Source organism: Gouania willdenowi, chromosome 9 (assembly GCF_900634775.1).
Source record: "Gouania willdenowi chromosome 9, fGouWil2.1, whole genome shotgun sequence".
In the NCBI taxonomy this organism is placed as follows: Eukaryota; Metazoa; Chordata; class Actinopteri; order Blenniiformes; family Gobiesocidae; genus Gouania; species Gouania willdenowi.
The window spans coordinates 29,612,128-29,677,199 of record NC_041052.1 but is presented as its reverse complement, the minus strand read 5'-3'; the positions used below and the strand labels follow the sequence as shown (position 1 = coordinate 29,677,199).

The following is a 65,072-nucleotide window of genomic DNA, read 5'->3' as shown; positions in this document are numbered from 1 at the left end:
CTCCTTCTGGCTTTTGTCTTGCAGGTCCGTGGGATCCTTAGTGTGGAGTTACAGAGTCTCAACAACTCTGTCTCCACCCTTTCCTCTGCACACACCCAACACAGCATAACGTGGATGGCTGTTCATCATAGGAATGGGATCCACACAAGGTTGCTGCTGCTTAACAGAAGGTTTTCCTTGCCGCCATGATGAATTCATGTTGGGTGTGGGATACATATGTATGTGTATATACGTATATATGTATATGTGTGTATCCATAAAATGAAGAGTCCGTCCTTAAGGGTGTACTCACACTGGCAACCAGGGCCGTTCCTAACCAGCTCTGTGCATGTGTGAAACCATGGGGGGCCATTGTCTGGCCTGCATAGGTGTGAACTGCACCGCAGTGGGGGTAACGGCCCGATGGTCCTGCTGGAAGAGGTGGTCCAAACACATGGTTGGCCACGCTTTACGGCACATAAACATCCGCATTCCGCATGATAGCGGTGTCAGAAGTGCTCGTTAGCCGATGAAAAGTTCAGAGTTGGCGTTACCTGATATACAGTATATATGAACAACACCACAGAGAACTCATGGAGGAAGAGGACAACACGACCGTCAGGACTTCTCTTTGATCAGCCGACAGCGGGACAGTAACAGAGTGTAGCAGCTCATCATCAGGTCCGGGTATTTCCGAGGGTTTAAATATATATATAAACACATATTACTGGTATATTAACCCATATAAACCAGAAAATATGGAAATGGGACATTTTACTGCTGCAAATGTGTAACATATTACTGGTATTTTGTGGACAGGACACATGTGGTTGGCTATTATATAACCCAGAAAAAAATGGAAATTGGACATTGTACTGCTGCTAATGTATAAATAATATAAATATATATATATATATATATATATATATATATGGTGTTTCAGTGTTCTGGGACACATACCCACAAACTCTGTAGAATCACAACAAACAAAGTGTTTTGGGGAGCAAGGTGTAGTGTATTAATTTATTCATCTAAATGTAACCAAAAACAGAACATCACAAATACAAGCCCAAAGAAATGAAATGTCTGAAAGAAAAGGTAATAATTTTCCAAACAAAAATCAATAAGCCAGAAATAAAGTGCAACCTTTTGCAAAATGTAACATGAACCTTAAAAACAAAACATTTAAACATTGGAAGTACAAGGATGGGAATATTATGACAGCAGAACCTGGAACAATACTGCAAAATGTTGCAGTTCTCTTCTTAGGTCGTGTCGTGTTAGTGCACATGTGGCAATACCAATTTTCAGTATGTGGAGTTCCTGTCAGTCCTGCAAAACTATAATGAATTGCTCAGAAATCTACATGTGTCCTGTTCTCAAAATACCAGTAATATGTTACACATTTGCAGCAGTAAAATGTCCCATTTCTATATTTTTTGGTTTATATGGGTTAATAAACCAGTAATGTGTTTATATGCATGTTTATACCCTCAAAATTACCATGGAATTTTGGGTTTTACTCGGACCCCTCATTATCACGTCTCTGCAGAAGAAGACCCTCCGCTGCACCTCAGCACTTTAACAACTCACTAATTTCATAATTTAAATACACTATTTCTACCTTTGTTTTTCTGTTTGCATGTCGTTTGCTTTGTATTTAATAAAATGGTTTCTCCAACAGTTAAATCTACACATTTATACTGTATATAATGCACATGCAGGATTATGTGTAACAATAATCAGTAAAATTAGCTGTAAACACATTTTGTAGAACTAAATATAAAGTTATGCTGTGAACAGAAAGAAAGGAAGACGAGCCAGATAATTCTAAACTTTAGAATACAATACAATCATAACTTTTAATCATAAATATGACTCTTCTCAAAACAACAAACTTTGATATCTTTGTCACACAATATCTAAGCTTCCAGTGAATAATTTACAAAAATAAAAAAAAAAAGTTCACTGATGGTGACATTGAGATCTCAATGTCACCATCAGTGAACTTTTTTTTAATTTATAAATTATTCACTGGATGCTTCTCTGGTGGCGTGTGCAGTGGTTGTTGTTATTATTATTATTGTATGAAGCCAACATTACTGTAGCTCTGCACATCATTGTTGTCCTGTTAAAATCTCTTTATACAAAGACTTAAAAACAATCTGAAATTAGTGATGACTCAAGTAAATCACCTTTATTATGCATTATAACAATCTGTTCCTTAAGTCTCTAAATTATTGAAACAATTAAAAACATCTAAAAAATAAAATTACAGAAAATGAAATAATCATTTAATATACATTTCAATAAATAAGTGCATCCCATGTTGACTCTGAGCTTTATTCTGTCTGTTGTCTGTGTAAATTGTCTCACACATTAAAAGCATCTATTTACACTTATATTAAAGTACACAAAGACTAGCTCCACAAAATCAGAATGACATTTATTGATCCAGAAATTAAACTGATCTTACCTTTATAGGCTCAGTTTCCTCCTTTGTTTTCAAATCCATTTGAACCTCCATTCATGGTGGTTTTTATCGTCAGAGAGAGTCTTTCATTTTTAATAAATCCACCGTTATTTGGTCTGTTTTAATCTCTTTCTTTCTCACTCACTTGGTTCTCTATGTTCCTCGTGTTGATTTCGTCAAAACAAAGCAGCATCTTTAATGTTTCTGTTACATGTGAGTAAAATTACCGCAATGTACCGATACTGCTGTAAAGAGCAACTTATTATCTTTCATAAACTGGTGGAATTTCTCCGATAGAGCAAATTTGAGCAGAGTTACGGTCATTTAAATTAATGTGATGCGTTCAGGGGCCCTGGGAAACCCAGTCCGTGAAAAGAGCACGTGTCAGGGGGAAATCTTGGTTTATAGTTACCCTACGCAACAGAAAATATGAAATTAACAGAATGTACTGTCAACAACAAACCCAGAGTCGCTTAATGGTGACGTAACGCCATACGTGTGTCATAAATTAACGTGATGATGTGTTTCTCTGTGGGAACCGAGTTGAGCTGGTGATCACGTCCGTTCTACCATGCCAGAAAAGGGACAGGGAGGGGGGGATTCCTGCTGTGAGCTTGGAACGGCCCCAGTTGCCAGTGTGAGTACACCCTAAGACTGCTCTACTGTAAAGTGTCTTGAGATAACATTGGTTATGATTTGGCGCTATACAAATAAAAGATTGATTGAGATTGATTCATTGATTTTTTTGCGTAATTCCAGAGGAATTAATCCAACAAAACATATCCCCATGTCTCCCCTACTAGACCGACAAGGCTACAGTCACCCCACAGTTTTCACGTTAACTACAGCTGCTGAAAATGTAATGAGTTTGAATGCGATACTCACTTCTGTCTGAAGGCCCCTTTTCCTGATGTCACAAATCTTTTCAGAGATGCTTCTCCTCACAAGGGCCAGCTGCTGATCAATGGCCTCCTTCAGATAACTCATCGTTTTGAGTCGGTCCCTCAGGCATTCGATGACGAAAGACAAAGAGCTTAGTGATCCTCAGCATACTACTGCAAAACCTAGTTTAGCAACTGAAAACTACTTAACACAAGAGGGAGTGATATTCTGGATATCATCACTGGTGCCCTTCATTCGTAGGAACGAGGCCGCAGACCAAGTTCTGAAGACAAGAGCACCAGTGATGATATCCAGAACAACAACACTCCCCCTCGGGTGATATTTTTTGTACACAACAGTTCTACAATGGTTAGTAAACTGTTTTGAAGGACAACAGGTTAAATTTGTTGATTTATCAAAACATTTAACCTGTTGTCAAACATCAACAATCTATTGTATTGTTGTAAGTCAGTGAAGTTGGACAGGATTTCATAACTTATGAATTGCCTATGGAATGCCTCTTAACCAATCACAATGCATGAAATCACTCAGTCGGATCTACTTGTTGTGTAATAATGTATAAGGTACTTACCTCTCACGACAGTCATCTTTTCTGGGGTTAGAGGACGCTTGGGGACAGAGTCCTTTGCAGCATTGGATCTTGCCCCAGTCACACTGCGCTCCTTTAGCTCCTCTGTACCCCAAATGGCAACAGCCAATGATTTGCAAAATTGGGAGTGAGACTTTGCCTCCTGCACCCTCTGCTATTTGTCCTTGGCGAGGAAGACTCCAGGTCCAAGTTGAATTTATAAAATTGAAACAATTGTTCTGTTAGGACTAAGACTTAACCCTAGCAGGTTTTCACCTGGGGCCTGTTGTTTGAAAGTAGAATAAAGAAATCCATGAAAAATGGAAAATCCAGGTTAGACAAAGTCTCATAACTCCATCCTGGTTTAACGCCCCCCTCCTCAGACTGGCTAGCGGCTTAGTCAAGCCAGGTGTAATTAATTTGAATAAGTGCGCAGCGACAGCTTTTTGACTGGCTGCAGTTTACATAATCCCCACCTCCTCAAATGGGATTTGGGTCAAACTGTAGAGTTAAAATACTCGTCACATATTTTTTTCCCAAATCTAAACTCTGCTGTGATCATTAGTTGTTGTTAGGGCTGGGGCAATACCATTTTAATCCCGATTCTTTGGTGCGATTTGATTTTACAAGTATTGCGCTTCTACAATTACGATTATTCCGATTTTTTAACATTAGTTGAATCCAACACAACTAGAAATGCCACAGTTCCCAAAAACAAGGCACATCACATCACATTCAGTCATTCACTGACTTATTATGAAATAAAACCTCCATTAGAAAGGAGGTAAACTAAACATGTACAAAACAACACATTTGTACGGAACTTTTTGAAGTTGGTCAACTGATACTGTTAATGTTCATCAAGCTAGTGCTTGGGAGTGTCAAGGTTGTTATGTAGGAACAGCAGCTGGTCAACATGCTCAGTGGTTAGGCTGCCACTTTGTGTTTGTCCACAAAAACGTGAGAAATACAATAAGAAAAATATTGATTAAATATCAAAAATAAATAAATAATAATTTTAATTGATTTTGGGAAGAAGAATTGATTTCGTAATATTACGATGATTGACAGCCGATGATTGGGCAGTACGCTAAATGGGCAGGGAGTCTTACCAGAGCTCTTCCCACCGGACACTTCTGCGCAGACTCTGGCTCCAAATGACGTCAAATTTCCAAGATGGCTGCGCCCCTAATTATTTTGGCTTCAAGAACGTTGAGTGGGAACTACGGAGGACGTCACGTCTATTCTTTTTACAGTCTATGCTCACGATGCAAGGTCCACGATACAATTTTTTAACAAAGTTAATTACCAGACCAATTATGACTGAGCGTGTGTTGATCAACTAGCACTTAACGTCCCTTTGAATGATGTTACGAAACTGTGTGTAAAAGAGTTACCTTTCCTTCTTCATCCAGTTCTGGGGTGATCGCTTCTTGTTCTGCTCCCACACTTGTTTCTCTGCTTTCAGACTGCTTAAAGAGGACCCTGTAGGATAGAACAAAAAAATATGAATAACATTCTAAACTGTAGAAGAAAAAAAAATCACACCCAGTTAGCAGCATTTGGAGAGAAACCTGGGGTAGTGAGGAGCTGCAGGTTCAGACTGCGGATTGTCTTTATTTCTTCCAACAGCTCCTTATTTTTATCCTGTAATCGATGGATTTTTGTCCGGATACTTGTCTTTTCCACCAATAACAGGTCACTGTCCTTAGTTGTCTTTTTTATAATAATGTATTTTTCCTGTAGCTCTTCGTGGAGCTTTAAGGGCACTGAGAGTGTCATTTCAGTTTGCAGTGTTTGAGCAAGTAGTGATTTTGTAAATAACTAGTATAGAAAATTGTGACTGATGGAACTCACACACTCCTCTACTCAGACCAATTATGCATGGGCTCTCTAAACCTATCAAAGGCGTTCCTGGGATATCAGGTGGGAATAAAAGAAACATTGAGGAGACAATAAGGGTGTGGCGTGGGACTCCCATGGATGATGGTGAAATTTCACAGGAGGAAGAAGAAGAAACACCAGACTCAGAATGATCGCAAGTTGGGAGAGGGAAAAAAAATCAAGGAAGAAATAATAAACAGGAGTTAGAGGCAAGCAGTGACGAGGATAGAGAGAGTTAAGCGAAAGAAGGAAGAAACTCAATTTAAAGTAATACTGAAATTACAACCAATGAACAGGGAGGGAGTAGTGTCTAGAAATCCCTTTAGGTTGACTAGAGAACTGATGGATAATGTTGGAGAGATAGAGATGGCAAGGTTTGTGAGAGATGGGAGTTTTTTGATCATCTGTACAACGAAAGAACAAAGAGATAAAGCAATGAAAATGGATAGGGTATGTGGATGGAAGGTATTGGACAGGTTTGTGATAGGAGAGAGTTGAGTCTCCCCCCCACTCAGAAGCTAAAAATGCCAGCGATTCGGACACGTGGCTGATGTGTGCAGAGGAAAACAGAAATGTCCAAAGTGTAGTGAAGAACACAGATTGGAGGAGTGTAGTGAGGACGTACAACTGAAATGTAATAAGTGTGTAACAGAAGCAAAGCAAGCAGCTCAGGAGCAGAGAGAGGAGAGGGAACAAACCGATAATGGAAATCAAACGGAGAAAGGATATCAGTGGAACATTTCATTGGGTAGACTAGTACTGTTTATTTAATATGTGATGAACTGCACTGATCAGGCTAAACAGAAGACGGAAAAGATCAAGATTATTGTGAAAGGGGAAGATTAATTTTCGAACCTGAAGGAGCTGTCATGGGAGGAGGTGAAACATATGTTATAGAATGAAGGTAAAGCTCATGGAGTGAAGGTATAGGGCCCTGTTGGACTCCAGGAGATTCACTGCTGGCCTGCGGTGAATTTCTGGGGGTGATATTTAGTTTGCCAACTGCCATAAAACCCCAATGAAGAAGAAGAAGGGTGTGACAGTGTCAGGAGGAGGACATCACGCGAGGAGCAGGCAGAGGACTCCAGGAGAACGGCGGTACACGGATGTACGCACGGAAAGGAGACTATCCTCCCCACTGATCTGGAGACGCACAGGCAACAGGACGCCGAGACTGTGGATCAGCGGATGGATACTGATGCGTGCACAAACAGCTGAGTAAAGTGTTCTATCCTAGAGCGAAAGGCTGAGCACGGTGCCTGTGTGTTGCTTCTCCTGAGGAGCTGTTTCTACTGTTTTGACAGCGCATCAATGGACGCTGTCAGAAGAGGTGCTGGTGATCCCGGAAGAGACGATGCCACACCCACACCACTGCGGACCCATCAAGAGTCACGATTGGAGATGTGCCGGCGCACGAAGGAGGAGGACTGAGTAAAGGAACGTATTCTATCTTTGAGCAAAAGCTGAGTACGGTGGCCCGGTGTTGCTTCTCCTGAAGTTCCGTTTACACTGTCTTGACAGCATACCGCTGGATGCTGTCAGAAGACGTGCCGGGGTTGACAGTAGAGACGGTGCTACATCCACCAGGCAGCGTAACGCACTGAGGGACGCCGACCAGGCGCACCAGCATATGGAATAGTAGTTACTGACTCATGGCCAGTGACGTGCCATCAGGGTAGGCAAGGTAGGCAGTGCCTACCCAAGGGTGAATTGATATTTTGATTATTTAATTATAATTATTATTATTTTTTTTAATTATCATATAATTATAATTTCTTTATTTTTCCATTTCCAATAGCCTACAGTACCTATAAGTTTGAAAGTGCCCGCATTTTGTGCGTTTCATAGCCCAAATGAGCTATTTCCTGGAACAACTGGCTTTTTTTTTTTCTCTCCGCTATAAGGCAGAGGGAGGCCACGCCCCCTCCCAAAGGCACGTTGCTCCTCTGCCTCCATTCTCATTGCGTGATTTTATGTGTTTGCGCATGCGCAGTCAGGTCCCCAAGATGAAAACCATTTACGTGAAAAGGTAGTGTAGAGAGCTGCCTTTGCACGTAACCGCGCTATGCTAAATGCTATACGTAAGTTCACAGTACATTAGTGAATTGATATCACGTGACCGCTGCTGCTACGTTCTCTAGCTAGTGGGCGGGATAACACTACAGTCATGATGATAGCGCTAGAGATGATAGAGAAACTTTGTTTTGAGGAAAAACAACAGCTTTTAAAAGATGGAGACCAACACCTGAGCTACCAGACCTTCAGCAAAGGTAAAGTCAGAACATGTTTCATACTTTTCACAGTGAATGGTACAAAAGGAAGGATTGACTTTGTGAATGCTCCTCACTGAGGCTGTTCTAAGTTGTTGTCATTTTTTCCGTGTTTCCAACACAAACAACAGATGTGCTGCCGTGTCATGAGATATATCTTGTTGGGAGAGTATGGAGGCTATATTAAATAATTGTTTCTGTTTCTTTAATGATGTTTAAGATGTTGATTTTGTTAGATGGCTAAACACTTGTTCATGTGGATCATATTGGGTATTTTCTTTATTATGAATTTTATATTTTGATAAGCGCATTGAGATGACTTTGTTGGAAATTGCTTTATACAAATAAAATTGATTTGAATTGAATTAACACTTGACAGCAGAAACATATGAAATTGTCATTGGTGGTCTCGATTTGCAACGTGCCTACCCAACCTTAGTGGTCACGGCACGTCACTGCTCATGGCTGTGTCCGAAATGGCGCACTACCCACTACACCCTTCTCACTCGAAGGGTCTACTTCCTACCGAAGTCCACTTCCAAGTATCCCAAGATGCATTGCGAAGGTACAACGTCAACAAGCGGAAGCACGCGGAGTCTAAAATATATCCTTTAATTCGCCACCTTTGAAAGATGTGAAAACATTTTAAGCGAGAAAGTGACCAAGTAGAAAATCAACATGTGCTCATTTGATGGATAAATCATGTGGAAACGCATTTCATGCTGACATTTTGGAGATCCTACCGACTAAACTTCCGGTTAACTTTAAAACAAGAGCCCTATTTACTAGCGCGTTAAAAATGAATGGAACGCAGGAGTAGATCTTGTGTTTTGAAAAGGGGATGTCTTCTTATAGCTTGAAGTTGGTATCACGGTCACATCGTACTGAGTTCCTCTTAAAATCTCAGTACGTGACTGCTACGTACTGAGATGTAGTGGGTTATATTGATTAAAAAAAAAAAAATTACATTAGGTTAACTTTTTTTTACTGCAATGTATATTATAATTATGTTTTTTTTTGAAAATAAATTCTTTATTTTCGTATGGAATTTTATTATAATCATGTTCCTGAGCTCCTCATTGTCGGTGTCTGGTGATGGCGTGCCCTTCACCATGAAGAAGATTAACTTGCCTATCATTTCTTTGTGGCGTTGGAACCTCTCCTGCCTCGTTTATTGAGCAGTTGTACATTTTTGTACAAGAAAAGGAGCCATTCGGCACTCGTCAAATAACATTAGCTATGAACCTTAGCTTTGAAATTAATTTTTTTTAATCTCAGCACGGCGGAAGTAGAAAAAAGCTAAGCGGAAGTAGCATAAATTAATTTTCCGGTAGTGCGCATGCTCATAACCGATCTCAGACCGTGACACCAGACCGAAAAATCGTTAGTATTTTGAATGGTACGCCTCAAGGATCTGTAATTAGCCCTGTTTTATTTAATATAATGATAAATGGCATTTTTCAGGGTGTTAATCCAGGTTTTGGAAAATCCCTGTTTGCAGACGATGGCGCTATTTGGCATAGGGGTAAAAATACAGAACACTTAATCAAGCAAACTCAGGTAGCCCTGGATCAAGTAGTACACTGGGCAAAAATGTGTGGTTTTAGGATTTCAGCATCTAAAAGTAAGTACATGATCTTTGGCCTGAAAAAGAAAATTCCACAAATGACTTTGTATTTATATGGAAACCAGTTAGAAAAGGTAAAAGTGTTTAAATTTCTCGGAATGTGGATGGATGAGAGGCTAACATGCAATACGCATATTGAAAAGACTGTTGGTAAGTGTGAAAAAGTTGTAAATGTACTTCGTAATTTGGCTGGCAGTGACTGGGGAGCAGATAGGTCAACTCTGATTATGATTTATAGAGCAATGATAAGATCTGCATTAGATTATGGTTGTTTTGTATTTGGAGCTGCGGCAAAAACTGTGTTACAAAAGCTGGACAGAGTTCAAGCAAAAGCCTTAAGAGTGTGCAGTGGAGCTTTTAGAACCACACCCATACCTGCACTGTTGGTTGAAATGGGGGAAACATCTTTAAAAATTAGAAGGCAGAAGCTGGGGCTCCAGTACTGGGCCAGACTAGCAGGACTGCAGCATAAATCCGCGGCCAACTGCCTCTTGGAGGATTGTTGGGAGTTTGCAAAAAGGGAGGGAAAAGCGCATTTTCTGAGACATATTTGTCAGCTGGCTGGTAACGTGGGTTTGGAGAATGGGAGTGTTGCTGAGCTAATGTGGTCCCCTGTCCCATTCTGGCTTTTGCCAGAGCCGGACGTTCAATTGGGCATGCTGGGGCTGGATAAGAGTTTTGTTTGTGGCCAAGTAAATGAATTTGTGGCTCTAAATAAAGAAACGGCCTGTCACATTTTTACAGATGGGTCTAAGGATCCGAGATCAGGAAAAGCCGGTCTTGGAGTCTACATTATGAATTATGAAATTGGGAAAAGTATGCGTGTATCTGATTATGTATCTGTGTTCACGACTGAGTTGTTAGCCATTAGGTGGGCTTTAGATTGGATTGAACGAAATAAACCTGAGATGTCGTATATATATTCGGATTCCATGGCTGCCTTGCAGGCAATTTCTGACCATCCCTCCGGGGCTAGCATAGATACTGTGGTAGAGATTTTGTGTTGCCTTCACCGGATAGAGTTGATGGGGTCTAGTATTGTTTTTTCCTGGATCCCATCTCATGCAGGTATTGTGGGGAATGAAGCTGCTGATAGGCTAGCAAAGAAGGCTCTTCTCGAGACGGAAATTGAATATGTGGTCCGATTGGGGAAGGCTGAGTGTGTCAGTGTTTTCAAAGCTACTGTGTATCAGCAATGGCAAAGGGAGTGGGAGAATGAGTCTAGAGGGAGGCATTATTTTAAGTGTCAACCTTGTGTGCAGGGCACTAGACTCCTGTGGGCAACTTGCCGATCAAATCAAGTTAAGCTAACCAGATTAAGACTGGGGCATTGTGGACTAGCTGCATATTTAAATCGAATAGGCAAACATCCGGATGGATTATGTCAGTGTGGTCAACTTGAGACTATTTCCCACGTTCTATTGGCCTGTGGATGTTATTCTGCTGAAAGGGGAACGTTATTTAAAGAACTTTCAACTCTTGGGCTGACAGTGTTTTCAATAAAGTCAATATTTGCATCAAGAACAGAGTCGATTTTAATAGATAAGGCAGTCGTGAGATATCTCCAATCTTCCAACCTCTATTTGAGAATCTAAAATGGAGTGACTCTAAGTGAACAGAAGAGGGCAGCATTACGCTTCTTTTAGTGTACAGCCTGCCGGAAACCATTAGAAGAAGAAGAAGACACCAGACCGTCGCTGTGACGTCAACAGCAGAGAAGATGGCGGACGCAGTGTCGGTGGGGGTGAATCTGGACGCCTTTTCTCATGCCATCAGCGGGATCCAGGCTCTGCGCTCCAGCGTCAGCAGAGTGTTTGAGTCCCTGAAGGACGGCATGAAGAACCGGGATTCTCTGGAGGGCCGGGAAAAGCTCTTCTTAGCCGAGTTTCAGGACCACCTGCAGGCCGTTAACAGAGACCTGAGGTAGGTGAGCTGCTCCAGGACACGGGACAAGAAGTCCTGATGTGTGTGTGTGTGTGTGTGTGTGTGTGTGTGTGTGTGTGTGTGTGTGTGTGTGTGTGTGTGTGTGTGTGTGTGTGTGTGTGTGTGTGTGTGTGCGCGCACGCGCGCCATCTAAAGCCTGAAGTGCTTTGCGTGGTTTAATGAAAATAATGTACTCAGTGAACACTTAAATACACAGACACACACAGCTTTACACACTTTAATCAACATAATGTATTTATTAAATATTTATTATAGAGATGGTCCATAGTATAATGTTGTCCAATACTAAACTTCTGATTTCTAATAATAATAACAACCGATGTATACACAGACTTCCCCAGCCTAGATCTGGGATCTTTGTCAGGTCCTTAACACAAACTGATTGTCTTGCAAGTCACTTTGGATCAAAGAGTATGATCAATAAAACTGTAATTTTGTGTGTGTGTGTGTGGGGCAGCCATGTATTTTATAGGATGGGTGGTAACCCTACTGACACGTTTGTCATTCTGTCTGTCTCAGTGAGTTAGAACGTCTCAGCGGATTGGTTGGGCGTCCCTCAGAGTCCCACCCCCTCCATAACAGTGGTTTACTGAGTCTGGATCCAGTCCAGGACAAGACGCCGCTGTACTCCCAGTTACTGCAGGCCTACAAGTGGTCCAACAAGGTACTGACATCTACATTGCTCAGTCAGACACCAGTCCAATGTGTGTCTGTTGTGTGTCTGTAGCTGCAGTACCATGCTGGCCTGGCCTCCAGTTTGTTGAATCAGCAGTCACTCAAACGATCGGCCAATCAGATGGGAGCTTCAGCTAAAAGGCGGCCCAAAGTTCAGCCCAGCACGTTGGTGCTTCCTCCTCAGTAAGTGCCGCTCACCGCTACTTCCTGTTTTTATGTGTACTATTATTATTATTGTTGTTGTTGATATTATTGTTATTATTACTAATCCTGGTTCATCTCTAGTTGATGTCAATTAGTCCGCTGTCTTTAACTACTTGTGTTGGGCATTGCTGTGAATGAAGGCATGTGATCAATGACATTGTGAGGTTGTAGTTATGATCTCTGTTGTCATTTTGTGAACCGTATGTTGTTGTTACAGTTACGTGGATGATGTAATCTCCAGGATCGGACGAATGTTTCCAGACATGAACATTGAGCTGTTCAGACCCAATGGAACGTCAGCTGTTCTACTGGTATTTTGTGTGTGCGTGTCTGTCAATCTATAAATACAACGGGTGTGTGTTGTGCGTGCGCGTGTGAGTATCTCCCCGATGCGGTGTGAGTTCGACCTGAAACTTAGTCAATGGCTTCCAAATACCTCAAGTGTGTGTATCTGTTATTTTAGAGTAATTTGGTGTAGCAAAACGGTCAAAACGTTAATTTTATAATTACGGCTCTCTCTGTAAGAGCGCGATATTGAGAGCGCTACTTCCGGTTCCGGGTTCATGACGTCACTGTTGCAGTTTGTTTGGGTTAAAAAAAATATGGTCAATATTAAAAACGTTCTTGTATCACTAAAAGTCATTTAAGTTAATATTTCATAATTATTTAATATTATTCCCGTGATTCCAAACTTTCTTTAAATCTCGGGTCACGGACTTCACTTCCTCCTTCATCTCATGACTGTCGCGGCAGTGCTGACAGTCATTAGCCGACCATATCACAAACATTCTGCTTCTTCAGACAGAGGAATGTAACGTTTTTGTGAGCGGATGGGTCCACAACACGGCTCCACTATGATTATTGCTTGTTCTGCGCAAGGGTAAATGTTTCTTCTATTATTATTCTATGTTCTAAGAAAGATGCTTGCAGCTACAATGTAAACACACACACGGCTGATGCGCGTGCGTGCACTAACCGGGATGAAAATACTGAACTCACACAGAGCCTTTTAGAGAGAGTTGCGACTTTGGTGTTGCAAAGCGGTTTTCTTTTTCGTGGTACTTCCGTGTCTCTCTTAACAACCTGCGATGGATTATGCGCAAGATGCGCACTCGCATGTGTAGGAGATAATGCATGGAGGAGATGGATGTAGACACACACACACAAGCAGTATTCATAATAAAAATATACTAAATGAATAAAAAAAAACAAGAAACTAAACAGTTATACAAAATGACAACAGAAATGCATAAAAATATACATAAAGGCTCCAAAAACACACAAAATTACTCCAAAAAACATACATTACAGAAAAATACACCAAACAACAACAAACATATGAAAACGATTCAAAATACACAAAACTAAATATTTATACAAAAATACATAAAATGACTTCAGAATCACGACAATGGCAACAAAAAACAATAATAATACAAAAAAATGCACAAAACGACCACAGAAAGATACAGAATTACACATAATGACAAACATACATTATAGAAAAATACATTAAACAAAAAAATATAAAAATGAGTATAAAAAAACAACAAACACATTTATCATGCACATAAAATTAAACAAGGGAAATTGCACACACTATTTTATTTTGCACCCGCAAATAATCCCCTTTATAACACTACAGAGTATGTACACCTCTTTCTACATCCAACCTTCAAACATATTCTCATTTGGCCATAATTGACAACTGTACTTTTGCTCCCACGTAAATGCATACTTCCGACGGGCACTGTACTAGTCTGTTTAAATATGTGTATGTGTGTTTGCATCTGTCTGTCTGTTTAAATGTGTGTGTGTGTGTGTTTCCAGGTGACGTTGGGGAAAGTGTTGAAGGCGATTGTTGTGATGCGTTCGTTGTTCATCGACAGAACAATCGTTCGAGGATTCAATGAAAACATTTACAGTGATGATGGAAAGGTATCAACCGTCTCCATTGTAACGCTCTGTGTTGACCAATTGTGTCTCCATGGCCACGCTCTGTGTTGACCAATTGTGTCTCCATGGTAACGTTCTGTCTGCCGATTTTATCTCCATGGTAATTCTGTGTCGGTTGATTGTGTCTCCATGCTAATGCTCGGTGTCAGCCAATTGTGTCTCCATAGTAACGCTGTGTCGGCCAGTTTTGTCTCCATAGTAACGCTCTGTCTTTTCAGTTAGACCTGTGGACAAAGTCTCAGTATCAAGTGTTTCAGAAGGTAAAACTCAGCTGTCACACACACTCACCTGGACCCAGTGCAGCTCTCTGATTGGATGTGTTGTTAGGTTACAGATCACGCCACCACCGCCCTGCTGCACTACCAGCTGCCCCAGATGCCCGACGTTGTGGTCCGATCCTTCATGGTATGTGTGTGTGGGAACTGGATCTATTCTAAATTCATGCGCACCAGTCCATCGCACGTGTACCTGCCAGCCTAACTTGCAGTAAACGTACCTAATTAAAGTAGTTATGTGTAGTGACAGGTGTGGCGTGACTATCGAGCACCATCTGTGTTACATGTAAACACTTGAAAAAAATTGCTAGGCGTGCAGGTCCGTAAGCTTGTGAGTGTTGAGTATGGGGGGTGGATCCATAGAATATGGACACAAGCTTACGGACCTGCATGCGCATACATGCCTGCACGCCTAGCAATTTTTTCTAAGTGTTTACATGTCACGCAGATGGTACTCGATAGCAAAGCATGCCTGACCACTGTAGCTTCACTTACGCCACACCTGATTCTATGTGTGACTAATATATTTGTTAGGTGTATGTGCATACACTTTAAAGTGTGGCGTAGGTGTGGCATCTGCAAACGTGTTAATGTGTTAAGGCACATCAAACACATGTGCGGATGTGACTTGTGGATTGTGCCCATATACCCATTATAAGTCTATGGAAAATGTAGATATAGTGTCAGGTGTTGGTTAGATCGTATGTGTGTAACATTGTGTATTGTGTGTTCCAGACGTGGTTGCGTAGCTACATGAAGCTCTTCCAGGCGTCCTGTCAGAGATGTGGGCGTTTCCTGCAGGAAGGGCTTCCTCCCACATGGAGAGACTTCAGAACGCTGGAGGCTTCACATGATACCTGCAGGATGTAAACAAACAAACACCTGCACGTTGTAAATAAACAATCACCTGCAGGATTTAAACAAACACCTGCAGATTATAAATATGGTGTGTAAATAAATGTTTTGGAAGTTTTTTTAATGTTTTCAATTCCAGCCATAAACAAACAAATAAACAGTGTTTGTTTTGTTACGAGATGCTTTTGTTTACTCTTGTTGATTTTCTCTTCATGTGATGGCACTACATGCAGTATGACCTTTTCAGCACCATGGTGTTTATTGTGTCCATCAAGGCGGGCAGCGTGCTATTGTGTGTTTGTGTGTGTCTAGAAAGTCATTCAATCTTAGTAAAATCCGACCATAAATAGATTGTATCCAGAGAGGTATTTCATCAAACCCAGCTCAGGGTTAAGTCCAGGTTTAACCTGAGAGTCCGGTACCGTTAAACTGGGTTCTAACTGGAACAGCCATTTCTTCAGAGAGAGAACACCTTAGTTACCATAGTAACACAGTTCGGGCGAGCTCACACTGAAAGTGCGTCACCGCTGACAGAGTTAAAACAGAGTTTTTGGTCACATTTTTTTAACAAATATAATGGCGAAGTTTATTGTTTACTTACTGCTGAATGAGACATGAGACAACAAAGTTTCTACACAATAAAAGGGATGAGCTGAACTCGTGCATGTGACTGAGACGGAGCACAGAGGGGAGGGGGGTAAAGGTGGAGCTGACGGAGAGGCTACATTCAAAATCATGCTAGCCTTTGAAAATCGCCTACCCTACCTTTAAGAGTTGACTTTAATTCACCCGTTCTACCTTAAGAGCTGCCGTTAAGTCACTCGTTTCACCTTAACAGCATCAGCACTGATCCTTAGCAGCTGCAGTGGAGTGTAAACTCCGGTTAAGTTTACTTTCTTTCTCTTTGATGTTCATTGTGCAGTGTTCAAGTGTTAATGTTCATCATTGTTGAATAACCACACACACACGTACAAAGCTGTACCCATTGTTTCATCCATCATCATGCCTGATATTACAGTGCCTGCAACTATTGACTAAACAGTTAAACTACATCCCTTCAAGCTCCTGTTATTGTGTCCTGACCGACGCCTTGGGGGTGAATGAAGCTTAAACACATAATGAACCAACCTACTATATTATATAGTCCTTCAGTTAAGTCTAATCAACAGTCTCCATGTGTTTAAACCACCGGTAATATGTTAATATAAGGCTATGTGTTTATCCATCGTCTACGTTTACCGCACAATATAAATGTCCATTCATTGATCAAAGATTAATGAGAAAGCTCTGAATACACAGAGAGGGAGAGGCTGTTCAGGGACAGTCACAGAGCAGAATGATGGCTCCCCAATGTGGCTGTGTGCTGTGTTTCTGGTTTTAGTGTGCTGTGAAGTGGTGCTGTGCTTGTTTGCAGTGGATTTTATTGATAAGGGTCCTGTGTGTTAAATGGAGCTGGGGCGGGGCCACCTGGGCCAACAGTAACCTTGTGTGGAGTTCCTCTGAACTGCTGGTGTCGGCATCTCTTAGTAAATTAATTAAATAAAGATTGTTATTTGTATCCCTCTGTCCTGTGGTGTATTTCTGGCCTCTGGCCGGGTTAAAAAAGGTGGTGGCAGCGAATACAATAAAACCCTATGCTACTGCAACCTGACTACTCACGCTAGCAAATTTAATTACAATATCAATAGACTGCCAGTCGATGCATACGCAGTGCCCCTCTTTGGCCAGTTTTGGGGACGTGATAGGTACACCACGTGACTTAAAGCTCCGTCAGTTTTATTTTAGCTAATTTATTTTTAGTTACCCCGCTAACCATTTTTTTTCATATATGTATTTTTTTATAAAAGTGGAATTCAAACCCGAATCAAGAAAGAATCGTTGAGTCGGCTATCCTGATACAGTGAAAACGCAGGCACATTACACTTATGTAGAAAAGGTCCGGAAAACGTACCCATAGTCCCTGTGGCTATTGATACATTTCCGTATCAATAGACAAAAAAAAACTTATCAAAATCACATGATCAGTGTGTTCACATGCTTCATTTGTTTTCTATGATAAATTGACTAAATAATATCATCTTTTCCCCTGTACTACTTTTAAAATGTTCAAATCAAAGAAACTTCTTCAATGTGTTCGTCCTTTATTCTCGTCAGTGTCTATTTGTACGGTTGCCGTATCAACATATGGCCAGTTTAGGTCACATGATATGTCAGTCATTGGCCAGGTCACGTGACTAAGACTAAACCTAACCGTAAACCTTAACCTAACCCTAAAAATTGTTAGGGTTATAACCTAACCCTAAGACGCTACGTACGTGTACTTCGGAACCAATAGCACCGGGGGTTGTCCGTACGGCAACCGTACAAATAGACACTTTCTTTATTCTCACTGCTCATCAGGAACAGATGATGTCACTTCCTGTTGGTCTCAGCATTGGTTTCTATTGGCTGCTTATTCAGAGTAAAAGCTGCAGCGCATGCGCCCTCATGCATTTAATCATTAAATCTGTGCTCGATCTTGTGAGTGTTATGAAGAAAAGCACTTAAACGAAAAACTGTCAGCTGGCTTGGCTCAGTTGGGGAGCTCCAAAGCTGAGAAGAGTTTGATAAAATGGGAAAAGCCAGCATGGTCACTGACAGCTTGGGTAAACCAGGTTTAAACCATAGGCCAGGCTCTATTAAGAACACTTTGATGAAATACCCCCAGGACTTTTCTGATCTTGTTTGATCCACTTTGATCTGGACTTGATTTAAACTTACTGTTCTAAATCAATCCATTCTGTTGAACTCACTTCTTTTCTTTGTTTACACAAATTTACACTGCATTTAATTGACATGTTTCTAATCTTATATTTTATATATATATACAAGTAGGGCTGGGCGATATGGCCTTTTATAAATACCGCGATATTTTTAGGCCATGTCACGATACACGATATATATCTCGATATTTTGCATTACCCTTGAATTAACACTTTGATGCACAAAATCACACCAGTATGATGATTCTATATGTCTACATTAAAACATTCTTGATCATACTGCATTAATATATGCCAATTTTAAACTTTCATGCAAAAAAGGGGATATCACAACTAAGTCAAAGTTGACATAACTGTATTTATTAAACAGTGAGTGGCTCAAACATAAAATTGTCAACAGAAAGTGCACGTTCTGTGCAAAATTGTCACAGAGACATTTCAAAACAAGACATTAGTGCAGGATGCAACTCACATGGCATTTCAAAACACAAAATTAAAGTGCACTTTTTGTACATAATGCCACTACAATATTTTAAAACAAATAGTGCCCTTTTGTGCATGTTGTCATTAAGATGATGTAGCCAATTGTACATTTACTGTTGGTTAATAAATTTTTTCTCTGAGATTAGTTTCTAGGTTCAAGTGTGAGTTGGGAATGATTACTAAGATGTGCAGAGAATAGACAGACAATTTGTTGTTTATAGAAAATAAGTACCATGGATTTATTATATTACAGAAAATAATAATAAACAAAAGTGGTCTCAAAACAGACTCCAGTTCACCCGCTGGGATTTAGCTCAGTTCATAAGGCGTCACAGCCTGGGGAAAAAAAAAATAGTTCCACTCAAACGAAAAATGAAGTCAGTCCTACCACCCTGGTAGGACTGAAGTTCGTTGGGTTGGTCCACTGGAAGAGAACCTAATTAAATAAAGTTGATCCTACCACCCTGGTAGGATTGAAGTTCATGCGTTCCTGGTAAGAGGATCGGTGCGGCGGTCCTACCGCTCTGGTAGACCTGCAGTTCACCGTCCACTACGTCATCTCCGTGGGTAGTTCACCATCTTTAGATCCATGGGGGGTTTAAAAAACCTGGCCGATGCAATCTGAGTCGCCTATACAAAGTCCTCCGTTCTGCTGCCGATCGCTCCTTTTGTCAGGTGCAAGGCACAACCGCTGGTCTGCACAGTTAGTGCTGTCTGCTGAGCACCGGGTGTGCGTGCTACCGTTCATATGCTGCGTTTTCAGCTGCTGCTTGATCGTTTCCCGTATTCAAGCCTTCTCCTCCCGTATCTCATGCTTCCTGTTTATACTAGGATACTGGTCTGTGATTGGCTGGCGTGTGTGCGTGTGGATGAGTGACGTCAGTGCAGTCTATTAGTGCGGTGAAATAATATTGTATATAAATAACTGAAGAGTAGATGTTATAATAAATTTACTTCTGCTAAATATAATATAATTAAATAATATAAATATAATACATTTCTTTATGACGTGGGTTACAATGACATTTCAAAAAAAAAAAAAAAAAAAAAAAAAAGTCCGCGAGTTTAACGGTATGGTCATTTTCAACACCGCACAGACTACAAGCTGCGATATATCGAGTATATTCGATATATCGCCCAGGCCTATATACAAGTATTAATGTTAGTACAATTTTAATTAAAGCTCAGAATCATATTTGAACAATTCTGAAATAAATGTGCAACACGTTTTTGCTGTGAATTCAATGAAGTGTTTAAAATGAAAGTGAACAGCACATCTATCAGCTTACAGAGCAGTGGGGTATTGCACAAAACCAGCTAAGGGATAAAGCCTGGAAAATTTGGCTATCATAAACTTATCCCCAAGTCAGTTGAACGAAAGGCGGCTAAGTTTATCCCGGACAAGTAACCGTGGTTACAGCTAACCTGCTGCAGAGGAGTAGAGCAGATAAAGTTTACTCATTATGACTGCAATGTAACTGCAGGGGTGTTAAGAGTACAGAAACAATCTACTTAAGTAAAAGTACTGTTATTTTAACTAAATTTTACTTAAAGTAGGCGGCTGACGGCCGCACACTGTAAAATAAACAAATTGATAATTCAATAACTAATCTAAAATTAAAATACAAATTAAGGGCTGAAATCATACCTACAACCCGGATATCAGGTTGGTGCATCACGCTACAGGAGGAAGTAAACATATGGCTCAGACTCCACAAAGGAGGGCTGGAAAAGAGTTACAACTAGCTTCCCCAGACCATCCTCCGCTCACCATAAGGCAGCGCCTTACCTGCAGGATTAGTACTGCGCACCCACACAGACTCCAGGACGCAGCTCCGCTCCCAGCCACACCACGCAGGGAACCGGTGTAAACGCAGCACCAAGAGGATTGAAAACCAGCGCATGTATACGGCTCCGCACCAGCACAGCGTCAAACGCCACACACACATACACGTAGGGAGAGCAACTACCTCTTGCCACACTTAGTTAGTTGTTATATATATATATATTTATTTTTAATAAAAATAAATAAAAAAGACGTGTATGCAGATCAAACTAGGTTCTTTTTTTATTATTGTAATTTATTAGAGAACACTTTTTCAAAATAATGTGCATGAGAACAAGACATGGTGTGGCTCACCTGGATAAATAAAATAAAATAAATGTCAAGGATGTCAATTCAATGAGGTAAGTGCTTGTGTCAATACATCAAATGTGTCAGAGCATCCAATAAATCACCTCTGAAAGCAAGAAATGCATCCACTATGTCATATAAAGTCAATAAAACATTCTAGGTGGAATGAGCCGAAGGAGGAAAAAATTATACTGACGCTATAGGGTGACGTGCACGTGCCTACAAATACAGTTTTATATTTATATAAATAATTGTAATTAAAATCACATGATCATTGCATAAAACTGCTATTCAACTGGCTTCAACACCTGTAGCTGTTATCAAAAGAAACACGCACACAATGCGTAAAGACGCACAGTGGCTTATCTGGCACTGCTGGATGACGAGGTGCACGGGAGACCAGAGTCGGCACCAGGCAGTAATAAATGGGGGTGCATTAAGAAAACTTTGGGTGGCACAAAAACGCTCCGTTCTGAGTTGCACACAACCCCCACCCACCAAAATCTGGGCAATTCTGAGCGGGTGGGTCCACAACCTCCTCAGCAGTAACGGCTATAATGTAAACAAACTTGCAAAACATCTTAACGACAACATTAGCCTGACAGTCAAGGATACATGAGGTTTGTTTGTCACATACATATATACTACTACTGAATAGTACTTTATGACATGTAGTGAAATAGCATTAGGGTGTTCAGCTTTATGTGCACAGTGTGCAGCAGGGGTGAAAGAAAGAAATAAATAGTAAATGAGCATTTAACGACAACCTAACCCGGGTTTTCCACTGGATACGTTTCCGCTGCGCCACGGCACTGATCCGTTTTTTCACCGCTGTCCGGTAATCCTCACCGGTTGCGTTTTGAGTGCGCCGCAGTTGAACGATTGTGACGTCATGAGACAGAGCAGTTCTCACGATATTTATATAATTGCGCGAGAACGCGGTTAAATGTATGTGTTATGAACACAACAATAAACAGATAAACAGGTCAGTGTTCCTAACGATGGAGTACAAGAAGGTTGGACTCTGGATTTGTCATAGCCACAGAGAAGAGATGAAACTGCACCAGTAAAACATGAACTAAATCAAAGTTGCTGCAGTTTACAGTGCAGTTACAGTATGAGAGGAATCAATATAGTGGATGTGAATTTGTTTTTACACATTATGACGTTTTGGTGATGTATTTACTTATAATATAATATAAAGTGTTTTATTTTGAAAAGTAACCCAATATTTTTTTGCGTAGTACGTGCTTAATTTCCTGTTTAGCTTCATTTGCTCTGTGTTGATTGATGCGTCGTGCTCCGGTGTTCGCCAGAAATAGAAGCCCTGCGTATATCTGGCGGAGGGCACTGGACTACCGCATCTGTGAAGGAGCTGACACGCACCGCAGCGGACCCGGTGGAAATTAACACATAGACTAAAGTGGAAACCTATCACCGCGGCGGTGACGTAACGCAGCGGAGCCGCATCCAGTGGAAATTGGGGGTAATGCTATATAAACACAGTCACAAAAACAATGATAGCTTGCTAACATACCTCTGATGAAGTGGTCGCTACAGACACGGGCATCAGCAGACTCTGCTCCTCCCGACCACAGACGTAGGATTAAAATCCACTTTTTACGGCGTTGTTTTGTGAGCTTTTTACATTTCTCACCGTTGTGAATGACAATCTTTGGTACTCTAAAAAAACTGTTTTCCTTTTCTTGGTTAGAACGTAAACCGTAAACTCCACAAAACATGGGCATTTTGTGATTATTTCAGACGGCAGATTCTCGTTTCCTGCTCTCCATCAGAATTTAGCGCTCTTAATGTGTCGCGATGCAACAATGTGAGTCACGTCACGCTAATCAACAAAGCACGCCATATACATATACACATTCTATTGGCTAATCCTAACAACAGCTCTAGGCTACGTTCAATAGCACAAATGTAGCAAACTCCCGTCCACGTGCGGGATTTATTTTACTCTGTAACGGAATCTATTTCAAATGTAGCAAAGTACTGTTACTTCAAACAAAATTTACTTAAGTAAAAGTAAAATTGCAGATTTTAAAAAGTACTCAAAAAAGTAGTACACAAGAAAGCTACTCAGTTACAGTAACGAGGGTAAATGTAATTCATTACTTTCCACCCCTGTGTAACTGACAGTGTGTTCTAAAAACAAGAAAATTAATACTGTACTGGGTTTGAAGGGTTCCACAATATTTTGACTTTTGAAATTTACAATATCTCTATGCCTTTCATTTATTTTTCTGTAAAACCTACCTTGCGGAATTGCTGTCAGAGGTTTGATTTAGATGACTAATTTTTATTATTTTTTTCTGTTAAATTAATAATCTGATGAGTTGCCTAGGTCTGAGACCATAACGCAAGATCTAACCTAGATCTGAGACAATAACCCAACATCTAACCTAGATCTGAGATAAAAACACAAGATCTAACTTATATCTGAGATACTAACCAAAGATCTAACCTAGATCTGAGACAGTAACTCAAGATCTAACCAACATCTGAGAAAATAACTCAATATCTCACCTATATCTGAGACAATGATCCAACATCTAACCTAGATCTGAGATAATAACCCAACATCTAACATAGATCTGAGATACCAACCAAAGATCTAACCTAGGTCTTACATTTCATGAGCTTTAATCCAATTTAACTGTTTCCTGTGACGATCTTTCACCTCCAAGACCAATCATTATTTTATTATAATGATGTTGGTCTCTGTCCATCACAAACCATGTTCAAAGGAAAGTCCTAAAAACCAGTGCTTCCAGTAAAGCCTTAAGCTCCACCCAGCAGCTGCTGACCTCTAACAGGCATAAGTAGATCTCAGAAGAGACAGGCTGTTATCATGTGGCGGGGCCTGTGGGTGAAAAGCTGTCACTACATGTAAACGTTGAGTGAGTCAATAATGAGAGCAAGACATTAGTAAAATTCTCTCAGGAGGAATGTAATCTGGGATCAGATGTTCATGGTGGAGAAGAAGGTGAGATGATAGCAGGACTGAGCGTCCTCCTGCATGTGAACAATGTAGCTTCACTAATCCTTCTGCTTCAAACAGGAGCTCTACTTTTATTTTGAAGGGATGGAGCTGCTCATTATAACCAGCTGAGTTCAATTATTCTTAAGGATTAAACTTCAGAAACTTCAATTGGAGTGAGTTTAACTCATGTATGGCCTTTAGCTTCAGCTTGGGTTAGTTAGCTTAGCGTTGTAAGTTTATTTTAGTCAGTTTAAGGCTTTCAGCTTGGTTTACTTTGTTTAGTTAGCTTAGTTTATGGCCTTTAGCTCTTTTCCTTCAGGTTGGTTTTATTAGTGTAGTTTGGTTTGGTTTAGTTTAGTAAAGGTAGTTTAGTGAGTGTAGGTTAGTTTGGTTTAGTTAGGGTAGTTTAGTTTGGTTTAGTTAGTGTAATTTTGGTGTAGTTTAGTTGGTGTGGTTTGATTTGGTTGGTGTACTTTAATTTGGATTAGTTAGTGTAGATTAGTTTGGTTTTGTTACTGTAGATAAATTTAGTTAGTGTAATTTACTTTGATTTTTTAGTGTGGTTTTGTTGGTGTAGTTTAGTTAGTGTTGGTTAGTTTGGTTTAGTTTAGTTAGTGTAGATTAGTTTGGTTATAGGTTGGTTTAGTTAGTGTAGTTTAGTTTTTTGTGTTCTTTGTGTAGGTTAGTTTGGTTTTGTTAGTATGTTAATTTAGTTAGTGTAGGTTAGCTTGGTTTAGTTAGTGTAGGTTAGTTTGGTTTAGTTAGGCCTTGTTCACATGTAGCTGCATATTTTTATAAACGTATATACAGCATCTTTCGTTAAAAAAGAAAAAGTTGCGTCCACGCATCGTTTAAAAAAAAAAAAATTCCATCCACACAAAACCGCATAAATGTGCTATCCAAAAGTGAACTGATGCCACTCTGCCGTTGGCAGATTAATGCATTGGGATCCCAAGTGCACCGTTTTAGCTTTGCACACATGCTTAACAATGTTTGAGACCCGGTCCATGTAGGAGCCTGTCTGGTGTGAGCTCAGCCTGTCCATACAGCGGTCCACCGGAGAGGGTAGATAGCGCTCGGGGCCGGCATGCGACGGGGGTTGCCCCCTGGACCGCTGGGGGATGTGGCTGGTTCCCAGGTGCCGCTGTGCTTTGTGGGGCTTCCGGCCGTGTTGCTCGGCACGTCCCTGGGGCCCGCAGTGCCCGCCCCGCCGAACAGGGAGTGACAGCGCAGCAGAGAAATCTACGCCCGCACAAGGATTAGTACAGATACCCAATACAACACTGGCCACAGAGAGGTCAAACTCAAATAACTTATTTAAAACAAACTTCACAAAAAGTTAGCACTTGAATACAATGTAGGGTGATCATAACTAATGATCACAGCAGAGTTTAGGTTTGGAAAAAAATAATGTGATGAGTATTTTAACTTTACAGTTTGATCAACATCCCATCCGTTAACATTGAGGAGGCGGGACTTATGACCTTTACTGCAGCCAGTTAGCAGGGGGAGCTCTAAAAAAAAAACTCCACTTCCCTGTGAGCATGTGTCATTCATTCTTTTTACAGTTTATGGTTATAACCTCTGTCAGATCTCTAAAAAAGTTTTAGATCAACAGGAATATGTTTGTGTCCTCATAAAGACATGAAGAGACCTGTGCCTCATCCAGACCTGGGACCTGTTTCTTCCAGTGACCCTAACCCGAGTCCTGGATCTCAGAGTGAGTCGCAGCATGAGCTCCCTGTTTCAGTTTGTCCTGAGAAGGAGCTCCATGAGCTGAAGAGCAGCAGCTGCTACGTTTACCTGGAGAGACACCGCAGGTTGGTTCCCAGGCTGCAGGGAGACTGTACAGCTGTAACACTAATGCAGACATGGAGCAGCTGCAACATGTCACACATACGTTACAGAGACACGCCTCCACCAGGGAGCGCTGTGATCATGTTAGTCATTGCAGGAACATTTGTTTTTACTGCACTGGGCGCTGCTGATACTGCAGTCACCCAAGGAAACGAATGACAAATCAATAATCATCTGATCATCCTGTGACAGGAAACGCATCACAGAGAGCTGCATCACCCTCAGACGGCTGCTACCTATCAGCCCCGGGGGCAGAGTGGACATGGTCACTGTCCTGAGGAGGAGCATCATCTTCCTCCAAACCATTCAAGAGCTCACCCACACCCAGGATGGCGGAGTCCAGGTGAGGGGTCGGGGCGGGTCTGGGGATGATGACAATTCTGATTGGTTGCTCAGGTGTGCCCTCCAGCAGAGCTTCACTCTGATTGGCTGCTGCAGAGTCAACTGAACAGAGAAGTTGGACACAAAATGGCTGCTGAGCAGAGAGAGGTTAGAGGTCACCCCAACACCAGGGCAGCCAATCAGAGCGCTTCTTCAGATACCATGGAGACGCCTCAGGATGACAAGTGACTTATTACCACGGCAACCGACACGCCTTCTTTGAAAATAAAAAATGAATACTGAATAAATCAGTGAACAAATGTATTTGTCTGTGTACACACACATATATATATATATATATACACACACAAATATATATATATACATATACTGTATACACATATACACCCATAGTCTACTCAAAAATGTAGTGTATTGATGTACTTAACATTCTGATATTAAAAGGTTTATACTCTTTTGAACTAAGGTTAACAGTTTCAACACATGTATGTCCTCAGCTGACCCGAGAGGCCTTAATTTTTCAGTAAGTGTATCATGATATTTTCAGAAAATGAGGCCCAGTGTGCTATATCAATAATGGCTGTAGTAATATCCTTACGTTTCTAGAATGCGTCTTCTGTACTGTCTGTTTTACATTTAAGGTGGTTTACATTTAAGCCTGAGGGGCACCAGGCACAGAGGGCCCCCGTTATCAAATTATTGATAGGTCGTTTTTCTCCAATCTATTGCAAAGACAGCAGAACCACTATTCTCCGATATATGAAATAATGTTTAAGAAAAGCAGATGTCAGGTGACGTATCACTGAAGTATATAGCAGAGTTACCAAGCATCACCCTTTGAGTGTGACAGTCACGCAATTTGACCCATTCTCACGCCACATTTGACATTTCTCACGCTTTTATTTCCCCATTCAATAGTCTTTGTTTTTTTTAACAATAAACTTTGGTTCTTGGCGTGCCATAGTTTGAGTAACTCTGATTGACTGACCGAGATAACCAATCCCAGTTGTCCTCGTCATAGCGGTTGCCTTTACTGTTCTCCTGGCTTCTTACTGCACAGTCTACGCTGCCAAAGTCACATTTGGAACTATTATGGCTTTAAACGAGGTAGAGATGGTAAAGAGGCACTTCTATCAAGCTATAGGAGCCAAAGGACCTCGATGGCTTTCCATACTTTTACGTGTAGACACAGTGAATTGCGGGTTTAAAAGTGCGCTTTTTACGTATCAACGCATCAAAATCAACGCGATTTTTTAGCCCTTTTGGCTTGCCATACACAGCCACAGCTTTCAGGCCATGTCACAAGCACTGAAGGAGAGCGCGCACCAGTGCAGCAGGAAGCAAGGAGAGGCGTACACGGCGGTAACCCAGAGTTGTCAAAAGCTGTCAAACACAGAAGGCGAGTGCACATCAGCGCCACGGAGAGCATGGGCACCAATGCAGCGAAAAACCCAAAGCTGCTCTGGTGGTTAGAGAGCGATTCACGACGGGAAACCGGGAATGGGCGGGTCCCCAAGCTGACAGTGCAATGAGGAAATGACACCCAGCGTTCCCGTTTTATAATGCCCGTCCAACAAGGAGACCAATCAGAGGGGATTTTGTCTGCGGACGCCGTAGTGCTGCTACATCTGCACTAGTACATGTTGTATTAATTAGGAAACACACCTACAATTATCTAATGGGTTTTTAACCATTTACTAATGTTAATGTCAAATGTATTAAGCAATGGAGTGCATTTGAGGAATATCACAACAGAATTAACCAACTTTAAATTCAGAAAATGACAAAATAGTTGTTTTTTTTAGGTACTTTTATATCATATATATATGTGTGTGTGTGTGTGTGTGTGTGTGTGTGTGTGTAATACACTATAAATACACTATTTTTTCTAGCCTAAAAACATTTATTTACACCTCTTAAGTTGAGTTAAATAAATGTTTTTAAGCTTGAAGAAAATAGTGTATTTTGCCTTATTGTACTGTTTAGAGTGTTCCAGATTGTGGCCGGTATCTGTCCACTCCTAATCCCGGGGAGGATGCCCCAGACCCCCCTACAATGGGTTTTGTTGTCACCTTTTTCATGCCGTTGGTGTTTGTAATACAAACTAGCATTTGGAGGACACAACATCAACGTTAAAACAAAGCGCTGAAGAGCACGTCACTAAAGTCTCATTCTTGTCATTTTCTGAAACTTGGCAGCCCTGATATAAGCACCTGCTGGTCAGAGGAGCTTCAGAGCTGCTTTCGACCTCACACTCACAAGCCATGGTGTCTGTATCTGACTTTTTCATCATGTAATAATAAATGTTGTATTTATGTTATGAAGATGTCAGTGGAGAATTATTCAACCTCTTCACATCAGCGTTTAAATAAAGGGTAATCCACAACATAAAGACACGAACAAAAATCCAGGTGTTTCGGTTGATGTGGTGACCGGTTTAACTGGTGACTGACTCGCAGTGCGCAAATCTTCTTTATTGTAAAAAAAAGTGGCCACGTGGGTCCAGCAACTCAGTGATGAAATTCAGTTATTGAGCGGCTCACACCGAGTCTGCGCAGACAACACACGTACACTCCGCATCTTTGGCTGGTCACAAAAGACCCACGGGGACGCGCACAGCGCATGACCGCATCCTGTGCGTGTGCACGTGCAGACAGACGGTCGGTGGTTGAGCGCGAGGATCGTAGTTAAAGAGAAAAACGGACACAGAAGATGATGATGATGAGCTGCAACTGGGGAACCGAGCTGTGGGTGAGTGCACGGTGCGTGTGTCCCATAGCAACACGCGGTGACGACATGCAGCAGCAGCAGCAGCAGCAGCAGCATCCTCCATCACGCTGCAGCACGTCTGTGATTCTCTTTGTCTGTGTGTGTGTGTGTGGGGGGGGGGACAGGGACAGTGTCCTGGGCTCTGTGGTCCACTACAGTCTGTGTACAGACTCACGATGTTGGTACAGATGGTGAAGCCTTAAAGTGTCTGTGGTTTTAACCCAAAGCTGTGATTGGTCCTGCATTGAGATATTTCTTTTATTTCTGGATTTTTCAATGTTAGTCTCACACATTTTATGCTCTGTTCACATAACCCCAAGGTCATAATGCAGTTGGCTGGACTAGATCATGGTGATAAATCAGCCAAAAACATTGCGCCAGCCTCTCCATTGTCCGCCCCCTTCCCAAAGCCCAAGAAGACTCCCAAAAATGTCTGTACACACTCTGACTACCGGTACTCACCTGTGTGTGAGCTGTTAGCAGGAACAGCAGGCCTGCTGCTAAAACTTTACTTAGACTAATTAGAATAAACACAACTGAGAAATAGTATTACTCTTGTCATCTGTCCACAAAGCTGTTCTATTAAAAGATCTGGAAGAAGAAAAACCTTACAGTCCTCAGGAGGTAACGATTAAAGAACCAATGAGGACGTTTGGATGTTAGAAGATTATGAAGGTTTTATTTTATCTTCAGTGATGAAGATCAAGCAAAGGAACAATAACTTAAAGCAACTTTCTGGAGCTGATTTCCTATCATCAGACGAAGCCTCTGTGACCTCAGGTTGTTTATTATTGTCTGTAGGGATGTCCCGTTCAGGTTTTTTTGCCCCCGAGTCCGAGTCCTTTGATTTTGAGAATTGGCCGATACCGAGTTCCGATCCGTTACTTCTATAATACATTAAAAAGATAAAGAAGAGTAAAAAACAGATCCAGGATGTCCCTATTTATTTTATTCACCTTATTTTAACATTCAACCCTAAACAGAGCACTTCTGTGATGTAGCTTGATCAATCAAGCAATAAAAAAAAAAATACTTTAGACTTTAGTGCAAGATTAAATAATATTAAATAAAAATGTCTAATCTAAAAATGAATGGTGCTTCATCTTAAAATACCCAACAGGCATGTTAACAAATAAGAAAATAAAAGTGCCACAGTGCTGTAAAGTAAGGCCAGTAATGTGCTTTAAGGAATTGCACTCTTAATGCTTACTCTACTCATTTAGTTTCACAGACTAAAATGTATGTTTTTCTTCATGAAATGTATGACAACTTAATTTTGTGGGCATTGCAGGTGCAGAGCATTACTTACTAAATAGAGCTTACTAAATAAAGTGTGTGAGGTTTGCAGATCGAGGTGGATTTAGAACAGGGGTTCTCAACCGGTCTCACCCTGGGACCCATATTTTACCACGGTCATTAAATTGTGACTCAGTTCTTTTTAGAATTCAACCACAAATAGTTTTTTTCTCAATTAGCTGTTGAAAACAAACGTATATAAACTTTTTAAAAACATAAATCTCTATTTTCCTGTGTAATATGCATTTCACAGCATGCCTGACAAAGGAATGCTTCCACACTTCTGATTTAAAACACGGTCCTGAATTTTGAATTCTAAATTGAAAGTGATTCAATTACTGCGAGTATCGATGTGAACTGTGACACCTTTGAATCGATTTTTACTGCCTCATGATTAATCTTTACATCGTAAAAAGTGGTTTTGGGGTTTTGTTACTCTTTAAAACTCTTTAAACCAATACAACGGGAAGTACAGTTGGCTCATAGCCAAGTAATGATGACGATGATGAAGATTTACTCCCACTAACTTTAAGTTAAAGCTGCTTTGATCAGATAAAGACAGCGTAGGACTCATTCTTGCTCTTCCTGTGACATCACGTCACTCTGTGAGACATTAAATGTTGGACGGGTTCAGATCTTTCCATGTAACCCAAAAAGAAACCTCTGCCATATTTTTGCAACAACCGTGAGTGAAAACAGCAGAAATGTGTTGGAAGTAGATGACACTAGAAATCACAGTAAGAAGGCAAGCCAAATTTATTTGTATAGCGCATTTCATACACAAGACAACTCAATGTGCTTTACATGATCAAAAAGTTCAACAGAAAACATTCAACAGCCTAAGAATCACATATACATATACCCCCCTCACTGCCGGCCATTTTAGAGCATGTTGACTGATAAAGTAAGACCCACAGAACCATTTTTACTATGATTATGTAAAATACAGATTCTGAAAGAATAGACTCTTCATCATTAAAAAAAAATTATGTTTGTTTTTTCCGTAATCAGCAGTTGAATACAGGTAGATTTCACAGAAAATGCCAATTTTTGATCCGGAAGCTGAGAAATCAGGTTTTTTGTGAAAAAAGACTGTCAAGCAGAACATTATCTTTGAGGCTAATGATTTTAGCTTTTGTGACACCTCAAACATCTGAACGTTGGTTTCCTTCTATCAAACAACAAATCAACAGTAAGACTGGGCTTTTGATTAAAAAATTCAAAGTGTTTGTTGCTATTTGCACAGTAAAGAAACGTGTTTTGTTGCACAATGAAATGCGGCATCATGAAATGCTCCGAGTCTCACCGCTTGTTGATCGCCTTCTAATACGATCAACACACTCCTAATTGTCCACCTAGATCCACACATGCTCTGCTCCGAGTGTGCGCTGCTCTAAATCCACCGTCTCATCCAACTCTTCACCTCCTTCTGTGCTGTTTATAACCAGTGAACGTTCAGATTTGAGATTACATATATGTACGTTAACATTAAAATTCGCAGTAAAAACATTTAAAATCAGCAGTAAAAACACTTAAAATCAGCAACAAACACATTGAATTAACAACATGACCAAAAATCTCCCTCTCAATCATACAGAGTAGAGAAAAAGAGTGCCTTAAACTTTGATTTAAAAATGCTCACATTAGATGCTGACTTCAGCTCTGCTGGCAGTTTGTTCCACTTCTTTGCAGCATCTAACTAAAAAGCAAGAGATGTCTGTGTGTGTGTGTGCATGTGTGTGTGTGTGTGCGTGTGTGGAGCAAATATCTCCCCGACGCGGTGTGAGTTCGACCTGAAACTCAGTCAACGGGTTCCAAATACCCCAAGTGTGTGTATCTGTTATTTTGGAGTAATTTCAAAATGTTTATTTTAATTTTATTTCACTTCTGGATGGCCCCGAAATAAAGATACAAAAATACACAATTATACCCCTTAGGCTCCCACATGAGTGCATACTTCCGACGAGCACTGAAAGTTGTGGCAGCTCAGCTCTGTGAATTTCTTCAAAACAACAGCCTGTTCGAGGACTTCCAGTCAGGCTTTAGAGCTCAACACAGCACAGAGACTGCTTTAGTTAAAGTAACTAATGATCTACTCTGGGCTTCAGATGAAGGACGACTCTCAGTGCTGGTTTTATTAGATCTTAGTGCAGCTTTTGACACTATAGATCACTATATTCTACTAGAGAGATTAGAGAAATTACTTGGAATCACAGGGACTGCCCTAAACTGGTTTAAGTCCTACCTTTCTGATAGGTACCAGTTTGTACACGTGAATAATAAGTCTTCTGTGTACACTAAAGTAAGCTACGGGGTTCCTCAGGGCTCTGTGCTAGGTCCAATCCTCTTCTGTATCTATATGATCCCCCTTGGTAATGTTATGAGAAAATACTCTGTTAACTTTCACTGCTATGCTGATGATACCCAACTGTATGTATCAATGAAGCCAGGTGAGACAAATCAGCTATCTAAACTTGAGGCCTGTCTAAAGGACATTAGGGCCTGGATGGACCAAAATTTTCTTCTTCTCAACTCAGACAAGACTGAGGTCATTGTACTGGGCCCACAACAACTTAGAGAAACCTATGCTAGCCTAACTGCCCTAGATGGCATTACTCTGGCACAAAGCACAACTGTTAGAAACCTTGGGGTTCTATTTGATCAGGACTTATCCTTCAACTCTCACATAAAACAAACTTCAAGAACTGCCTTCTTTCATCTCCGTAACGTTGCTAAAATCAGATCTATCCTGTCTCAGGGCGACGCCGAAAAACTAGTCCATGCTTTTGTTACCTCTAGACTGGATTATTGTAATTCTCTTTTAGCAGGCTGCCCGAGCAAGTCGCTTAAGACACTTCAGCAGGTTTAAAATGCTGCAGCACGTGTACTGACTAAAACTAGGAGAAGAGATCACATTACTCCTGTATTAGCCTCTCTGCATTGGCTTCCCATAAAGTATAGAATAGAATTCAAGATTCTTCTTCTCACTTATAAAGCCCTAAATGGACAGGCACCAGTCTATCTCAAGGAGCTTGTAGTGCCATACAATCCCCCCAGAACACTACGCTCTCAAAATGCTGGACTACTCGTTGTTCCATTCGTCTCTAAAAGTAGTATAGGAGGAAGAGCTTTCAGTTATCAGGCCCCACTTCTCTGGAACCATCTACCAACCACGGTTCGGGGGGCAGACACCCTCTCTACCTTTAAGGTTAGGCTCAAAACATTCCTCTTTGGTAAAGCTTTTAGTTAGGAACCAGCTCATAGCTCATAATTTAGATGCAATAGGCATAGACTGCCGGGGGGGGGGTCTGGCATGCTCGGTTGGAGAGAGGTTGGAGAGGGCGTTAAGAGAGAGGTCATTTAGGTTAGAGAGGGACCGGAGAGGGTCCCATTCCTCTCTCAAACACTCCCTCTATGTCTGCTTCTTCCCTTGTGTGTTTGCTCCTGTACTCCTTCTGGCTTTTGTCTTGCAGGTCCGTGGGATCCTCAGTGTGGAGTTACAGAGTCTCAACAACTCTGTCTCCACCTTTTCCTCTGCACACACCCAACACAGCACAGCACAGCACACCCAACACACCATGTGGATGGCTGTTCATCATAGGAATGGGATCCACACAAGGTTCCTGCTGCTTAACAGAAGGTTTTCCTTGCCGCCATGATGAATTCATGTTGGGTGTGGGATACATATGTATGTGTATATACGTATATATGCATATGTGTGTATCCATAAAATGAAGAGTCCGTCCTTAAGACTGCTCTACTGTAAAGTGTCTTGAGATACCATTGGTTATGATTTGGCGCTATACAAATAAAGATTGATTGATTGAGATTGATTGATTGATAGTAGTCTATACTATAATTCAAGGATGGTCTGTGTGAACTCCGTCAACGGGTTCCAAATACCCCAAGTGTGTGTGTCTGTTATTTGGGAGTAATTTGGTCATTTCAAAATATTTATTTAAATTTTATTTCACTTCTGGACGGCCCCGAAATGAAACCTATTCAACTTTTGACCTCAGAGTGTGAGGGGGTGCTAGCGCACCATCTATATCTATTTCACTGCACAGCTCACTTCCGGTGCGTGCACGAGCTCCTGTGGACTTCTCTTTTCTCTTTTGAGGAAAAATACTTTTTTACTGTTCTTTATTTGGTGATGACATTTCGAAACGTTTATTTTCATGTTAGTTTGACCGGTCGCTATTTAGACCGGACAGACCTCACCTGGAAGTTACTGACGGCAATGGCTGCTGTGTTGAAAGCTGCACATTTCTCAGCAGCGTGCGTGTGTGAGAGAGAACCAACGGAGGAGATGAGAGTCTCACATACACACACACACACACACACACACACACACTGATCAGGTGCGCTTCACAATCGATCACCGTCTACGTGTGTGTGTGTGTGTAACGGACTACTATTTAGTCCGGTTACAGTCTGTGTCACGACACCTGTCCATTGGGTGGTAGTGATTGTAGTGTTGAGTCAGATCAGCAAACGGTGCTACATAGTAAAGCCCGCCTGATGATTACTGCAGCTTCACTCACGACACACCTGCCACTACACCTAACTACTGAAAATAGATAAGTTTAGTGAAAGTTAGGCAGGCACACACACACTAAACTCTGACTCTGTATGCTGTCTGCAGCCTGATGGGTCAGAGAGTTATCATAGTTACCAAGGACAATACATTTATGAATAAACAAACAAATAAAGGAATACATTAATAAACAAATAAATAAATAAAAAATATTGATCAACCCACCGAGAAAACTCCAGGGTCTACTGATGGACATTCCACCACTCTGTGTGTGTGTGACTGTGTGTGTGTGTGACTGTGTGTCTGTAACTCTGTGTCTGTAACAATCTGTGTGTGTAACTCTGTGTGTGTGACTGTGTGTCTGTAACTATGTGTCTGTGTGTCTGTTCCAGGATCAGTTTGATCACCTAGAGAAACACACTAGTTGGGGTATCGACTTCCTGGAGAGATACACAAAGTTTGTTAAAGAGCGAGCAGACATCGAGCTCGGCTATGCCAAACAGATCAGGTGAGGTCATCTAAAGGTCACGCGAAGGTTATATAAAGGTCATGTGAGGGTTATCTGAAAGTCATGGCAAGTGTCATTCATCCTGATTTATTTCAGTTTACTGTGAATAAAAACATCAGTTTAATTTTTAATCATTACCTTGTTCTTCATATTGTACTTTAACATTTCTGATTAGCTATATGATTCACCTTTTTCTCTATCTGTTGTCTGTGTGTCCTCAGAGCGCTGTCTAAGAAGTATCATCCAAAGAGAAGCAGAGAGGAGGAGAGCAGGTGAGGACTGTGAGGCTAAGATAAGAGCGCTAATGAGCCAAGCTACCAGAGCTGCACGTACGAGTCAATCACACTTCTGTCACGTCCTATTGAACGGTGACATTACATTTGTGAAGACTAACTTCCTGTGAACGAGAACCAATCAGAAGTGTCAGAGTGAGGCCTTAATGAAGATGTGCTCTGTAATGTAAGCTAAGAAGAATCACACGAGTGAGTGTTGTTGGTCTGAATATCAGCAGTGACGTGATTGGTTCATAGACACAAGACGTTAACAATGATAGACCAATGGAAACAGACTTCAGTCCATTTACAACTTTAATGTGGGATTAAGGAAATAAAACATAATGTGAAGGAAATGTTTGATTGTGATTTTAAATCCTGGTCTGATTACATGTTTAACGTGTCTTTACTTTTTAATGAGATGATCACAGTCTGCATGTGTTTTAAAGCATCCATGACCTCCTGTTTCCCATGGCAGCTCTATTAATCGATCAGAGATTGATCAATGAGAAAGCTCTGAATATACATAGAGGGAGGGGCTAAATCACACATCTCACGTGTACACTGCTCACCTGTACAGAGGGAGGGGCTGCAGTGTTGGATGTGACATCCAACTGCGCACACAGCCCAGCTGCTCCCTCCGTTCATTTCAATTAAATGTTTAGTGCTGAGTTGATCAAGCACTCTGAGTCCAATCAATAACAGATGATTGAATGATGTTTGTTAAACAACAGTAAAGTCATCAAAAGTCCAATTAATCAATGGATCAGTGTGTGATCAGACATGCTTCAGTTGTTCTCTATGACCAATATCTCCAACTTTAACCCTTTATTCTCACTGCTCAGTAACAGATGATATCATGTTCGTTTGATAGGTTTCAGTCAAAGCTGTAGCTCATACGTCCTCGCGTCTCTGATCATGAACTCTGTGATCCACCTCATGGGTCTGCACTAGACAAAAACACTGGCAGCTGATTGCCTGAGAACAGCTTGATATGGGAAAAGCAGTGTAGTCAGAGGGGGGTAAACCAGGTGTAACCTGTAAGCCTGGTTCTTTTCAGAGCAGTGTGATGTACACCCCCTGGTTTGCGGTTGTTGTTTCAGGTTAGATTTAAGAAACACCATCTGTTCTGCTGGCGGAGCACCTTGCCTGGGAGCGCATGCTCACCTGTTCAGAGTTTGACAGCCGCATGCAAACTACTGGATCCTTTTGATTCTAAAGTTATGTTTTTGGTTTAGACCTGGCGGGATTGGTAGTCCTGTGTTCATGTTTTCTTTGGGTGGGTTTAGACGTCGTTGGTTTTCATTTCTTAGCTTGGGTGTGGCTCCAGCTTCGCGGACCCTGTACAGGGTTAACCTGGAACTGCACCTTTTTGTTCTGTTTAGCTGACTCGTCAGGTCCAACTTTCAGTTTACTTTGTAAATTGTTGCCCTCTCTTTCCTTGTTTTTTTTTTTGTTTGTTTGTTTTGGGACATGGGATTTAGGGATTTAGTGATTGCTACTTTTTCCTCAGGCAACGCATAAATAAAACTGTATATGGTTTCCTGTGTCCTTTATAAATATCTTGAATCCGTTTGGGTTGTAACATATTTATGGGGGCTTGTCCAAACAAAATTTGATTCCTATTGTTAAGTTGTTTTCTATTTAGTTTGCCCTTTAGAGTCCAGTAACCTGGTGTTGTGAGCAGGGCGGGTGATTATTTGCGTCTATGGTGGTTGTGTGCAATCTGAGCAATTATGTCGGTTAGTTTTTCCCTAGAGGATTTTGTGGCATCACCCACTTTAGCTGTTCTGCACAAGTGCACTAAAGATTATTTATTTGGACTGGCTGAGCATTATGACATTTCAGTTTCACGTCAGGTGAAAAAGCCTGTATTAAATCCGAGTCACTCCACGTGTGTGAGGTTGTTCCTCCTTCTATTGTTCCAAAAAACCCTCGGTTATAATCTGGTGTCGATGATGCTATTCGGTTAAAGGAGTTGGAATTGGAGCTCCAACGGCTTTCTATGGAACAGAAAAAAGTTGAGCAGGCATCTCAGATTCATCTCAGGGAGTTGAAGCTGGCCATGCAAAATCAACTGCAGTTAAGAGAGACACGATTCGATATCGGTAAAAATATTCGTCTTGTCCCACAATTTAATGAAAGGGATTTTGATAAATAATGTATTATTTTTTAACTAGTTGCCTTGTCTCTTGGGTGACCAACGGAGGCGTGGTCCATGTTATTGCAGTGCTCACTTGTAGGGAAAGCACAGAAAGCTTATGCATCCTTGACTTTGATAAAGTTAAAGCAGCTGTTCTGCGTGCTTATGAGCTGGTCCCGGAAGCTTATAGGCAGAGCTTCCGTAAACTGAAAAAATATTTTAACCAATCATATGTGGAACATGTGAGGGAGAAAGAAGTTCTTTTTGAATAATACCTATTTGAATGAATCTAAAGTTAATGAGATGTCTAAAACGGCGGTGCTTGTTGATGAATATGTATTAACGCACAAAGCTGTATTTGTGGAACGCCCTTTTTCCTTCCCTAAGACTGAGAGCGCTAATGCGAATAGCAGGGACAATATAACTCCCACGGTGGCTGCTGCGGCGGTTGGTTCTGAGTCTGAGGGGAGAATTGAACTAGAGGCGCTGTAGGTTAAAGGCAAAGATGACGTGAAGTGCTTCTATTGCAAAATGAAAGGGCATGTCATTGCTTCTTGTCCGGTGTTAAAGAATAAGAACACAAAAACCGCAGCTTTGGTGGAAACGGTAGTTAAAATTAGTCGTTCACCTCGAGCTCAGAGCCCACATGATTATGCTGATTTGAAACCTTTTGTTTATGGACAGGTTTGTGTCTTTGTCCAGTGCCGGTGAAAATATCCCCGTGAAAATCCTACGTGATACTGCAGCCTCTCAGTCTTTCATCCTTGAGGGGGTTTTGCCGTTAAATAACAATACTGCTGTGGTTTCAGATGTTCCTGTACGCTGTTTTAATATGCAGGATGTTGGAGTCCCCTTACATATTTTTTTGATTCAGTCTAATTTGTGGTCAGGATCCAAGGTGGTCGGTGTGTGTTCTGATTTCCCTATAAGAGGGATTTCTATGATAATGGGGCATGATCTAGCAGGGGGTAAAGTGTTTATGATGCCGGAGGTGACACCTTTACCTGTTGTGTGTGCTCACTCATCCTGATAACCTTGCACATATTTACCCAAGGGTTTTTACATTGTGTGCTGTCACGCGGGCTGCTGCAAAACGTAAACTGGAGCAGAAAGAACCTGATATAGATTTGAGTGAAAGTTTTATGGGTAGCCTCGACGCTGAGTCTGATAATGGCTCTGCAGCAGCTGGGAAAGTCAGAGCGAGCAAGCCCGATGTGAGTGGCATGTCACTGTCTAGACAGCAATTGATCACTGATCAAAAGGCTGACAGGAGTTTGACATATTTGCTTGATGACGCCTTGACTGGGGACAAAAGAAAATCCATGTCTACTGGTTACTATATTAGTGACAGGTTGTTGATGCTTAAATGGACGCCACTGAATGTTTCCCCAGTGGAGGATTGGAGTGTTGTTACGCAAATTGTTATTCCCACTCACTATCGGAACGAAATTCTAAAACTTGCTCATGTTAACCCGTTTACTGGTCATCTTGGAATTAAAAGAAGTATGATCGGGTTCTGCGTCTTTTTTTTTTTTTGTGTGTCGATTTAGACACAAACTGCGCAGGGCGTGTGAGATTGCTTGAGATAATCTTGGCGTAGCTCGAGCCAGAATTAAGTCTTGGTTTCATAAAAATGCCAAAACCAAAGAATTTAAAGCTGGTGAGAGAATTTTGGTTTTATTGCCTGTTCCTGGCTCCAGTTTACAGACGCGATTCAGTGGTCCATATGTGGTTAAAAGTAAGAGTGGGGTTAGGGATTATTTAATCTCCACCCCTGACCATTGCCGTGTAACACATCTCTGCCATGTCAGCATGTTAAAGCCATATCATGTGCATACCGACCGCACTCCAGTGGAATCAGCTATTCCTGTTGTTGCACCTGAGGAGATGTCTAGTCCTCTCAGACTTGTGTACTTAGCCATGATATTGAAGTGGTCTTTTCTTGAATCAGCCGCTGCCTCTCTTTCCCTAGGGCTTTTTCGAACTGGGTTCTCTTCAGGCTCCCCAGCTCTAATCCACCTTTTGCAACGGAGCGTACTGGGATGGCATTTTTCAGGCTCACTTCTGCTTGCTCCACTGCCTCCTTGGCGTGCCACTTCCATCCAGTCCTCACTGACCGCAGAGGATATTCTCTTGTCATCCAAGTCCTTGTATAGTAGGACTTCACTGGCTCTGGTGACCGTGAACTCCGCTATCAGACCAGTGAATGGAAGCTGGAGCTTGTTGGCGTGGCCATACAGGGCATTGCTGCTGAGGCTCATTGGTAAGCCCGGCCACCTGTGCAAGAACTGGCTGATGGTCCGTTCGAAGCCCTCAACCATGGATACTGGAACCTCTATATCAGCAGTGGCCACAGAAGACTCGGCAGGATTACGTACTCAGAGATCCATGCCTGGAACTTGCTTGGAAGTGCTGACTTGTCTACTGCTGACAGCACTGTCTTCAAGTCCTCCCGGATTGAATGGATTGACGCTGTGTCACTCAAGGTGCCATCAAAGATCTTTCTCGGGTTCTTCACAGGCTTCTCGGAGACTGATGGAATAAGAATTTCATCAACAAAGGAGCAATGCTTTTCCATCCCCTTCCTCAGGACAAGGGATCTGGATTTGGTCTGTTTGAAGGACATTCTCGCCCATGTAATCAGCCTCTCCCGACCTTGGAGGAACCAGCGGCACCCAGTCACTGATGTTGATGTGACTGTTAGATCGTTCATGAAGGCTCGAATTGTGGGTAGGCGCATGCTAGATCTCGACAGAGAACCTCAACATTCCACTTCTGTCACCTTGACAATCATGTTCATTGCTTGAGCAAACAGCACCTCTGATATATTATAACCAGTGACAATGCCTTTTTCCAGCCAATGCCATGCAGATGTTATCTTCCCAGACATAAAGCTTAACCTGAAGCTACTGTAGTAGCCCTGGATAAGCCGATGGATCTTCTCTGGGACATGGTATGTCATCAATCAATCAATCAATCTTTATTTGTATAGCGCCAAATCATAACCAATGGTATCTCAAGGCACTTTACAGTAGAGCAGTCTTAAGGACGGACTCTTCATTTTATGGATACACACATATGCATATATACGTATATACACATACATATGTATCCCACACCCAACATGAATTCATCATGGCGGCAAGGAAAACCTTCTGTTAAGCAGCAGGAACCTTGTGTGGATCCCATTCCTATGATGAACAGCCATCCACGTTATGCTGTGTTGGGTGTGTGCAGAGGAAAGGGTGGAGACAGAGCCGCTGAGTCTCTGTAACTCCACACTGAGGATCCCACGGACCTGCAAGACAAAAGCCAGAAGGAGTACAGGAGCAAACACACAAGGGAGTAAGCAGACATAGAGGGAGTGTTTGAAAGAGGAATGGGACCCTCTCCGGTCCCTCTCTAACCTAAATGACCTCTCTCTTAACGCCCTCTCCAACCTCTCTCCAACCGAGCATGCCAGACCCCCCCCCCCGGCAGTCTATGCCTATTGCATCTTAATTATGAGCTATGAGCTGGTTCCTAACTAAAAGCTTTATCAAAGAGGAATGTTTTGAGCCTAACCTTAAAGGTAGAGAGGGTGTCTGCCCCCCGAACCGTGGTTGGTAGATGGTTCCAGAGAAGTGGGGCCTGATAACTGAAAGCTCTTCCTCCTATACTACTTTTAGAGATGAATGGAACAACGAGTAGTCCAGCATTTTGAGAGCGTAGTGTTCTGGGGGGATTGTATGGCACTACAAGCTCCTTGAGATAGACTGGTGCCTGTCCATTTAGGGCTTTATAAGTGAGAAGAAGAATCTTGAATTCTATTCTATATTTTATGGGAAGCCAATGCAGAGAGGCTAATACAGGAGTAATGTGATCTCTTCTCCTAGTTTTAGTCAGTACACGTGCTGCAGCATTTTGAACCAGCTGAAGTGTCTTAAGCGACTTGCTCGGGCAGCCTGCTAAAAGAGAATTACAATAATCCAGTCTAGAGGTAACAAAAGCATGGACTAGTTTTTCGGCGTCGCCCTGAGACAGGATAGATCTGATTTTAGCAATGTTACGGAGATGAAAGAAGGCAGTTCTTGAAGTTTGTTTTATGTGAGAGTTGAAGGATAAGTCCTGATCAAATAGAACCCCAAGGTTTCTAACAGTTGTGCTTTGTGCCAGAGTAATGCCATCTAGGGCAGTTAGGCTAGCATAGGTTTCTCTAAGGTGTCGCGGGCCCAGTACAATGACCTCAGTCTTGTCTGAGTTGAGAAGAAGAAAATTTTGGTCCATCCAGGCCCTAATGTCCTTTAGACAGGCCTCAAGTTTAGATAGCTGATTTGTCTCACCTGACTTCATTGATACATACAGTTGGGTGTCATCAGCATAGCAGTGGAAGTTAACAGAGTATTTTCTCATAACATTACCAAGGGGGATCATATAGATACAGAAGAGGATTGGACCTAGCACAGAGCCCTGAGGAACCCCGTAGCTTACTTTAGTGTACACAGAAGACTTATTATTCACGTGTACAAACTGGTACCTATCAGATAGGTAGGACTTAAACCAGTTTAGGGCAGTCCCTGTGATTCCAAGTAATTTCTCTAATCTCTCTAGTAGAATATAGTGATCTATAGTGTCAAAAGCTGCACTAAGATCTAATAAAACCAGCACTGAGAGTCGTCCTTCATCTGAAGCCCAGAGTAGATCATTAGTTACTTTAACTAAAGCAGTCTCTGTGCTGTGTTGAGCTCTAAAGCCTGACTGGAAGTCCTCGAACAGGCTGTTGTTTTGAAGAAATTCACAGAGCTGAGCTGCCACAACTTTCTCAAGAATCTTTGAAATAAAAGGAAGATTAGATATAGGCCTGTAGTTTGCTAAAGTGCTGGAATCAAGAGTAGGTTTTTTGAGAAGGGGTTTGATTACAGCTACTTTAAAGGACTGTGGCACGTAGCCTATTGATAGGGATATATTTATTGTCTCCAACAAAGATGGGCAGACTAGGGGAACAACTTCTTTAAACAGCTTAGTTGGGATCGGATCTGAAAGGCAGGTCGATGGTTTGGAGGATGAAATAATAGAGTTAAGTTCCTGAAGTCCTATATGTGTGAAACAGTTTAGGTTAGGCCTATTTACATTTAATGGTACAGCAGGCCCAGGTGAAGGCAGGGAGTGGCTAATTTTATCTCTAATCTTGTGAATTTTATCGTTAAAAAATGTCATAAAGTCCTCACAGCTGAGGGCTAGAGGAATCATGGGCTCAATAGAGCTCTGACTTTGTGTTAGCCTGGCTACAGTGCTGAAAAGGTACCTCGGATTATTTTTATTTTCTTCAATTAGTGAGGAGTAGTATGTAGATCGACTATGTCGTAAGGCTGTCATGTATTTACTATGGCTTTCTTGCCAAAGTATTCGTGACTCCTCTGTTTTATTGGAGCGCCACATTCTCTCTAATTTACGGGTTGTCTGTTTGAGTGTGTGAGTTTCAGAGCTAAACCACGGAGCTTTCCTCTGACGTTTAATAGTTTTTTCCCTCAATGGGGCAATTGAGTCCAAGGTGGATTTTAGTAGACTAGCAGAGCTATCGACAAGCAGATCCAGTTGAGAGGGGTTATAATTAATATCATAGTTATTTATTGGATGGTGCACTGAGTTTAAGGCAGCAGGAATGGCCTCTTTAAATTTAGCCACAGCACTGTTGGATAGATTTCTACTTGTAACTATTTTATTGCACAGTGCGAGATCCTCTAGGATAATGTTAAAAGATATTAAAAAGTGATCTGATAGCAGAGGATTTTCAGGGTAGACTTTTAGTTCATTAATATCAAGGCCATATGTTAGAACAAGATCAAGAGTGTGATTTAAACGATGAGTAGCTTCATTAATAGTTTGAAAAAAGCCAACTGAGTCTATTAGGGACATAAAGGCTGAGCTCAGGCTATCACTATCTTTGTCCACATGGATATTAAAATCTCCTACTATCAGTATTTTATCAGAACTGAGGACTAAGTTTGATATAAACTCAGAGAATTCTGATAGAAATTCAGAATAAGGGCCTGGAGGACGGTAAATTATCGCAAATAAGACTGGCTGGCAGGTTTTTGATTCGATATGAGATAAATTTAGAACCAGGCTTTCAAAGGAAGTGTAACTGGCCTTTGGTTTAGGATAGATTAGGAGAGAGGAATGATAAATAGCTGCTACACCACCTCCACGGCCTATGTCTCGTGGCATATGAGTATTTAAATGACTGGGAGGAGTGGCTTCATTTAAACTAACATATTCATCTTGATACAGCCATGTTTCAGTTAAACAGAATAAATCAAGGTTATTTTCTGAGATAAGGTCATTTACTAGTAGAGATTTGGATCTCAGTGATCTAATATTTAATAGAGCACATCTAATGGTTTTATGTTTTGGTGTTTCTAGATTTGAGATTTTAATTTTTTTCAGATTTTTATAATTGATAGCTCTTTTATTTGATTTTATGTTAAAATCATTGTGAAATATGGGTCGGGGGACTGACACCGTCTCCATAAAATAATATTCATCACCATCACAACAGTTGTCATGGCGATGAACACAGCTATCCTGATAGCAATGGGAGGGAAACTGTCCTAAGGCAAGCGCAGAGGGGCGTGGAGGACTCCCCCTCTGTAACATGGTCTCATTCATGAGATGTCATAAATGTGCCATGTTTTCTGATAGTAGAGATGCTCCCTCCAAAGTAGGATGGATTCCATCTCTTCCTATCAGGTTCGGTTTTCCCCAGAAGGATCTCCAATTATCAATGAAGCCCACCTCATTTTCTGGACACCACCTCGATAGCCAGCGGTTAAATGATGACATGCGGCTATACATGTCATCACTGGTCAGATTTGGTAAGGGACCAGAGAAAATTACGGAGTCCGACATTGTTTTAGCATAAGCACAAACTGATTCAATGTTCACTTTGGTTGCTTCCGACTGGCGACGTCGGGAGTCATTAGTGCCGACATGGAGGACTATCCTATCAAACTTACGGTTACTCTTTGCCAGCAACTTTAGATTTGATTCTATGTCGCCCGCTCTGGCCCCTGGGATGCACCTCACAATGCCCGCTGACTTCGCTAGCTTCACGTTTCTCACTATGGAGTCGCCAATTATCAGAGTTTGTTCCCCGGTGAGTGTGTTGTCCTCACAGAGGGGGGAGAACCTGTTTGAGACGTGAACATGGTGGTGTCCTGAGCGGCTTTTTGACCTTCGACTATGCTTACCACGGACAGTAACCCACTCATTGCTGGCCGGGGGGGAGGCTAAGCTAGAGCTAGCACGGTCCGCACCGGCTAGGTCCTGCTTGCTAGCTTCGGTTTTGGTATCAGGGGTGCGGAACCGCTTCTCCAGATTGTTGATCCTCGCCTCCATATCTAACAGTACGCTACACTTTATGCAACTACCATTGTCCCTAAAGGAGGACGAGGAGTAACTAAACATCTGACACACCGGGCAGGAGAGCGGAGGGGAGGAGAGAGAAGCCATAGGTGCTAAATTTAAGCTAAGCTAAGCTAAGCTAAGGACAAAAGGAAGTTTAAAGGAGATTGTACTGCCTATAAGAGGCGAGATTGCTTTTTACTTAACCTTCGTACGTTTAACTGTACGGTAAAAAATTAAAACAAGTGTTTTCAAGGCTAAAATATCAATGACAACAAGTTTGATTAGAGTTAGCAGAACACAGTAGTAGAGCGCTGCAAACAGCGGTAGAGTGTAAACAGGAAATGATCGATACGTCACCACGTCAGCACGTCACGTCATCAAGATTGTAGTTACCAGCTTATGTGGAATAGATCCGTAGGCATTGGGAAGGTCAAACCACAAAATTGATAGGTCTCCTCAGTTCTCATTTGCTTCATGATTTAGCTGGGTGACCACTCCTGTGTGTTCAATACAGCCTGGCATGCCTGGAACCCCACTTTTCTGTACAGCAGTATCGATGTAAGAATTCCTTGGAAGGTACTCTGTTAGCCAGTTGGCCAGGACCTTGAAAAAATATTTGCCTTCCACACTGAGTAGGGAGATGGTACGGAACTATGTGATGTCATTCGCTTTAGTATCCAGACACCCTCTGCATTACGCCACTACTCAGCCACTTTGCTCTTTCGCCATACAATGCTGATAAGTTTCCAAAACCTTTGCAGGAGTCTCGGTGGTTCTTGACACTGTGGGGTAGCTTTTGCTCCTTTGACACATTAAGCACTGACTCTGTGCGTTGCTCAACTTGCATCTTTTTAGTGCAGCCCATCCTGGTGGATCTTCAGACCTCTTACATTCTTACAGACCTTGCCACACAAATCGGTTGCACCCCCCCCCCCCCCCACCCCCCAGCAATCCTGGGGGTATTGCTGATTAGGATTAATCATAGCTTAATTTGTGCGCTCTCTCACAGGACCTGCAAACCCTCCTTGCCCCAGTACACCTGGTGTGTGGTTGTTGTTTCAGGTACACCTGGTGTGCGGTTGTTGTTTCAGGTACACCTGGTGTGCGGCGTACGGAGCGACGCTGCAGCAGTTGAATGATTTGTCGGCTCAGAGAGAAGAACTCGCTGAAACTCTGAATACTCAGATTGTTTGTGAGCTGATGAAGTTCAGTCAGCAGCTGAAAGTGGAGAGGAAGACGGTAACGCACACGCACACACACGCACACACACACACACACAAACAGTAATACAAGCACAACAACAGCTCTCAGAGAGCACAATCCTCCACCAAAATCATGAGCAGGTGGTGCTGTAGAACCAGCCAAACATCTACATTCTGTTCCAAATCTTCTTCTGATCCTGTATCTGTAACACCTGTAGAATCATCTTCAACATCAAATTCCTCCTTCCTTATCAGCTCAACATGTTTAGTTTAAATCAGAACTTTTGCAGATATCCTGCTAACATCTACATTGACAAACGGACGCCAGTGAAAACATGAGCTGATTAATAAGCACACAATAACACACACTGACTGTGTGTGTATGTGTGTGTGTGTGTTGCAGCACTTCCAGGATGGCCGTCGAGCTCAGCAGCACATCGAGAGCTCCTGGAAACAACTGGAATCTGTGAGTGACCAAAAACCCTGGTGTTGGTCTGATTGTGTTGGTGTTGGTCTCACTAGAGTTGGGTATCGGCAAAAATGAAATCGCATACACTTTGTCAAAATACAATACCCTTTTATTTTCAGGGCCAAATTGAACACAATATTACCTTAAATAATATATATACAAGTAACTAATGGAAATAATAAATAAACAAAAACGTTTTAATAATATTAAATAAAACAATATTACATTAAATTATATAATACTGCAGATGGATATTGTTATCATGGTTTGTCAATAATCATTAATAGTCTTTGTAAAAAACTATAGGGAGCCATTGCAAAATAGTCTGTTGCATTCCTGTGTAAATGCAAAACTGTGCCTATTAAATCTGGTGTTAAAGCTGAGGTTCAACATTTTGTCTACAAACATGGCTTGTTATGAGCCTAACATTAAGCAGAGAGTCAGTGGACACTGAGTTGAAGTATAGGACATAGTTCATATGTTGTTGTCATACACTAAATGGCAACGATGTTTGCTAGCTTGGCATTAGTTGGCAATAAATTACTGGACTTACTCGAAGAGGAACGGCTGCTGTCATCACCTGTTATGAACAACGGGTGTGCTGAATCTGATGAGTAGCAGCACTGACATTACGATCAAGTACCGGGGGGGTTGCGGGGAACCGAAATGAGGCACCAAAATGTTCGCTCTTATTCGGTCTGGTTACTACCGTTTATGTCAGAACCAGTGCCATATTGGTACCGCGTTTCGGTACCCAACCCTAGGTCTGACTGTGTTGGTCTGATTGTGTTGTTGTTGGTCTGATTCTGCTGTTGTTTGCCTAATTGTGTTGGTGTTGGCCTGATTGTATTGTTGTCATTATGTGTTTCAGAGTAAGCGGCGCTTTGAGCGTGACTGTAAGGAGGCAGAGCGAGCTCAGCATGTGTCCGATCGAATCGACCTCGACAAATCAGACGGAGAGAAGGTGAGCTGGAAGCACCAATGACAGTGCAGCATAAAAGGCATGTGACTAATGTTTATTTGTTTGTTTGTTTGTGTCTGAGCAGCGCTGCTCGCTGAAGGTAAGGCTTTCATTTTGACAGGATGCTGCTTCCAATGGGCGTGGCTCTAACGTGAGTGTGTTATTTAGGCTCGACAAACGGCTCAACAAAAACAACACAATGCTCACCAGTCGAGACAGGAGTACCAGACCAGTTTAAACCAGTTCAACCAAGACCAGCACCAGCACTACCACACTCTGGTCCCAGTCATTTACCAGGTAACCAGTACAACCACACACTGGTCCCAGTAATTTACTGGGTAACCACCACTACCTAGCACTGGTCCCAGTCATTCCCCAGGTAACCAATACTACCTCACACTGGTCCCAGTCATTTACCTGGTAACCAATACTGTTGTTGTGGACCCAAATGTAGGGAAAGATGGAGGCAGGATGCAAGAGTAGCGTTCTTGGAACCAGTCCATGTTTATTTCAAAATCCAAAATCCAAACTTAAATCCAAAAACAGGGGAGTAGGAACAGGGAGCAAGACCAGAAACACGGAAGGAGACAACTAACCTGACATCACACACAATGATCCCGCAGTCATACTGTGTCCAAACACTCAGCTAAATAGTGGAGGAGGCCTGATTGGGAATGGGCCACACCTGGGTGAAAACACGAGGGAGCTAATCAATCACCACCCAAGCACACAGACATCACTGAGGGGCGGAGCCACAAACAGGAATCCCTGAAACACCAACAAGACTCAGAATAAACAAAGACAGAATAACAAAACACCCAACAGAACATAACAACTGCACACTGGTCACAGTCATTTTTCAGGTAACCAGCATTACCACATACTGATCCCAGTCATTTACTAGGTAACCAGTACTACCACACACTGGTCCCAGTCATTTACCTGGTAACTAATATTACATCACACTGGTCCCAGTCATTTACCAGATAACCAGCACTACCACACACTGGTCCCAGTCATTTACCAGGTAAGCAGTACTACCACATACTGGTCCCAGTCATTTACCTGGTAACCAGCACAACCTCACACTAGGGGTTGAACAGACGAGTCGACTTTAGTGTTGTCTCGCGACTCTGTCCACGTGACATTGACTAGTCGCAGTACCCGACTTTTGCCCAAGATGGTGGCACAACACAGCAAATTAGGGTCCTAGTACCCCTGCAAGGCAAGGCGGCACAACATCAAGCGTTTCTCGCTCCTTCCTTGTTTGTGCTCAAACTGCAGCCGGTAAGCAGATACTAATGATAATAATAATGCATCAATTTTATATTGAGCTTTTTTGGACACTTAAAGTCGCTTTACAAAATTAAGGGATTATTCTTTCACTCCACACTTAGTGATGGTAAACTACTATTGTAGCCACAGCTGCCCTGGGGCAGACTGACAAAGTGTGCCATCGGCCCCTCCGACCATCACCAACTCTCACTCACACACAACATTCATGTGCCCACGGACACAATGACAGATACCACTGGGGTGACTGCCACCCCACTGTGGCTCCTGGAATTCCCAGTGGTCTCCCATCCAACTACTAAACAGGCCCAGACCTGCTTAGCCTCCGAGACGGGATCGGGCAATGACAGGCTGGTATGACTACTACGGCTAATATACATGCTAACGTTAGCTGTAGTGATAACATGTCTGTGTATTAAGCACATATAAAAAAAAAGCGGAAGCTCCGTTAGTGGGGGAAAAACCACTGTTGTGCCAAAATCTATGACCGGAAAAAAATCTGTGACCGGATGTGGCGGCAGTTCCAACCCCTGCAGCTTCTTGGCGGACATTTACTCCCCCTTCTTTTCCAGTCTGCATTTAATTCACCCAACGGAGCATCATAAGGGGAAGTAAATAGCTCTATAATAGCTACAAAGACGTTTACGCAGTTGACATGGCACTCTTCTTCTCTACCGCCGAGAAGCTGCAGCGGTCACAGATTTTTTATTGTGGCAAAGTCTGTGACCCGAAAAAATCTGCACTTCTTGTAGTGTTGACCTTTGACAGCATGTGCAGACAGGGTAAAAAAAAAAAATCTGTCACCGCTGCGGCTTCTCGACAGTAGAGAAGACTGCAACGTCAACTGCATAAACCTCTTTGTAGCTATTAAGGACCTATTTACTCCCCCTTAAACATGACGCTCTGGTGGGTGAAGTGAATGCAGACTGGAGAAGAATTTCAAACGTGTTTAAAGGGGAGTAAATGTCCGCCAAGAACCATTTAACAGGTAACTAGTACTATCACACACTGGTCACAGTCATTTACAGGTAACCAATACGACCTCACACTGGTCCCAGTCATTAACCAGGTAACCAGTAGTACCTCACACTGGTCCCAGTCACTACCTCACACTCATCCCAGTCATTTACTAGGTAACCAGTACTACCACACACTGTTTCTATTCATTTACCAGGTTACCAGCTAGTCCAGCTCAGTGTCTGTAGTCGGCCTCCTACAGACTGTCAGTATCTCTCTTCTCTGTAAAGCATGTGATTAGTCACATGAAAAGGGTCCCTCTCTGAATCCTGAATCCCCTCCCCCCGATTGCCTTTACCTGCTAATGCACACACATGCTCTGGTCCCAGTACTAAGGCTCACCTGGTCCACAGAGGATCCAGGACCTGGAGGAGCGGAGGATCCAGAGGGTGGGGGAGGCTATGCGTTCCTGCTCTGAGGCTGAGAGGAAAGGACTTCCTGTTATCAGCCGCTGTCTGGATGCCATGATGGAAGCAGCAGAGAGCATCCAACCAGAGAAGGTACACACACTGCCCCCTCTTGGTCAGGGTATATCACTGATTATAAATCTATTATTTGTTCTTTGGAGTCTGTTTAGAAGAAGTATTTCTTCTTCTATGAGCACAGCTATTCTCAGACACTGACCAGTGACTCCAGTTCATGTGAACCCTCACCCAGCACTAGACTTATGAGACTCAGAGAAGAAGAGAGAGCCTGGCAGCACAGCTGGTCCACCACAGGAGAGACGCTGAGAGGGATTCTCCTCAAGCTCTGACTGTAGATCCTAAACGCAGCTTTCTATAGACCAGTCCTCCACAACTTCAACCATTGAGTTTAATCCTGCCCTGTGCAGGTCTTTGGTACTAGAGAAGATCTTTGACCTCCTAGGACTCTGCAATGCACAAGTCAATGATCCTGGATGTAGTAGCATGCAGTCCTGCTGAAGCTCTGAGGTCTGTCGGCACACTGGAAAGTTGGGGAGTAAAGATTTGAGACAACGAAACCTGAACCCACAGAAAGTTCAAGAATCTCAAATGATGGGGAACCTTCATAAAACAATGAAACAGTCTTTGACTGTTGTTCATCTCAGCACTACTCACCTCTAACTGACCTTCACTTTGACCTTGTTCTGTCCCGTGTCTTCCCTGCAGGACACCCGTCAGGTGGTAGAGATCTACAAGTCAGGCTTCGACCCTCCAGGTGACGTGGAGTTCGAGGACTACAGCACCACTATGAGGCGGAGCATCTCTGAGTCCAGTTACTTGGACAACCACACTGAAGGACGGCGACACAGCAGGAAACTCTGGCCTTTTATACGCAAGAATAAGGTGGGTCACTTGACCTCACTGACCACACAGTCACATGACCTCACTGACCCCTCCCACCTCTCTCTGTAGCTGCTGACGCTGCTGTCGTCCCCCCGACAGCCCCCCCCGCCTCCTCCAACCTCCCCCACCCCAGGGGGCATGGCCAACAGTTCCCAGTCTCCACCCACTGCCTCCCGAGAGCCAATCACACAACGACTTAATGACCTCATGACCTCTGGATCCAAAACCAGGAAACAATGTTTACGCAGCCTGAAGAGAGGGGTAACACACACACACACACACACACACACACACTGCGTTGTGTTATCTAATGTTGTTTTTTCCCTCCCTGCTCTCTGATTCAACAGTTGTCCCTCAAACTGGTCAGTATCTCACAAACTCCTTGTTGTTGTTGTTGGTCTGTGCTGTTGTTTACCCGCTGTGTTTTCCTCTGTCTGATTGTTGTTGTTGTTGTTGCTGCTGCTGCAGGGCTCCAGTCCATCTGACTGCAGTCACCTTGAACCTGAACAGAGAAGAAAGAAACTCCAGAGCAGGATTGACAACATCAGCCAGGAAATACACACACAACGCGAGCAGAGGTACACACACACACACACACACACACACACACACACACACACACATACACAAATAATAACAAAATAAAAAAACCCTTCTGTTTATGCTGGTGGTTTTATTTTGAAAAATGGTGACTTCCCTCTGTCATTCTTTCTGTCCCTCTGTATGTCTGTCCTTCTGTCTATCTTCAGGGACTCCCTCCTGAAGCTTAGGTCGGTGTATGAACACAGTCCTCAGATGGGGGACATGAACAGTTTGGATCCTCGACTGGACGAACTGACTCAGAGTCTGCAGAGGCTGGAGGAAGATCTGAGGAGGAACCAGGTCAGTAGATCACAGACTCCAGGGACGTATTACAGAAAACGGCTTATGTTCAAACTGCTTTACGTTTCTTTTGCACACATATACACATCCTGTACATGCACAAAAACAGTGTTTTGGGTTTATGTGTGTATGTAATGAGGCCATTTGTGTCCTGAGGGGTGACGGAATCAGATGAACTTCCCCCTGGGATGCCCTCAGCCACTAGGGGGGTAGTCCTTCACCAGTTTTTTTGTGCCTCTGACTTCTGTTGGCTGAACAGAGCTCAAATGTTACCCATTTTAAGGTCCCATGTTATGCTATTTTTCACCCATCTCCATTTGTTCTAAGAACCCTAAAAACAGTATTTGAGGTTTATTTACCCAAATTCACCTGTTTTCCAGAGTTTTAACTTCTGAAAAGTCACTTTCTGAGCAACTCTACACTAACATGCTGATTTGCGGCCTACTTATGCATATTCATGAGTGGGCGTGTCTATAGATGGGTCACTGACTTCCTCCTCCCCGCAGGGTGACGTAGGGCCGGAGGACGGCCCAACCTCCTCCCACCCACTCCGTAGCCGAGCTCATGCAGCTTTATAAACGTGAGAAAGTACATACATAGACTGTAGAAAATACATACATAGCACTGCACAAAGGATGCTGAAATGTTCACCTTCGTGGGCGTGTTTGTTTACATGTCAATCATGGCAGAGACCTTCCTGGATGCGCGGCTTCTCCAGCTCAGTGCCGCGTCAAATTCGTCATTAAAGTGGGAACGAGTCATCAAATTGGAGCGAGGTGTTTGGGCTCATCCTGCAGTAAGAAAGGAGCAAATCACCCTCTGACTAACGATTGAGGGAATCAATGAAAAAAACACTTTGGGCATGTGTATGAAGCCCAAATACGACTTTTATGATGTTTAAAGCACAGAAAGGTCAATTTAGCTTAACATGGGCCCTTTAAAAATAATATTTGATGCTGTCTTCATGTACAGATGGTTATATTATGTAATAAATGTTTCTTCATTGTGAGAATTAGTCCTAAACAGTAAGTAGCCAACAGAGAATGAGGGCAATCAAATGTCGTTTGGCTTTCAATATTTATTTTTTAAATTATGATATGTAAATTTAAAGGAACTTGTACAGTGTCCGTCAGAAGTATATATTCATATAGTGGGAGCTTAAGCAGAGCTAGCAATTATGGCCAAATGAGTATGTGTTTGAAGGTTGGATGTACAAAGAGGTGTACATACTCTGTACTCTGTAATGTTATAAAGGGTTATATTTGCAGGCGCAAAGCGATTTCCCTGATTTAATTCTATAGGACATGCACATGGTAAATGTGTTTGTGGTTTTCTTTACTCATTTTTATATTGTTTTTGTTTGTATTTTTCTGTAATGTTTGTTTTTTGGAATCAATATGTGTATTTTTGTATCTTTCTGTTGTCTTTTTTTGTATAATTATTGTTTTGTGTGTGTGTGTGTGTGCGCAGGCCTGGCTCTCAGACTGCAGTAGAAGACAGAGTGGAGGTTGCGGGTTTGACTCTCAGGTATCAACCCCAGGCAGCCTGAAGCAGCTCGATGGACCCACCAGAGAGAGGTGATGCCCTGTTTAGTCGCACCATCACTGGCCACGCTCAGCTCAGACTAAACAGTAGCCAATCAACTGTCAGTTCAGGATCAGTGTGTGTTCACGGTGTTCTGCAGCAGACCGTGAGGTAGATCACAGAGTCACTGACGCAGAGTGAACACCCAATAGTAAGTAAGTAATTTATTTATAAAGCGCGTTTTGCAGCTAAAATCACAAAGTGCTGTACAGAGCTGTGGTGAAAATACAAGTGCAACATCAAAATAGAATAATAAAACATGGGTGCATAAACATCATAAGAGCAGCGACATAAATGATGAGTAAAAATTTAAAATCCATTTAACTAAAAGCTTTTCTGAAAAGTGAAGTCTTCAACAGTTTTTGAAAAGTGTCCACACAGTTAAGCTCCCGGAGAGACTGGTGCAGGTTATTCCAGAGTCTGGGGGCTACAGCCTGAAACGCCAGGTCTCCTCGGGTTTTAAATTTCGTTTTTGAGATCTTTAGGAGACCCTGGTCTGAGGACGAACACGTCCATGATCTATTGAGGGGCCTGACCATGTAACGCTCGGAACGTAAGAACTAAGATTTTGTATTCTATTCGAAACTTAACTGGAAGCCAGTGCAGAGTAGAAAGAATGGGGGTAACGTGGGATGTTCTGGGAGCACCAGTTAAAAGTCTGGCAGCAGCGTTCTAAACGATTTGGAGTCTGTTTAGGGTTGACTCATTAAAACAAGTAAAAACAGAATTACAATAGTCAATGCGTGATGATTTAAATGCGTATATGACCAGTTCAATCACCTGTGATGCACAGAGCTCAGAGGGAGAGGAAAGGAGTTTACGAGACAGAAAATGGCGCTACGAGAGTTGATGCTGAAGTTCCCAGCAGCTTACAGCAGCGCACACTCGACCAGAGCATGTGTGGAACCAAAGTGGACTATTGAGAGTGTCGCGATGGTGAGATAAAACGATCCAAAAAATGGGGCAAGCGGTGAGACTCGGCATGTCCGGGAGGAGGAGGAAGTTGCGTTTGTGGAGAATGACGGGGGAGAGACTTGGAGGATGGCCAAAATACAGTAAGAAAACAATTCAACTCTAACCCAGATAGCATAATAATAATAATAATTTTGCCATCAAAAGCGTTGGTGTGGTTTTTGTAGTTTTATCGAAGGAAACCAATGTTAAGGAGTCCCTAAAGCAAATAAAAAAATGCCATAAAGTCATTGACCGGCTTTTTCAAAAAAAGGCTTTTTTCTCAGCTTTTTGTCACAAACTGGCGATTTTTGTGAAACTTGCCTCTATTCAACTGCTGATTACAGAAGAACGAAAACAAGCTCGAAACAATTGTTTTTTTCTGATGAAAGTAGAGTCTTATCTTTCAGAATCTGATTTCAGATTGTCATAGATACAAAATGTTCTGTCAAAATACTCTAAAACGGTAGAAATCTTGAAAATGGCTGGCACTGAATGAGTTAATCAGAGCTGATAAGAGATGGGAAGGTTTGATCAAACGAGGCAGCGCTACACTTTCTGCTGAGAAATACACACTCATCAGTGCATTAATAATTAATACTTACACAGGACTTTAGCCTGGTTAGCAGCAGGCTAGCTGCATAGACTGTGTCTCCATGGCAACTATTGTGTTCCAGTTACATCCTGGATATCAGGATTAGTCTAAATTAATCATTTGTCTAAGCTCCTACACGTGATCTTTGTCACAAAGTAACTGTAACTGTGTCCCTCTCTGTTTGTCCGGTTTGTCTGTCTGTCTGTTTGTCCTCTGTCCTGTCAGTCCTGATGGCAGCTACACTGAGGACTGCAGTGCGGAGCTTCACTTTAAGTCACGTAGTTCAGAGTTTGATGAAGACTTTGATGATGAAGAGCCATTGGCAAGCATTGGTTCCTGCAGGACGCTCTATCCTTTCCAGGGTCAGTCCTCCGCCTGTCCACCATCGCTACACTCTGTTTGTATTCTCTCTGTCAGTGGTTCTATTTCATCCCTGCTGAAAGCACTGAATATTACCTTCACACATGTGCAGTTTGTGTATGCATTTCAACAATGTACCACTCATACCGCTTAAGGGAATAGCCTTACGGTGCTATCACTCCGTCACTGAGAGCCTTATGATTGTGTAGGTCGGAGCAGCAGGGTTTTGCCCTGCACAACCTGCAACGGTAGCCTCTTGCTCTCTTCGCTTGTCACAGCATCACCATGTTTTCTATGAGCTCTGAGCTCCACTATCTGACCTGTGTCCATAGATCTTAGAGACCTGCTGGGTTCATACCTGACTAACATCACACTGATATATTCTGGACCAAAGCCATTCACAGATTTATACACCAGCAGAAGAACTTTAAAGTCTATTCTGAGGCTGACTGGGAGCTAGTGTAAAGTCTTTAAAACTGGAGTAATGTGCTCTGACCTCTTTGTTCTAGTTAAGACCCGAGCTGCAGCATTCTGAATCAGCTGTAGTTGTTTGATGCTTAAACCTTTCTCTCTGGAGATGTTCTTTAGGTGGTACAAGGTTGTTTTTGTGATATATTTGATCTGACTGCTGAATGTCTGATCTGCGTCCATCAGAACACCAAGATTTTTGACATGGTCTTTAGCTTTTAAAGATTGACACTCAAGAAACTCGCTGACAGCAGTCCTCCTTTCCTTGTTACCAAAGACAATCACCTCCATCTTGTCATGATTTAGTTGAAGGATCCAACAGTTTACTTTTTCTAAGCTGTCACACAACATCTTAACGGGACCATAGTCATTTGGGTACAGTGATAGATATAATTGTGTGTCATCTGCGTAGCTCTGATAATCAACCTTACAGTTCTGTAAAATTTCTCCTAAAGGAAGCATATAAAGGCTATACAGAAGGAGTCCAAGAACAGAGCCCTGAGGAACCCCACAGGACATTGGTAATCTGTCAGATTCAGAGTTTTCAATGCCTACAAAATAACTTTGCTCCACCAAATAGGACTTAAACCATTGCATTACTTTTCCATTTAGTCCAACTCACATTTGCAATATGTGCAACAACATTGTATGGTCCACAGTGTCAAATGCAGCACTGAGATCCAATAGAATGGGAACAGATACTTTTCCTGAATCAGTGTTCAACCTCATGTCATTGATCATTTTGATAAGAGCTGTTTCTGTGCTGTGATGAGAAGGAAGGCCTGAGTGAAATTGATCAAATATTCTGTTGAAAGTTAAAAATTGACTCAGTTGGTTGAAGATCATCTTCTCAATGATCTTGGCCATGAATGGAAGGTTGCTGATTGGTCTACAGTTAGCCAGTATAGAGGCATCCCGTGTTCTCTTTTTTAACAGAGGTTTCACAGCAGCTCCTTTCAGGGATTTTGGTACGATGCCTGATTGGAATGAGCAGTTAATTATCTGACACAAATCAGTGACAATTGACTTTACAACAGTTTTAAACAAGTTTGAGGGTATTGTGTCAAGGAAACACATTCATGGATTCAGCTGCTGAACAGTTTCCTCTATTGTTTTTGAGTTCACTGTAATAAACGCTAACATTGTAGTTGACTCATCCCTCAGTGGTTGAAGCTGTTCAAGCATTTTGTTGTTTTGCTGGTTTGTTCTGGTGTTTTACCTTATTGATTGTATTTTTTCATTGAAATATACAGCAAATTCATTGTATTTTCCAGTTAGGTATCTGATCTGGGGGGTTGTGAGCTTTTCAATTACAGAAAACAATGTGCGAGAGTTATTGATGTATTTAGCAATAATTTCAGAAAATAATTGCTGCCTCGCTTTGAACAAGCCTTCATTGAATTTACGCAGACTTATTTTGTACAGTTCTGGATGAATTTGGAGTTTTGTTTTTTTCTCCATTTACGTTCAGCTCTTCTACAATCAGATTTCAAATTCTGCATTATCTCAGTCCTCCTCCAAGGTGTTTTATGTGTGTTTAGTTTTGATTGGAGCCACCACATCTATGACATCATAGACTTTTATATTAAACTCATCCATGAGATTATCAACTGTCTCAGCACTCAAGGTTGGTGTCATTGCTATGGCTTCCATAAACTGTGCACGTGTTGTCATTTATGTACCTTTTCTTATAACACAGAGAAGTAGGGGGGAAAGATGTTACAGTCTCTAAATTAAAACAAGACATAAATGATCAGAGAAAGCTAAGTCTCGTACATCAATAGCAGAGATATCAACACCTTTATAGATAATCAAATCCAAAGTGTGACCTTGAGTGTGTGCCGGACCAGTCACATGTTGTATAAGTGTCCATTAAGGCATATAGTTCTTTGGCAGTATTGTCCAAGTTATTGTCTACATGAATATTGAAGTCACCTGTTATTATTAAAAAGTTGTATTCAGTGCATACAACTGACAGCAGTTCAGCAAACTCATCCATGAAAAGTTTCACTGCAGCCTTGTTTAGACATAGTCCATCTGCTCTAAAAAGATGACAATGTTCCTAAAAAATCTGAAAATTTTCTATGAATTTTAGTGAAAGGGCAGCACAAGCCAAGACAAAAATTTATTCAGAGATCACCTTTGCGGACTGGAGGTATTGGGCCATTGATGAACACTTAAGGCTGCAAACAGCTCACAGTTTTTAGCAGATGGGTGAAATCCTGCTTTAACACCTCAGACTCCTCCTTGGCTTAATCAATTAATCCAAAATGAATCACAACATTCTTCAAATGTGGGTAATCTGCAACGATATGCAAGATTTTGTCAGCCAGATCTGATACTGTGTCATTAGGTAAGCAGATCACTCTCACATTGCTGCTGAACGAACATCTTCGGAACATCTTTAACAGAAACGTCTCCTACTATCAGTGTATGAGGTCGTCACTTCGGCTTACCATGTAGTTTTTGTTTTCCTGAAGTGCTTTCAGTCGTCACAGTTCCAGAAGGTTGTGTGTTGCCCTCAGTAGAACAGGATCCTAGGTCATTCAGCAGTGAGGCAAATTATTTGTCCAGTTCTACATGAAACTGAGTTTGTGACTTGATCCACCTTAGTTCTGATAGCTTTGTCTGCACCGGCTGGTAACAAGTTAGCTTTATCCTCTCCGCTGTTTTGAAACAATGGCACAGACATTTTATTACCATATCCACAGTGTCCATTAACCTCGATGTTTACTTGTATTCCTTGCACTGTAGTCTCCAATTCAGTATTATTATTATTATTATTAGTATTATTTTGTAGAAGGCTGCTGTATTCTGTTGTGGAAAGAGCCATTCTTCTGCTAGTTAGCTTGCTTGTTGTAGCTAGTTAGCTTGCTACTTAGCTTTCCAGTTCAGCCAACGAACAAAAAAAGAGTAGATGAGTACCTCAGAGCCCGAATCAGATGTTAAATGACAGAGTTTGTTGTTAAATGAAGTAATGTGTGCTTTCTCAGAAAAAAGTTTAGCATGTTTAGTAAATAATTTCCTCTGTGTGGATCAGCTCTGCTCTTTTGCTGCTGCTCAGCAAACTGGCCATGTGTTAAGCATAAGCCACTAGTGCTGTGCTACGTGTGTCTGCTGTGTAGGTGGCGTTCACGCCCCCTTCCCTCAGCTTATCGTGCACAAGGGATCTAATTAGCCATTCACAATGGTGGGCTCCTCCATGGTACCTTGGTCAAGGTGCCTCGGTACTGACCACCTTAGAGAGGGCCTTGTCTGGCAACCTGTGTATGAATTGCAGTTACATGCCTCAAGCACTGAGGGTGTCTAGACTGGAGCAGGTAGCCCCTGTTGGTGGAGATTACCCCTCCCCCTGAACAGCTGGCGCCTAACCCTATGCAGAGCTGGCTGGAATGAGGTCCCTCCTGCAGGAGCGGCACCCCGCCACTGCTGCAGACGAGACGGGGCCACTGCTTACCAGGGAAGATAGGGAAGATGTCTTCTTTCTGGCAGCACTTCCGGGAGGATGAAGGTGATGCTGTGGCTCTCTACCGGCTTTCAGCAGATGGCCGAATTCTGTCATCATGCATAATGCTGCGGGAGCCGGCCTGGAGCAGATGCCCAATGTTGAGCCAGCCATAGCATTCCTCACTAAGTTGCTGGAGGAAACTTTTTGGCCAGCTGTAGGTAACCAATGACCTTCTCATAAGGTCCTTAAATGCTATTGCCCGGACTTGATGTTTTGGAAAATCCTTGGCTCACCTTATGTTCGCCCTCTCGGCTTCCCTGCAAGAAGGCAGTGTTAATGCTTCTGCAATGAGCTTCAGTGACGCAGCTTTACAAGCTTTTGTGCTCATGCCCCAAGATCTTAGACAGATGATGTCCTTCCTGGTTCAGGAGTGAAATATACTAACAGGTGGAAGTTATTTGTGGAGTGGTGCGAAAGCCATGAGGGGGGATCCAATGCTTTGTTCAGTCCCCACGTTTCTAGAGTTCCTGCAGTCTCTCTTGGATAAAGATCGGGCTCCATCTACTTTAAAAAAATATGTGGTTGCAATATCAAACCAACCCAGTGGGGAACCACAACCTTGTGGCATTGTTTTTCAGGGGGGCTCTGAGACTCACATTTTAATTAGCCTAAGGCTTGCACAATATGATCCCCCATCGGGAAATGGTGAGGACAGACCAAAACTCTTGTGTCCAGTCTGGGCTCTGAGATTTTATATTGAAAGGACTGCAGCTATTCGTACGTCTGCACAGCTTTTTGTTATGGGGTCCCAACAAAAACTACACTCTCGCCAAGTAGCGCTTATCTCGCTGGATCATAGATACTATTCACCATTCATATCAGGTGTCAAGCCACTCTCTACCATCGGGGGTGCATTGTCATTCTACAAGAAGTGTGTCTCCATCTTTGGCCGCGCTCAAGGGTTTTTTCCTGGAGGAAATATGTGCTGCTGCCTCATGGATGAAGCCTTACACATTTTCCAGATTCAACAATCTGGATATCGCTACTCCCCATCCATTGGGCGTGGTCCTTCACTCTTCAGAGGCTTCTCATTAAGGTTGGTGTCTGGGATTCTTTGTAGCTACGGTTGAATAAGTCATTAAGTGCTTTCAGCACCCTTCTAGCAGGGACAAGATTGAATGAAAATTTCGAATGTAACTATGGTTCTATGAATTCTGAATGACCGCCAGAGCGTCATGTCACTCAGAATCCTTGTGTTCTCGCGAGAAGATTCTGAAGGAAACAAACCTCTGGTGACACCGGAACTTACTACCATTCTCAGGTCATCCAGGAGTCGCAGGTGACCTTGCTAGTATGCATACTCGAACAGTGTTGGGGAGTAACGGATTACATATAAAGGCATTACATAATCAGATTACAAAATATCAGTAACTGTAATCCGCTACAGTTAAAGTTTAAATGGTTGGTAATCGGATTACAGGTACTGTACATTGTTAAATTCAACTTCTCAGTTTCGGGGATTTATTCACTCCCAACATGGCATCCCAGAAGCCCCAATGTAAATATGAAAAAACCTATTTGCATGCGGGAGGAGGAACTGCAGCCAGAACCGGTAAGAAAGCCTTTGTTGTGTTGTGTCTACAGCACAGAGCAGGTATGGATGCTGTGAGATGATTGCTCTATAAAAACTTCCCCAGTGCATACTTTTCTCTGAAGAGTGACAAAGTTTGACAAACTTTGCGGATATTTCAACTGGGCAACCGTCAGCATAGAGGATAATGTTGGGTAATGATGTCAGAGCAGAGAACAATTTATCTATGGAAGAGATAACTCGTGTTTGTGTGTGTTGGTGTATGTGTGTGTGCATGTGCGTGCAGATGCTGTGTGTGTCCGCTCTCGCGTGTGCACGGGTGAAAAGGTGTATTTAATTGCAGGTGTTTTAATGTGATGTTTTACTACCTGCTACCTGCTATTGATTGCATGGCTGCTCCATTTGTATGATGATGTAATCAAAGCTTTTATATTTTATTATAGTTGCTATTTTAATGCAGTTGTTGATCAGATTGATTATTGATCAATACTAGAGATGTAACGATTAATCGTAAGGCAGTTAAAAATCGATTCATAGGTATCACGGTTGATATCGAATTTCTGACAATTGAATCGCAGTACTATCCGGTACTATCCGGAAGTGTTGGCGGCGGGCGAAGTCTGCTAATACTTTCTTTCTGCCTGCCTTCTACTCTTAAATATGTTAATAAATGATTCCCCTTTAGCACCGAAAGAATATCTGTAATATTACTTGAATATCTGTAAAAGTCACGTTTTTCTATTAGCTCTGTCTGCTAGCATAGCTTCTCTTCTTCACTGCTAGAATATCTGCATGCCAACCGACCACTGTGTTACCAGCGCCCTCTGCTGGTCCAAACAAATATGACGTAAATCAGTGCAATGACGGTTTTTGTTTTTTTAAAGTCCAATTGTTAAGGCACAAAATACATTTTCAGTTGCACTTTTAAAAGAAAAAGAACTATTATGCAGTTTTGCATTGTTTATTATAGAACCAGAATTTAAATTAATAGGCTTAATTTTCATTTGTATTAGTCCTTTATTTATTTAATTCAAGATTTATTTTTAGTTAAATTGCATTGTTTTGAATAGTTTATCAAGGAATTCTTTTGACAATGAAAAACAAAAGGAAAATAATACAGTATTTTCTATTTGTCTACAGTCCCATTTTGTAAATGAAAAAATCGTGAGAGAATCGTATCGTGAACCCAGTATCGTGAATCGAATCGTATCGGGAGTTGAGTGAATCGTTACATCCCTAATCAATACTAATGCTTCTGCCTGTTTATTGTCCAAATATTTGTACACTTTTAAACTAAAGAAATGCCTGAAAATGCCACACATTGATTCCAGAGCTCATTGGTTTGTTTTCAGTTTGATTTGCTTCTTTTGATTAATCCTGAGGAGATACTTTCACATTCAGCAGAGTTCAGCTCCTCGTCTCTCACACTGTGAACATCACACAGTATTTAAACTAATAACTAGTTATACAGAGGATGTTTTCAGAGAAATATTAAATACATACAATATTTTTAAAGACAATGTTTTAATCTTGTAGATTAATTGTGTTTCAATTGAACTGTTCTTGAAATATCTTGTGTAATTGACTAGTCACTAAAAAAACATCAGTGTAGTCGACAAGGACAATAGTCCGATAGCAACGTCCCTAATCTCTATCTGCTTATAAATGTCTACTGTCTACAGTTAGTGCTAGGCTACTGTCTATGTTTCATTACCCACAAGTCCTCCATGATTTGGTAACATGGTTTGTTGAATAGACGAGTGGATTTCACACTTTACATTTAAAACAGATGATTAGGGCTGCAACAACGAATCAATAAATTCAATAAAAATCAACTATTAAAAGCGTTGGCAACAAATTCCATTATTGATTCGTTGCATTGTGCGATTTATGTCACGACTGTAATGCAGAGCTGTTTGCTTCACCTGCATAAGTGTTTAAGTAATCAGATTACAGTACTTAGATTGAGTAATGTAAGGGATTACGTTACAAATAAAATTTTTGGGCATGAACACACAATCCCTAACTGATTAAATTTTGAAAGTATCCTTCTCAACACTGTACTCGAACTGCTCATGCACAAAGGTAACATTCAGTGCTTTCAGCCCCACCTTTTGTGGTTATGCGGGATTCATAGAACCATAGTTGCATTCATAACTTGGGTTTTACTCTGAGGGAGATCCAAGTGTGTCGTCCTGAGGACATGTGTGCCCTGTCTGTCTGTCTATCCTCTGTCTGTCCCCTGTCTGTCCATCCTATCTGTCTGTCTTTTGTCTATCCTGTGTCTACCTGTACTCAGGTCAGAATGAGGGCACCCTGTCAGTGGTGGAGGGGGAGCTGCTTAGCGTGGTGGAGGAGGACAAAGGAGACGGTTGGACTAGAGTGAGGAGGAACCTTCAGGAGGAAGGATATGTCCCCACGTCCTACATCAGGGTCTACCTGGAGGCAAGCGCTAAAGGTCAGCAACACAACAACAACACAACTGTTAACATAACACAACCACAACAAAGATCACATGTACTATGAAGCTGGTTATCAACAAGTTCCCTTAACCAGGGTTGGTCAGTAGTGGTGTTCCTGGTCATAGCGTGGCTGTGTTCTACATCAAAGGCTTTTCTGTGTGTGTCATGATCAACATTTATTACAGCACAGACATTTGTGTGTTTATGTAAACTCTGATCCCCTTCTCTCTCTCTCTTGATAGGCTTTCTGCAGAACAGTAGGCTGGTCTAACACAAACCAACGAAGGAGAATGAGTCCTCACAGGAAGTGTAAGATGAGGAAGCTTTTCATTTAACCGACCAAACAGCTGAATGAGAGAGACTTGCTGATTCCTCTCGACCAATCAGAGCCAAACAATTACACAATCACACAATAGCAACATACCACAATGATAACAAAACAACACAAAAAGCAACACAACATCATTATACAACTACACAGTGATAACAAAAGACAACACAATGACAGCAACACAAAATCAAAATGACAACACAAAAAGCAACACAACACAATGACAACAAAGATGACAAAGAGTTGCCCTTAAGATAAATAAACACAAATAAATAACACAATGACATCACAGTGACAGCGTGGGAGGAGTCTTGAGCTGTCACTGTAATCTGTTTTACTTTGAAAAGGTTGTTTTCTGGTTCTATTCAGCTTCCTGTGAGATACTTTTTCAAAATAAAGTGAAGTGGAAACCTGTTTCCTGTCCTGATTGAGAGTTTGTTTATTAGTTTATTGGAGGAAATCACACTGCTGTCTGTACGTGGGAACATCTTAATACGTTCACATCATGAAATGAAGCCCAGAACTTCCAGTAGCTTGTTGTCTCCACCATGAGTCACAGTGTGCGACACAGTACACGGAGGGAGTTGAGATTTCTTACAGCCTGGGAGATGAAGCTGTCCCTCAGTTTGCTGGTCCTGGTCCAGATAATTTGCAGCCTCCTCCCAGATGGCAGCATACTGAAAAGGTTGTTGAGTTGGTGGGTGAAGTCACCCACAATACAGAGGGCTGAGCGGGTGAGACGGTTGCTGTGAATGTCCTGGAGGGAAGGGTGAGAGGAACCATCTCAGCTGCTCTCACTGTGCGCTGGAGGGACCTGCAGCAGGACGTGGTACTGTACTGTACAGTGATGCAGTTGGAAAGGATGCTCTCAATGCTTCCTCTGGAGAAGGTGCACATGATGGGGGTGGGGGCTCTGGCTTTTCTCAGTTTATGGAGGAAGTAAAGGTGCTTTTGAGCCTTTTTGGCTAGTGAGGTAGTGTTGATGGTCCAGGAGAGGTCTTCCGTGATGTGCACACCCAGAAACTTGGTGTTGCTCACTTTCTCCACAGCAGCA

At 42.0% G+C, this 65,072-nt stretch overlaps 2 protein-coding genes across 3 annotated transcripts; both read left to right on the top strand.

The window, feature by feature from the left end:
* Positions 1-11,378: 11,378 nt before the first annotated feature.
* On the top strand, positions 11,379-15,793 carry med27 (mediator complex subunit 27). The gene is made up of 8 exons (XM_028458071.1): positions 11,379-11,627; positions 12,168-12,312; positions 12,376-12,506; positions 12,745-12,838; positions 14,358-14,465; positions 14,702-14,743; positions 14,811-14,888; positions 15,494-15,793. The coding sequence occupies exons 1-8, from the start codon at positions 11,425-11,427 to the stop codon at positions 15,626-15,628; spliced, it is 936 nt and encodes a 311-aa protein (XP_028313872.1). The 5' UTR covers positions 11,379-11,424; the 3' UTR covers positions 15,629-15,793.
* A 12,941-nt stretch (positions 15,794-28,734) lies between these two features.
* LOC114469948 (formin-binding protein 1-like) lies at positions 28,735-64,323 on the top strand. 2 transcript variants are annotated; one of them, XM_028457874.1, is made up of 18 exons: positions 28,735-28,937; positions 35,181-35,296; positions 35,518-35,568; positions 46,189-46,336; positions 46,703-46,765; positions 47,640-47,732; positions 47,815-47,829; positions 47,898-48,026; positions 50,393-50,539; positions 51,170-51,346; positions 51,416-51,607; positions 51,694-51,708; positions 51,815-51,924; positions 52,096-52,228; positions 53,699-53,805; positions 55,584-55,720; positions 63,525-63,683; positions 63,930-64,323. In XM_028457874.1, exons 1-18 carry the CDS (start codon positions 28,899-28,901, stop codon positions 63,956-63,958), a joined length of 1,860 nt encoding a protein of 619 aa, XP_028313675.1. In that variant the 5' UTR covers positions 28,735-28,898; the 3' UTR covers positions 63,959-64,323. The 2 variants fall into 2 exon arrangements, with proteins under 2 accessions (XP_028313675.1, XP_028313676.1); XM_028457875.1 differs by lacking the exon at positions 35,181-35,296.
* The last annotated feature ends 749 nt before the right edge of the window (positions 64,324-65,072 follow it).

Excerpts from the sequence above, each read along its gene's own strand:
- LOC114469948 (XM_028457874.1), top strand. The coding sequence starts at position 28,899 with ATGATGATGATGAGCTGCAACTGGGGAACCGAGCTGTGG. Across the intron at positions 53,806-55,583 it reads GATGGACCCACCAGAGAGAG|TCCTGATGGCAGCTACACTG; the intron begins GTGATGCCCTGT and ends CTGTCCTGTCAG. Across the intron at positions 63,684-63,929 it reads CCTGGAGGCAAGCGCTAAAG|GCTTTCTGCAGAACAGTAGG; the intron begins GTCAGCAACACA and ends CTCTCTTGATAG.
- med27 (XM_028458071.1), top strand. The coding sequence starts at position 11,425 with ATGGCGGACGCAGTGTCGGTGGGGGTGAATCTGGACGCCTTTTCTCAT. Across the intron at positions 12,313-12,375 it reads CCTACAAGTGGTCCAACAAG|CTGCAGTACCATGCTGGCCT; the intron begins GTACTGACATCT and ends GTGTGTCTGTAG. Across the intron at positions 14,744-14,810 it reads AGTATCAAGTGTTTCAGAAG|GTTACAGATCACGCCACCAC; the intron begins GTAAAACTCAGC and ends ATGTGTTGTTAG.